Source organism: Cupressus sempervirens, chromosome 10 (assembly GCF_028749045.1).
Source record: "Cupressus sempervirens isolate cs-2001-9-10 chromosome 10, ASM2874904v1, whole genome shotgun sequence".
Lineage (NCBI taxonomy): Eukaryota > Viridiplantae > Streptophyta > Pinopsida > Cupressales > Cupressaceae > Cupressus > Cupressus sempervirens.
This window is the reverse complement of record NC_143127.1, coordinates 120,616,220-120,688,308: the sequence shown is the minus strand read 5'-3', so window position 1 is coordinate 120,688,308 and position 72,089 is coordinate 120,616,220. Positions and strand designations below refer to the sequence as shown.

The 72,089-nt window shown below is 34.4% G+C and overlaps 1 protein-coding gene and 1 pseudogene across 1 annotated transcript; both read right to left on the bottom strand.

The window, feature by feature from the left end:
• Positions 1-22,914: 22,914 nt before the first annotated feature.
• LOC149532893 (U-box domain-containing protein 7-like) lies at positions 22,915-47,322 on the bottom strand (annotated as a pseudogene).
• A 2,976-nt stretch (positions 47,323-50,298) lies between these two features.
• LOC149532892 (putative auxin efflux carrier component 1d) lies at positions 50,299-53,870 on the bottom strand. Its single transcript, XM_089805779.1, has 5 exons — positions 53,845-53,870; positions 53,077-53,334; positions 52,007-52,092; positions 51,656-51,813; positions 50,299-50,421 (listed from the first exon to the last, which is right to left on the bottom strand). Exons 1-5 carry the CDS (start codon positions 53,868-53,870, stop codon positions 50,299-50,301), a joined length of 651 nt encoding a protein of 216 aa, XP_089661905.1.
• Positions 53,871-72,089: the final 18,219 nt, after the last annotated feature.

Genomic DNA, 72,089 nt, shown 5'->3' with positions numbered 1-72,089 from the left:
TAATACATCATTTTTAGGTTGTACATGAGTGTACAAATCTTGAAAACAACAAGAGAACTATAAAGCCAATCAAAATAACAAGTATAAAGTGCTCCAAAAGAACGTAAATATTCACTTGTTTTCCCTTACTTCCTTTTCTTCTTGGTTCAACCTTACAATGCATTTTATAGTTTCTTGGTTAGTTTATACATTACAAATACTTCCCATGACCTTTGGACTTCCTTTTGCAACTCTAATGCAATTTTACATTTTTACATTTTTTACAACTCTTCACCTTCTTGAAAACTTTTGAGACTTTTGACAAATGTGATGCCATGAATTTGCATAAACATTAAATAAAAACTAAAATGAACATTTAATAACCTTTTGTTGGAATACTTTGGAATAACTGTGAGGGGGGGTAAATCAGTTATCCAAGGTCCTAATGTCCCAATAAAACTTTTCAATGCTTAACAAAACTCATACATATATATCCTTATCATGTATCTTGCATGTATCCATTAGATCATCCAATACTTAAACTTGTAGATTACTGTCCTAGGTCAAAATCACTTTGCAAAAATATAAACATGAAGCATAACAAAATCATTCACACATATGACACAAGGATTTTATGTGGAAACCCAATTTGGGAAAACCCACCAGTAACATGCTACTAATTCTCAATCTTCTAAAGTGATGCCCTGTGAAAGGTCAACCTTGTTAAATGTTATAATACACACTGTTAAATGTGACATGATTAAAGGATTTCAATCACCCTACGAGGAGTGAGCCTTGTTAGAGGACTTTAGAACATTCCATTAGAATGTCACCTAGTTAAAGGATTTACAAATGACTGTTAGGTGAACCTTAATCTAAAGGATTTATCTTAAATTGATACAATGATTAGAAAGTAATAGTAGGACTTGATTTGATAACAGATCACAACTCACTTGCAGATTATAGATCTCTATTTAGTCCTCCATTCTTCTTGGCTTCATTCACTTAAGCTCTGATAGCTTGTTCACCCTTCAAGAATTCATCCTCTTAAGCCCTCTTGATTTTCATGTCAATTGCAAACTCTCTTATTTGACCACCATGCAAAGCAACACCCTAGACTCCTTGTCTTCCTTGGATTCTTACACATGCTAACTGTTGCTTCAAGCCTTGTATCCCCTTATAAAGAGAATTTAGGTCTTTTGCCACTCAATAAAAATCGTCTATTTTAGGGTTAGGTTAGATTCATTGAATCTTCCCTCTTTTCCATTTTGATCCCTCTAGAATTTTCCTTGTCAATCCTGATCAAATTTTCCTCAAAATGGTTTATCTTGAATTTTGTACCTGCATATCATCAAGCTTATCTTCCACATGCTTCACACAATCCAAGAAATCAACTTTGTCAGCTCAGATTCAACAAATCCATGATCTAACTCATAATGTTGTCACTTGGCATTAACTAACCTCTAATGATCAACACACACTATGTTTCTCAGCATCCACTACCATTCACTCGGTACATACTATCTTTTACTATCACTCGACACACACTAAGAATTTACTCAGCACATACTAAGTTCATTCAACATACACTAGATCTTCACTTTTCTCAAAAGTAACTGATCACTCAGTCAAGCTTAATAGACTCATTTTTCTTTCTTTGTTCTTCTAGACTTAGCTAGTGTATCTATCAACTTCATATTTAAGTAAATAAACAATACAAAATATCATCCATGTCTCACTTGATCTTAGTCTAGTACTTCTTTTCTATACCAAATAACTCAACCTTTCCTCTAGGTGCTCTTGTTGTCTCATTTTATTAATTCTTCTTCATCAATAAAACAAATGATAGCAATCAGACCAAATGACCAAATTTTTTCACCAGCAAGTACCAGGTTTGACATCATCGACAATATAATGATTGTTCCAGATTCCATGCAAACAATCTTATTTCAACAATCTCCCTCTTTAGCATTGATGGAAAACCAATACCAAATAGAAAATTAATACAATGTATTACAATCTCTCCCTCTATCTGTATGTGTCCTTCTTCTAGGTAAGGTAATGTGAGCTTTGTCAATCTCCTTCTATCTTTTATATCTCCCTCATAATGTTTCTCTAATTTCTCCTTTACTGTATTCCTCTGACTTACTGACTTACTGACTTTCTATTCTTCAAGTTATTTCACCCTCTAAGGTAACTCTCCCTCTTTCAAGGTAAAGTTAGATATTCAAATATTTACTCTCTATCTCCCTCTTGGATATTTTTCCCATACTTTGTTGGTTAGTTTGTTATCTATCTCCCTCAGAATTAATTCTCCCTTTTTGACAACAATGCCAAAGACTTGTCATCTCAACATGAAAATGTTAACAATTCAGGTTCTCCCTCTGTCATCTTACTTGTGACTGATCTTCTATTCCAACTCTTTGATTACTTTAGGAAACTCCTAAAGTAAGATCCACTACATCACATTGTAAAATATGACATTCAACTTAGTTGATGTAGGGCACTTCTCATACTTCTTAAACAACTTTGGATAGGGTTATCAACCCTTGTTTACCTCTTAGATACTCATGAGTATCCTTAGGTAAAACTTTTGTGAATATATTAGCTATTTGTTCTTTGGTATTCACATATTCCATCTTCACTTCTTTATCTTGAACCATCTCTCTCAAGTAATGATACTTGATAGAAATGTGTTTTGTCTTTGTATGCATCATAGGGTTCTTTGATATATTTATAGCACTTGTGTTATCACAATAAAGTATCACATGTTTAGTAATTTCCTCCTTCATTCCTTTGAGTAGTTGTTTGATCCATACAATATTGGTATAATTCACTGTAGCAGCAACATATTCAGCTTCAATAGTCGATTGTGATATGCAATTTTGTTTCTTACTACTCCATGTAACTAGTCTCTTTCCCAAGAAAAATGCTCCACCACTTGTACTCTTTTTGTCATCAATATTTCTAGCCCAATCAACATCTATATAGGCTCTCAATTCAAACTTATCATTTTTCTTCTAGTATAGACCAAAGTCCTATGTTCCTTTCAGATATCTCATAAACCTTTTAACAACCATCAAATGATTCTCCTTAGTATTTGTAGAAAATCTTGCAACAATCCCAAAAACTAATGCAATGTCAGGTTTGCTATAAACAACATATTGAAAATTTCCAATCATAGACTTCTACAAAATTTGGTTCACTTCAATATAATCACCAATATTTGATAGTTTATGTCCTATAACCATAGGTGTGCTAATAGATTTTGAATCCTCCACACCAAAAGTTTTCAATATTTCCTTCACATACTTGAATTGAGTGATGAAATACCATACTATATTTGATACACTTGCATGCCAAGAAAGAATTTAATCTCTTCAAACATGGACATATCAAATTATTGCATCATTTCATCAGCAAAATGTCTTGCACAATGCATTTTTTTCCTCCAAATATGACATCATCAATGAAAATTCCAACTAGTAAAATACCTTTACCACCTTCAATCTTCAAGTATAGATTACTATTGTCATTAGTTCTCTCAAAAGCAATCTTCACAAGATAATTATCATTGAAATGGTAGTCAAGTTTGTTTATTAGTGACACACACATTTAATCAGATGGTTAGAAGCTATCAATTTTTTTTATTAGCATTGACAATGGTTCCCAAGTGTCAGAACCTCACTGAGTTTGTCTTTAGAACTTAAGTACCAACAATTGGGCCGACTTTGTGTATTTTGGTGAAACTTGTATTGTAGCTGACTTTGATGAATTGTAATTTGGATTGGTATATATGTAATTTATTGTATCACATCCAAAGAAGAATATATATAGAGATTTAAAAAAATATGAATATATGAGAAGCAGAAGTGTGAATTAAAAAGGCTACAAGCAACATAAGGAGAATTTTTTTTTATCTATCATAGTAAGGTGATTGTTGCAAAGGAATCTTATTCAACAAATCAAAGTTGCAGATCAAAGATCAACCACTAGTTCATCCTAATAGGTGGAATAGTTAAATCCTTTCACAAGGTAGACTTAACAGTCTTTTGTAAATCTCCTTATCAAGTGCATACTTCATTGTATTTTTGTAAATCATTTTGCAAGGTGGACCTCGCAGTCCTTATTTCTCCTAATAGGGAAAATCATCAGAATTGATCATTGTAAGCCTTAACAGACCAACTTTATACTACAATACTAAAGTTTGTGGATATCATCCCCACCCTAGTTTTACTTTCTATTTGGAAGGATTTTGGGTTACCATATTGTGTGTCAAAGTGTTATGAATGTTTTAATGCTTTCAATTTTTCATGCATGAAATTATAGTAGAATACATATGAAGGATTAATTGGTGAATTAAGATTAAGTTTTATTGGTTCCTAATTTGCCCCTTCCCTCTTAGTAACCTAGCCTATCTTATATTTCCAACAAATTATAAAGTCTCTCATTCCATGCTCTAGGTGCTTTCTTTAACCCATATAAAGCTTTGCGTAGTCTACATACTATGTTCTTGTTGTTTGCATCAATAAATCCTTCAGGTTGTTCAATGAAAACCTCTTCTTCTAGTATACCATTCAAAAATGTAGATTTCACATCCATCTAATAAACTTTGAAACCTTTGTATATAAAGCAAGCAAGCAAAGTTCTTACTTCTTCCAATCTTGCAACAGGGGAAAATGTTTCTCCATAGTCAATACCTTCTTCTTGGTCATACCCCTTGCAAAGTAATCTTGATATATTTCTTGTGTCTTCACCATTCTCATCCAATTTATTTTTTTAAACCCACTTTGTTCCAATAACATTCTTGTACTTTGGTCTAGGTACAAGTGACCAAGTTTTGTTCTTCTTAATTTTCTCAATATCTTCTCTCATGGCTTGACTCTAGTCATCATTTTCCAATGCATCCTTCACTAACTTAGGCTCATGAAAACTTAGTAGGCATGTATCACTTCTCAACTTGTTTCTTATCATAGGTATATTCTCTTTATCTCCAATAATTTGTGTAACAGGATGATGTCTTCTGACATAGTTTGACAATCTTAGTTTTGTTATATTTTCTTCAATGGATCTCTCAACTTCAAAATCACCGTGTGCTTCTCTATTAGGTAATTCATCATTTATTTCATGTGCACTGATCTCAATATCAAAATGTACCTTAGCTTCTGATAGCAACTCAACATCTAAATGCATCTCAGTTCTTGAATGCAACTTGACATTCATTTTATGTGACTTGACAATCACTGACTCTTGCTTTTGTTGATTTGCAACTTGGTTCATAACATCATCATTGATCATGTCATCATAGAAATACATAAAAGATTTGTAATCTTTAGGTTCTTTTGTAGGTTCAACTTCATGTACCTCTATATATTCATGAAACTTCACATTTGCACTTTCCACAACTTTGTTAGTGTTAGTATTTAAACACTTATAAGCTTTGCTTCTTGTGGAATAGCCTAAGAATATACCTTCTTCACTCTTAGCATCAAATTTTCCATTCCTATTATCCTTAAGAATGTAGCTTCCAAATACCTTAAAATATTTTACATTGAGTGAGTATCCATAGCAAAGTTCAAAAGGTGTGGAATTCGTACCTTTCTTGATTTGTACTCTTTTTAGGGTATAGGCAGTTGTACTTACAACTTTTCTCTAGTATTTCAAAGCAATATTCTTCTCCATCATGAGTGTTCTAGCATAGTCCATGATAGATCTACTCCTCCTTCTAGAAATCCCATTTTGTGGAGGAGTTCTAGGTGTATAAGTCCATCTTTCAATTCCTCTATCATTACAGAACATTTCAAACTCATTTGATGTAAATTCTCCACCTCTATCAGATCTCAGACACTTCAAACTCTTGCTAGTTTCCTTTTCCACTCTAGCCAAGCGCCATTTAAATATTTTAAATACATTAGATTTTTGATTCACAAACACAACTGTCATCATCCTAGAATAATCATCAACAAATAGGATAATGTACTTGTCACCTTGTAGTTTTGCATATTGATTGGTCCACATAAATTAGTATGAACTAATTCAAGAATTCCTTTTGAAGAGTGAGTCTTACTTTTAAAACTTGATTTAGACATCTTGCCTAACTAACATTATTTACATATTACATTATTTGGTTTCTTTAATTTTGGAAAACCTCTAACTCTCTATATCTTACTAATACTGACCAAATTATCAAAATTTACATGACATAGTATTTTGTACCATAGCCACACATCATCGAATTGTACAACTAGACAAGTAGCATCATTCATGTCAAGGTAGAACATATTACCTCTAGTTTGATAACCTTTTACAATTAGCTCTCCATTAGCATCATATATCATGGTTTTTTTAATTTCCAAATTCGACCTTACATCCAACACTATTCAGTTGTGACACACTTTGCAAATTATAGTCAATACCTTCTACATAATAAGCATTGTCACATATGATCTTATGTGTCAACTTAATTGATCCTTTTCCTTTGATGAGACATGGTGCATCGTTTCCAAATCTAACACTATTACAATCATGATGCACAAGAGAATTATCTCCAATCATGTTCTTGGAACAACCATTGTCAATAATCCATCTGGCACTCTTGTTCACATAAGATACCAGTGCAATTGCCTCATCTTCATTAGAATCATCCTTCATTGCAACATAGATAACCTCATCCTCATGATCATCAGGATCTTCATTGGAATCCTTTTCAACATGTTGGAAATGATTGAAAAGATCATGAATGAAGAATAATGGAACTGGTAAAGAATGTTTTCAATCACTGTTTTTTCATTGATGTCAAACTTGCTACTTGCAGGAATGACAATTGCTTAAGTGATCCAAGTACTATCAATTGGTTGATTATCAAGGAGGTGGCAATCAATAAGATGTAACTAGAGTACCTAGAGAAAGGTTGAAGTTATGATGTTATAATGAAGTATAAGGATCAACTAAGCCATTGATGAAATAGTATATTGATGACATACTCTAAGAGGATGGACACACTAAGACACAAAAAATATGTAAGGTTTAACTAAGTCATTTGTAAAGCCTAACTAAGTTCATTGGAGAGAGCCGAGCAAGCTAGTTAGAGTTGAACAAATTCTCAGTTGAAGCTGAGCAAGTTCAACTTTAGTGTCTGCTGAGTGATCTTTAGGTGCTAAGCAGCCTTTAGGTGTCAAGTGAAGATCAAGTGCCGAGTGACTTTAGGTGCTGAGCATCAGTAAAAGCAGTAGAAGCCGAGTAACATAGAAGGAGTCGAGCATCAGTAAATCAATGATGCTGACTTGCTGCATTATTTGTTAAGTCAAAGATTCACCAAATCAATAATGATAAGTTTGTTACATCAAATTTTGTGAATTAGTTGGATGATAAGGATGATGAGTAGATGTCATAGAATTTTATGTAAACCATGCAAACCAATTCAAGGCGAATGCTAATGGACTTAAGAAGAAGCAATTTGGAGGGAAAACAATATCATTTTCTTAGTTCAAATTAAGATTTAAGCGAGAAGTGAAGAACAAGACTTCTATATAAGGAGTTACAGGTCAGATTTCAAAATAGGAAAAGTTGGTCACAAGTGTGGTTGAAACCAAGAAAAGGCTAATGTGAAGGAGGACACAGTGAGGAGTAAGTATAGAGCATTAAGACTCTGAGTTGATCAAGTGATCATGGAGTGCATTGGCATAACAAGTGGAAGAACTCAAGGAGACAGATCTTGAAGGGTGAACAAGCTGTCAGCATTGCAAAGGAGGAAAGCCAAGCAAAGAAAAGGATTGAAGAGTGATATGAGATCTGCACAGTTAGGGTTGCAATCTTTATCAGGTCAAAACTCTTCTAATAATCTCTTACCATTGTATTAGATATTGAAATCTTACATTGCTAGGTTAGCTTAATAGCTAGGTGGATAAGCCTCAGGAAAAGGATGAAGAGATCCCCAGGAGAAGGATAAAGAGATCCTCAAGAGAAGGATAAGAGATCCTTAGGAGGAGGATAGAAGATCCTTAAAGAGGGATGAAAGATTCTTTTGAGAAGGTGACTATAAATCCCATGGACTTGGGTGAGCCTAACAACTCTATGTAAATCCTTTAACAGGGTGACATTCTAAGTTGAATGTTCTTAAGTCCTCTAACAAGGCACACTCCTAACAGGGTGTAAAAATCCTTTAACAGGGTCACATCTTACAGTGTGTAAAGCCTTTTATAGGGCAGGCCTTTAACAGGGCAAACCATCAGAAGTGGTTGAAATTAATTGCACAGTTATTTTGTGGGTATCATCCCCACCCCAATTTTACCTTCTTATTCATGGAGGGTTTCTGGGTCATCAAAATCCTTTGTGTTATGATGTGATTCATGTTTACTTTTCATGATTGTTTAATGTTTAATTGCATGCATGATAAGAAAGTAAAAGGATAGTACCTCTGATTCACTCTTGTTTTATTAGAAAGTTTGAATTGGACATTATTAGACTTTGAATAACTGATTCACCCTCCTCTCAGTTATCCTAAAGAATTCTAACACAACAATGTAACATGACTTCCTTCCTTTATCTTTGTAATCTTTATTGCTCTCATCTCTTTTGCTTCTGAATTTTTCTCCACTCCTATTGTTCTTCTTCTTAGGAAACCTTGCAACAATATGACTGACTTCATTACAATTGAAACATATGATAGGCTTCTTACCTTTGTATTTTCCTTTTCCTCTATGAAATCTCCTAGCCAACAATGCTTCAAGCTCTTCAACATTATCTTCATCTGTATCACTGCCACTAGAAACATGTTTTCTCTTTTTCTCTTTCTTTTCCTTAGGTTCTTTTAGTGAGAACTTAGCTTTCAAAGAAAATTCAACATTTTAAGTTTTGAAATGATCAAAATTAGAGAGTTCAAAGGTAGTCAATCTACCTATCAATCCTTCAAGGGTCAGATCATTACCAGGTGTACATCTTAGCTCTTGTATGACAAAGACTCTAATAACATAGATAGGAAAAAATGTTCTTAGTACTTTTCTTATCACAACCTCATCTTTAATCTTACAAGTTGCTCCTCTGATAGCATTAACAACTTCTCTTTGGCATAGTATTGAACAATATTCTCACCTTCTCCGTTCTCATGTCATCAAACTTACCTCGATGAATTTCAAATTTGGTTCTCATTACATTTTTGTCTCCTCCATAGATCTTTTCTATGGCATCCCACATCTTATTAGAAGTATCACAATCCTTGATGTCATTGAACTCAGTGTAGATTAGGGAAGATGCAATCTCTAACATTGTTTGTTTGTGCTCTTTCTTCTTCTTTAGATCTTCAGTAGTAGGTGCTCTAACAAGGTCAACATGTTGAACATAAATGGTAGTTTGTACATAGTCTCCAAGTCCTCCTAGATTTAGCTTCATAAAATTTTCCATGCAAGAAAATTATTTTTAAGCTTGGGTACCTCTCTCTTAGACATTTTAATCTTTAGCTTATAGTACCTTCAAATTATTCCTCATAAGAAAACCAATAGTTTGATACCAATTGTTAGAGTGGGGTTATCCTTGCACCAAAAGACTGATATGTCAATGCCCAATACAACCAATCAACTTATAATACACATGAGGTAGTTAATCCCTTGTCAATAATCCTGAGGGGAGCACTTAAAAATTTTCCAACAATATCCTCCTCAGCATTACTTGAGGATCTGAGGATTCGAACCTATGAGCAAGCTCTGATATCACTTGTTGGAATACTTTAGAATAACTAAGAGCAGGAGTGAATTAGTTATCCAAGGTCCTAATATCTCAATAAAACTTTTTAGTGCTTAACAAAAATAATACATATATATCCTTATCATGTATCTTGCATGCATCCATTAGATCATCTAATACTTAAACTTGTACGTTACTTTCCTAGGTCAAAATCACTTTGCAGGAATTTAAACATGAAACAAAATAGAATCATTCAGACCTATAACACAACGATCTTACATGGAAACCCAATTTGGAAAAAATCATCAACAACATGCTACTAATTCTCACTCTTCTAAAGTGATGCCCTTGTTAGAGAAAAAGGTTAATTTAGTTTCATTAATTAAATTACCTTTTCTTCCTTCTTAAGATTTCACTTTATGCACCTTTTGCATTCTCATTTAATAATTAATTAGTAATTATTAAATAGAATTTACCTTTTAGGTTACCCTTTTACCTTTTAGGTTACCCTTTTCGAGTTTTGATCTCCTTCTATAAGGATAGATCGTTTCTAATTATCATATATCTTTTTCATTTTTGAGAATACAATTCACATATTTTCAGAGAAAATCCTCACCTCTTCTTGTCTTTTTCTTCTCTCTGACAAGTTTTTATATGTAGGAATTCTTCAGGCTTTGTGGATTTGTATTGCATATTACTCAAATCCTTCGTGGTATCAAAGCCAAATCTATTGTAGCTTGTTTAGTATTTGGAGTAAAAGGAGAACAAGGGTTTAACGAGACAAATCTAGAGCTTTTTGGGTATTTATTATGGAAAAAGGGGGTCTCTAATTTTTAGAGCACTTTGAGGCCAAATAGACCTCACGGTTGGATTGAGATGGCGTCAAAACCCCCATTTTCATATAAACTATATCCTTTTTGGACAATGTTGACCTGGGAGGCAATTTTTTTTGTCCAAAAGGGTGGTATAGCCTTTTAGATGCATTAAAATTAAAAAATTGAAAAAAAAGGTGACGGACCTTTTTTCTAGCTCGTAGCCCCTTTTTGGCACCAGGAAGTGCTTTTCGGCACCGCTGAATTTCTACCAGCCTGCAAAAGTTCCCAACAATCATTGCTTTTTTCCCAGCCACCATGATCCTTCCTTTGACCACCATGAATCCTCCTCTAGTGTTGCTCTGGCCAACCACCACCACCAATGGCTCCACCCCTCCACCGCTCTGACACCGCTCGACCAAGTGGTAGTTTGGTGGTGTATTTTATTAATTATTATTTTTAAAAAATAAAAAAATCATTTTAATGCATTTCTGGGGGCCCTATCTTCTTTTTGCGATACTTTGAGCATACATGGATATTTTTTTCAATCTAAAAGAGGCGTTAGAAATTTGGTTATGAGATGGATATAATGAATTAGGTATTTTTGGGAAATTTTTCTAGTTTAGTACCTATTTTTGTGCTTCAAGTCTATTGATGACTTCTATCTTTTGGGGGGCATAACTTATTCATTATAGCTCCATTTTCCAATTTGAAAAAAAATGTTAGAAATATCTTCTTGAGAACTTTCCAGATTATTTATCATTTAACTAGTATTTTGTACTAGGTATTTGTGATTCACTTCTAAATTTGTTTCTCTCTTCTCTCATTTACGCATTCCTTCTAGCAACTGGGGTTCATTTTTTTGCATTGTGGGGGGCACATTGTCATATTGTTTCTATTATTTACTTATGTAAACTAGAAATAAATTAAAAAATAATTCAACACCTTCTAAAAGAATGGTCGAGACCTCTTCTTTTCTAGAACTTCCGACCCCTCATTATTATCACACTTAGAAGACCTCGATGACTTGACTTCTTTGATCAAAAGGGTTGTGGTCTTGTTTAGATGTCGTGCAACCAATTTTTCAAAGGCCTTATGAGGTCATTCCATAAAGGAAGAAGATGGATGAGGCAATAGGATTGATTTCTTTACATGTATCAAAAAGTCTACAGTTTCATTTGGATGGGTGTAATACTCCTCTAGCTATGTGGACCAAGCTTCATGGCCTATTTGGTAATGTGAATGAGTTCATAGCAGTTCAGATTGAGGCAGAGCTTACCTTTCTTGTACCAGATTCCTTTCCTTCCATTGAGGACTTTTTTATGAAGTTCAATAAACATAGATCCTTGTTGTAGGGTTTTGGAAAAGCGAAGACTAATGCCGAGTGCATTTATCTTATTCTTTCTATTCTTAGTGGAAACTTTTAGATTTTTTCTTCTACCTTCTATTCGACCAAAGATGCTTTGGGTAATAGATTTTCCATGCCATCCTTTGAGGTTTTTTGTGATTCTTTGAATTGAGAGCAAGTTAAGCTCTCTCAATTGGATTCTCTCACAGGCTCATAGACTCATGCATTGGTAGCTCGATCATCTTCAAGGATGAAGGAGAAGACTCAGAAATATCATTCCACAAAGTCTTAGATTGATTCTAGCACTCATAGTTCATCAAGGCCACATCCTCCTAAGGAGGGTAAACCAAAGTGAGAAAGCCCAAAGTGTTCTTATTTTAATAAGCCTAATCATGATGAATCACAATGCTATGAGAAGAAGTTAGATGGCTATGCAAAATAGGTTTTAGATTTGACAACTCTCCTTTAGAAGAGCAACATTGATATTCCTTCTACTTCTCATAGATCTTCATCATTATCATCATTTTAGTTAGATGGTAAAGATGTAGGAAAGGGTCATGGACTATGTGCAACTACTATTCCTCTTTCCTCTAGATGGTTACTGGATTCAAGTGCTTTACATCATATGACATCTTCTCAGGATTTGTTCTCTTCTTTTGAGGCTTCTCCTACTCCACACATTTTGATGGGGAACAACATTGTTACGACTATATGTGGAAAAGGTTCTATTGACATTAATGATGACCTACATTTCACGATGTACTTTTTGTTCCATCTTTGTCCTCTAACCTTCTCTTTATTTATCATTTTACACACAATGGGATAGAGAAGATAGTTGAGTTTGCACAAGATTCAGCGCACATCAGAGATAGTGAGATAGGCAATATTATTGCTACAAGGACTATTGATCATGCTTCTCACCTATATTCCTTCTCACATTTTGGTCCACCATCTCCACTATCAAAACTCACTCTTTTTTTTCACAAGAGTCTACTGAGGTGAAGTCAAGTCGCTTGAACTTATGTGTTGTTCCTAAGACTAGTGTTGTGACTTCTACACCTCCACCTCCTATTCAAATTCCATCTCTTGCACAAGATTACTCTTTAGCATTGCTTAATATTGCAGCTCCAGTCATTGAGCCACCTATTGCAATTGTTGGGGATACATCAGATGACACACATCTCCTCTTAGATGATAGATTCAACAAACTTTTTATTCCACCTCCATTGGAGATTCCATTTCAAGATTCTCATTTTTTCTCCTTTGAGCATATGCTAGGACTTCTAGATACACCTACATACATGGGTTTCATCATCTTTGTCCACTGCCTTTGTTTCCTTCATATTAGAGTCACATTGGTATGTTCATCGACAGATGAGTTATGCCATTTTGGGGGGGCTATGGATTCTCAAGCTTCTATCATGGAGGCTTTCATCATACTTATGGTCTTGAGAGATTCTCTTGAGATGTTTCATTTGTGCATCTTTTTTCTATCGCTTTTTGGAGTACAGTTTTTCCCACTAGGTTTTCTCTATTTCTCCATTTCATAGAGATTTTATTGTGATTGGGTATCTCATAAGACCTTGTTGTTGGGACCCAAGTTTTCTTTTAGCATTGTAGTTTCCTTGCATTTCTTGTTGTTGCATTGTTGCTCATCTTAAGGGGGGTGTTAGAGAAAAGGGTTAATTTAATTTCATTAATTAAATTACTTTTTCTCCCTTCTTAAGGTTTCACTTTATGCACTTTTTGCATTCTTATTTAATAATTAATTAGTAATTATTATATAGCATTTACATTTTAGGTTACCCTTTTCGGGTTTTGATCTCCTTCTATTAGGATATATCATTTGTAGTTATCATATATCTTTTTCATTTATGAGAATACAATTTGCATATTTTTAGAGAAAATCCTCACCTCTTCTTGTCTTTTTCTTCTCTATGACAGGTTTTTACATGCAAGAATTCTTCGAGCTTTGTGGATTTGTATTTCATATTGCTCAAATCCTTCAACTCTGTGAAAGGCCAACCTTATTAAAGGTTACAATACACACTATTAAATATGACCTAGTTCAAGGATTTCAATCACCCTATTAGGAGTGAGCCTTATTAGAAGAATTTAGAACATTTCATTAGAATGTCACCTGATTAAAAGATTTATAAATGACTATTAGGTTAACCTCAATACAAAGGATTTATCCTAAACTAATACAATGATTATAAAGTAACAATAAGACTTGATCTAATAACAAATCATAGATCACTTTCAGATTATAGATCTCTGTTTAGTCCTCCATTCTACTTGGCTTCATTCACTTTAGCTCTAATAGCTTGTTCACCCTTCAAGAATTCATTCTCTTAATCCTTCTTGATTTTCATGCCAATTGTATACTCTCTTATTCAGCCACCATATGAAGCAACACCTTACACTCCTTGTCTTCCTTAGGTTCTTGCACATGCCAACTATTGCTTAAGCCTTGTATCCCCTTATAAAGAGAACTTAGGTCTTTTTCCACTCAATAACAATCGTCCATTTTAGGTTTAGGTCAGATTCATTGAAGCTTCCCTCTTTTCCATGTTGCTCCCTCTAGAAACTTCCTTCTCAATCCTTATCATATTTGCCTCAAAATAGTTTACATTGAATTTTGTGCCTCTAGCTCATCAAGCTTATCCTCCACTTCACACAATCCAAGAAATCAACTTTTTCAGTTCAGATTTAGTGAATCTTTGATCTAACTCATAATGTTGTCACTCGACATTAACTAACCTCTGATGCTTGACACACATTGTGTTGCTCATCATCCACTAACATTCACTCTGGACATACTATCTTTTACTGTCACTCGACACACACTTATAATTTACTCGACACATAGTAAGTTCACTCAACATACACTAGATCTTCACTTTACTTGGCACTAACTGATCACTTGGTCAAGCTTAGCAGACTCATTTTGCTTTCTTTATTCTTCTAGACTTAGCTAGTGTATCCATTAACTTCATCTTTAAGTAGATAAACAATACAACATATCATCCATGTCTCAAACGAATGATAGCATTCAAACCAAACAAGCAATTGTATCACTAGCAAGTAGCAGTTTGACATCATTGACAATATAATGATTATTCTAGATTCCATACAAACAATATTTTTCCAACACCTTTTACATGGTTATTATCCTTTCAGGGTCATTTCACAACTTTGACATATTAAACCAATTGGGACCTTAACTATGTCAATGCAGCCAACATTATATTTTACATAGAATGACATTGAAACATATATGAATGAAAATAAATTATTAAAATATCCATTATGATCTCTTGTAATTATATGATGGCTAGGTGCTCTTGCACCATACTACTAGACTTGAAAGATTTCCATGTCCCATGGAAATGCTCTAGTGAGAATCTGTAAACAAATCTGTTACCTCTTTGTCTTCATCACTAGATTGATGCCTCCACTACTTCCTCTTTATCCTTTCAACTATCACTTCTATCTATGTATTTGTATTGCATAAAAATGTAACTAAGGAACAAACAATAAGAAACTAAAGCCTATTCCTACATGTTCATGCAAACGTCAAATATGAAAGACAACATGTATATAGTGAAGACATGAAATCAAAAGAGTACAAATAATTCAAAATAGCACTAATGCAAACCTCATAAAATCACCAAGTGGTTGATGATTCCATGTTGTGGGATGTGGTTGCTCACAAATCCTGCAGCATAACAATGGGTTAGATAGTACTTCCTCGAAATGGGGAGAGGGTTCTCCTTTTATAGGAAATGAGATGAAGCGAATGGTTGAGATTCAATGCAAGATGAAGGGCTAGGATCTCTCAAGATCAATGAGGTGTCCATGAGCTGGAAGCTAAGAGGACTCCATGTGGATTAGAGTTTTTGACCATTCAAAGGGGGGATGATGCTCACACATGTGTGAGCAACTTTTGATGTGATAAGTCAATGACAGGTGTAAGAGGTGTGAGAAGAATGGTTTCTCACACATGTGTGAGACACCTTGATTCTCATGTGAAGGGGGGACAAACATATAAGAGGTGAGGAAGGCATGAGGGCTATGAGAAATGTGAGTGTTCCTTACACATGTGAGGATTCCTCACACATGTGTGAGCACACACTTATGATTAAAAGAGGATTAGCAAGATGATTAAGGATAATTAAGTGGGATTAAATGGTGGATAGGCTTAGGAGGATGAGTTAGGTTAGAATAGTGAGGTGAGGTGAGGGTTAAAGTTAGGAGCCATGTGCTCAAATAGGATTAAATTTAATATTTAATTCCAAGTGGGATTAAAAGGGGATTAATTAAGTAAATGAAGTACTTTACTTAATTAAAGTGAATGGGTTAGGATGCAAGTGGAAAGAGGGGAAAGGCTAGGATTTAAATAAACCTTAGTTTATTTAAATCAAGGAAAGCTGAATATAATTAAACAAATGCAAATTTATTTAATTAAAGGTAGGAATAAGACTATAATTAAATAAATAATATATATATATATTTAATTAGTCAGGTTAAGGGTATTTGGACAATTTTAGGTGTCTATATTTTGCCCCTCTTTGATATAGCATTAGTAATGTTATATCAAAGAAAAATAAAATATAGTGGCTGGGAGGATAAGACTAGTAGCATGATGCCCCAGTCATGGAAGGATGAGGAAGGATGACGAGGGTGGAAGGGTATGCCCCCTCGAGAGGACATGTGGGTTAGGAGAACACAGATGTTCTCTCAAAATGGATGGGAGTACGGAAGGGAGTGGAAATGATAAGATTGATAAAGTTATGCTGCAATGGTGTGAACAACCTAAGTTTGATATTGTATTCAACACTATGCACCAAGGTATGAGGAACCAAGATGACAATGTGTCAAGTACCTAATAAAAGGGGTCTAATACAACCATATGCCTTATGAAACCATGATATGGAAGACCATGATTCCTAGGGTCAATAGGATGCAAAGACTATGATAAATGCAAAAAATACTAATGCATACAAGTAACAAGCAATTATGCATAATAAACCCAAAAGCAAACCAAAATTTGCCCCTAGTCAAGCTGAAAACCAATTAATGGATTGATTGATGATGATTGATTAAGGATGACAAAGCTAATGATAAGCACAATACACATCTGAGGATTGGGAAGGATTCATCCCATGATAATGTTTGAATATGGTTAACAGATTAACAACTGATTGGGTCAAATTGATGAATTGATTAAGGATTGATGTACAAGATTGCAAGATTAGATAGATTGAATTAGTATTGATTGCATAGTGAGTTTTTTTTTTGATATTTTTATTTTATGGAGAAGGTGATGAGTAGATGAAATGCAAGTAGTAGAATGAATGTGGATGAGATTGGAAGAATGATGTTGATAGGATGAAGAATGATTAGAGTAGAATTGATATGATGGGAAAGGATTGGATTAGAGGATAAATGAATTTGATTGAATGTGGTGGAAGGATTAGAGTGAAGGTGATATGAACGAATATGGGATAGAATGGATTGAGACCAATGAAAAGGGAGAGCCAAGGCATAGTAAATGGAGGGAAAGCAACATGAGTCGGTGGATGAAAGGAATGGTAAAAGGGTATGAGGGGCCAAATGATATGGTGTGAGAAAATGCGAAGCCAAGGGATATGTTTCAAAGGCATCCAAATGTCCCATACCAAGGATAGGAAAATGGAAGGAAATATGGTAGGAAAGGATGCATGAAAATGGAAAGATGGTACAAAGGCTAGCATATGGAAGAAGAGAAGGCATGTGCTCTTCCAAAGCATGTATGGACATTTTGGTAATGTGCTTCTAATAGTGATCATGAGCATGGGTATAAAAGTGGAAGGAATAAGGGATATGGGAGGGAGGTTATGAAAAAGAGATAATGATATGTAGAGTATGGATGAAATGTGGGATATGAAGTGGATGAAATGGAAGGGAGAACCAAGACCAAGGACATATGAATGAGGGAATGGAAGTATATAGGAGTATGGATGGAAAATGGATGAATGAACATGACAAGAACTATGGGATGCAAGATATCGATAACATGTCAAGATCAAATATATGGAAGGATTATGGGATTATATAGGATAATGTATGGATAACAAGAAAGGGACATGGAAAGTGCATATGGATGTATGAAAGGAAAGTAAAAGTCAAGATCAAAGATGGAAAAGGATAATGAACAGTAGATGGAAATATGGAAGATATGTAGGGAGGTTTGGTATGGATGGAGCTTGCCCCAAGTGTAGAGTGCAAATGGAAGAGGAAAAGTGTATGGATAGATTAGTGGAATTGGAAGACATTGGGTACATGATAGGAAAATGAAGGGAGGACTCAAGCATCTATTTATATGAATGGTATCCCTTGATATCTTTTTATTTTTTCTTTGTTATTCTCAAGGAATATTTTACTATTTTCTCATAGATGTTGGTAGGATAGTGAAAAGAAGGGTGAAATGGATTGGGAAATGGAGGATAAGGACTTATGAAAAGGTTTGGATTAAGGGGGTGGAGTGGATGGGAGGAAGACAGGGTTGATGGATGCTATGTTGGGAGACTTGTGAATGCATGGATGAAGGAGGTGGAAAGATCATTATTAGCACACACCTTGAAGGGTGATGGAAAGGAGGAAATTTTGGAGGATATGTACGAGAAAGTTTGAATTTTGGGATATAGGGACCCAAAATGGATGAAGGAGATGATGGATTTAGGATGGTGAATTTGGGTATATAAGGACCAAAAATGGATTTGGAAAATGGAAGCTTGGATAATTTATGGATGAAGGAAACCTTTGAATTAGTGAAATTTGATGTCATTTTGAATATTTCTTTGAGATTCATTGCTACATTAAGCAGCTTTGGGATCCACAAAATTTTTGCATTTTTGATTTTTAGCCTTTGTGGCCTTTTAGTTCTATTTTGGATCATATTTTTCTTTTCTTGGACATGTCTTTTAGAGGGGACATGTTGATCCTTGGGCTTTTATGGATTTTTGGCTTTATTCTCTTTTTCTTTGGCATCCAATTTGCTTCCATTGGCCATGGTATGGGTGCATGAAGATAAATGGGGTAAGGAATTCAAGGATGTGTGCCTTTGTTGATCTTTACTAGGTATATGAGGGGATGAAGTGGAAAACATGGGTATGGTAGATGGATGCATGTAAGGACCCAAAATGGAAGGAAGGGATGAAGGGTTTGGCTTTGGAACATAAGGACCCAAAATGAATGGAAGTGAGGAAGGAATGGGAATATGGATATAAGGTCCCAAAATGGACTTGGAAGATGAATTATGGGAAGCTTTAGGTTTGGAAGGAGGAATTTTTGATTTCGAAGGGGTGGAAGGTGTACCAACATCTTGAGACATTATTTCTTCAATGGGATACTTATCGTTTTCAATACAAGATGCGAGCCCATGTATATGGGGTTCATGAGTGGATCAGATAGGTGTGATATGATCATGTGGAGGATTAGGATTGTAAGGGGGATCATGAGGGATAATAGGATCTTAAGATGGAGTGGGATCATGAAAGGAAAATGAAGGGGTACTTTGATCTTGACTTAAAAGAGAATCATGTACTGGAATGAGTGGATCATGAGATGGAGTGATTTGATCTTGACATGGAGGGTTATTAGTGGATGGAGTGGAAGGAACTTCTTCGTGAAGTGGAGGGTCTATGAATGCTAACTCTTGAGATGGAGTGGAATCGGTAAGGTGTACGATACATGAAATGCCTTGATCTTGATTAAGAAGGGAATCATGAGATGGACTAAGAGGGATAAATGGATCTTGAGGGATAAGGGAACAATGGGATGAAGAAATGCTTGGATCTAGAGGAGAATAGGAATCTATAATGTCATGCTTTGGAGGAAGGTTTTGAGATGGTATTGGGGGTATTACTTTGGGTGATTGGATCACTTTATTTGGAATTTTGTACTTAGACAAGAATTCGGGTGAGAAAAACCTATTACGAGGTGGGGATGATGATTTTGGAGGATTAGGATTGTGGGAAGGTGGAAGTATGGGTAGGGTATTGGGATGATGGTTTTTGACATTAGGCTTGAAGTATGGGGAATTGCATGGAGGGTTGGGGTTGGATGGGACATGAGGACTATGGTCTTCGAAACATGCGGGAGGAGGACACATGGTATGGAAGGTGGACTTTTGCTTTTGATTTTCTAGGCTCAAGATAGAATTCTTTAGTTCCTCAATTTCTTTGGCCATGGCATTTCTACTTGAGGCATTATGTGGGTTATGAATGGAATCGCATTTGGTTGAAGGATAATGAGGTGGATTTCCCTTATCAAAGGCAAAAGAATAATGAACATGAGATGGATTAGAGTTGGATATGAAGTGTTGAGGATGGATTTGATATGTAGGTTGAAAGGGAGGTATAACTCCATATTGCATTTGAATATTGTCAACCATTTGATTAAGCCAATTCTTATCCATAGATTAGAAGAAGAGTGATGAGAGATTTGATGATGGATGGAATATGAACTTGGGACTAGGAGCAATTTTGGACTTTTTTGACTTGATTTGAATTGGATTTGACTTGATATTGATTGGACTTGATTTGATTTGATTGGATTTGATTTGATTTGATTGAATTTGATTTGATTTGATATTGATTGGATTTGATTTGATTTGAGTTGAGTTGAGTTGATATTGGATGAAGGTTTGATATACCTTTGATAAAAACCTTATGATATTGCAAACAAGTGAATGTGGGATTTGAATTAAAGTCTAATGTTTATGACAATGCTCCTATGTCCAAAGTAGAAGATTTGACGAAAAGCTGATTTAGAAGAAGACGTGAATCAAATTAGAAAGATTGATTATGGATGAAGACATAAATGGATTAAATTAAGAATGGATTAGAAATGACTGAATTTGACAAGGAATTGGATTAAAAGAATGATGATTTGCAGGAATGAATTAAGGATGAATTATGAGATTGGTTGAGGAAATTGGATCTTGATTTGGATTATGAATCATGACTTGGATGAAGATTAGGAATTAGATTGAATGATTAGGAAGACAAGGAAATGGTTTGGATGAATACAGATGATTAAGACTTCAAGGAATGGTTTGAATGATGAAGACAAGAGATGCGTGAGGGTGATGAATTTGATGGAAAGAAGAAGTGATGTGGAATTGATGTGGACAACTTTACTAAGAGGACTTAAAACAAGACTTTTTTTTGTTGTTTTTTTATTTTTTTTGATGTTTTTTTATTTTTGAACTTTTATGATGTTTTTGGATTTTTATATTTTATGATGTTTTTGGGTTTTTTCAAATTTGAGATGCAAAATCAAACAAGGAAATATATACAAGGCAAGTGTAAATGGTCTGTCCCCTTCAACTAGGGAGGGTTTCAAACACTCAAGAATGTTAAACACACCAACAATCCTATAAGGTTTCAACTAGGATGTACAAGGATCAACTAGAGGGTGTCTTTGATATATGCAAGGTACATGAGGCCCAAATTTGTAGATGAAAAAAAATAATGCCACATAGTCGAGGGGAGACGATAACCCAAATCTCCTCTTTCACTTCCCAAAGGTATAAAGTTCTTTGGGGCTTAGCCAAGAGTGACAAGATTTTACTTCCAAGAGAGGTGTCTTTCAATTCACCTCTAGATTTTTATACTCTGCCAGAACACTGGTGTTGAGGTTGTCCCAAGAGTAATGAAATCCCCAAGTAGGCCTCTTAAAAAAAGAAAACAAGACCACTTAATTCTTGTGCACCCAAGATCACCCTAAGGCGCAAGGGGAGAGAATACGTAAGTGACCTCGGGGTTTAAAAGACACACATTCTTTCCCAATGAAACTTTAGGTTGTGTAATCTATTTTGAAGACACACATGTTTATAGCATACAATGTTATCATCCATGCCACTAAAATGTTCAATTTCCTTATGGCATTCAAGATTGAATTCGATTGTTTTAGCATTAACCATGCATTCAAAGATAAGTGTTTAATTATACAAGTTCATTCCAAAACAAATTTAAAGCAAAACTTGAAAGCAATAAGGTTAGTGATTTCTAGAATTCTCCAACCTTCAATGCACAAGTGAGAAAATATCCCTACAAAAAAACAAGTTAGGGTATTGAAAATGTATGGCAAACGTGAAACAACCCTGCAATGAAAGTGTTAACAAAAAAATTTGGTCCTTGATAGAAAAAATAAGGATCTAAACAACATCAAAATCTTAAAAAACCAACACCATCATGATGGGCTCAGAATTAGCTTTTCGGTGATATTTCATTTTTTGAAAACGGAGTCTATATGCTCAAGTTATGATAAAAAAACTAACGGCTACTCCTTAGGGTCTAGAAGGACATGTGGAATGCTTGTGAGTGATGACATTAGCAACCTGTTGGCTTAAATTTGACGGTTAGATGCACGTTAGGGAAATTTTTGCTAAAAAAACATCAAATCTAAATGAATTTATTAAAAAGATTATAAAAACTATTTTATTTTTTTCAAACGAAATATCAAAATTTAAAAAAATTAAATTAAATTAAATGGGCAGATTGAGGGTGGCGATTTTGAAGGTGGTAGTTTTGGGGGTGGTGGTTTTGAGGCTGTGGTTTTGGGAGTAGTGGTTTTGAAGCCGCAGGCTAAGGGAGGGTGGTAAGGTCGAGGGATGGGTGCGAGTGGAGGGAGCAGAGGCACGGGGAGGAAGGTTTTGATGGAGGCGATATGCAGGAGTGTTGGGAGGTGGGATGGAGGTCACAAGTGGTGGAAAAGGGAGGCAGAGTGAGTTCAGGAGGTGCATTGCAGGGGAGGGGTAGTGGAAGCGGTGCAGGCAGTGTGGTTGAGCGGCGACAGATGTTGCAGGCAGCACGACATTGTAGGGTCTTCGACAGTGAACAAGAGGCTAGGGATGGCTGGCAAGTAGAGATAGCAGAGGAGTAAGGGGGTGACGGTGGGAGTTGCAGATGTTGACGAAGGTTGTAGGGCTGAGAAGAGGTGGCGATGCAAGGAGCAAGGGGTTTGCAGGCAGTGACGGGGAGAGGCTCAAGTCGTAGGGGAGTAGAGGAGTTTGCAGGTGGGTAGAGGGTTTTTGCAAGTGGTGGATCAGATGTAGCCATGGGTGGTGAAGGTGGGAGTAGGGGCGACGCTCACAGGCATCACTAGTGGTGGTGCCTGCGGGTGCCCAACCTGCACAACAAAACAATTTTTTTTTTTTTTTGAATTATTATTTTTCCTACCTAGACTTTTAACCACACTTTTTTTTTAACAACTTATATATAAATATATATAGTAGAATATATATTTATATTCGTAACAATTTGGCTTAGGTCAGAATTCACCCAAGACCAAGGAACTTAAACACAAGCACATAGTAGACCAAAATAGAGAGAGTATGATCAGAATGCTGATATTCATTCAATATTCTAGCTTGAGAGTACACTAGGAGTTCTTGTATATAAAAGCCTTAGGAGAGCTTCTAGAATGCATAAAAGTTAGCATCATGATAAGTCATACAACTAGGCACATTTCCACCATAAATGGGTTATCCTCCATTAAGCACGGAATTAAGTGCAATGATGTGAGGATAAGCCTACAATGGTGTATCATGCAAATCAGTGGTGTAGACAACATGTGCTAAATGAGGAGTGCGGATAACTGTGTTCTCAACATGACAGCTCAGTGAATGATGCAAACTCCTGTGTTGTAGATACCATTTGCATAATTAGAGTTGCATAACTCATGAGAGTACGCAAACTCCTAAGTGTCTCACCTAAATAATTAATAAAACAATGCAATAACCTAAGTAAACTTAAGTGTAATAAGTAAATACTTATTTACACCAACAATATATATATATCTATATATATATATATATATATATATATATATATATATATGATACAAAAAGAACATAAAAAACAAACATAGGCCCTTTTTTTTAGTTTTCTCTATTTTCCTATTAACAAAGGCGTATATTCAATGTATATGCAATCCTACAACTTGGAAATAGAGAAACAAGAAATATAGAGTATTATATGTCAAAAGACTTCTCTCGTGTGCTTCAAGCACGATGATGGGCTTTATGAATCAATTAGAGACTCCTCATGAAACTTGATCTCCAAGTGCAAGCCTTCAACCTACGAGCTTCAAAACTCACAAATAAACTCAAAAACACATTAGATGGTTAGTTTGAACCCGTGAAGTGGGTCCCACCAGGCATGCCAAAATGTATTGCATAAAAATGTAACTAAGGAACAAACAATAAGCAACTAAAGCCTATTCCTACATGTTCATGCAAACCTCAAATATGAAAGACAACATATATAGTGAAGACATGAAATCAAAAGAGTACAAATGATTCAAAATAGCACTAATGCAAACCTCATAAAATCACCAAGTGGTTGATGATTCCATGTTGTGGGATGTGGATGATCACAAATCCTGCAACATAAGAATGGGCTAGATAGTGCTTCCTAGAAATGGTTAGAGGGCTCTCCTTTTATAGGAAATGAGATGAAATGGATGGTTGATATTCAATGCAAGATGAAGGGCTAGGATCTCTCAAGATCACTGAGGTGTCCATGAGGTGGAGGCCAAGTGGACTCCATGTGGATTAGGGTTTTTGACCATTCAAAGGGGGGAAGATGCTCACACATGTGTGAGCAACCTTTGATGTGATAGGTCAATGACAATTTTAAGAGGTGTGAGAAGCATGGTTTCTCACACGTGTGAGACACCTTGATTCTCATGTAGGGGGGACAAACATGTAAGAGGTGTGGAATGAATGAGGGGTGTGGGAAGTGTGAGTGTTCCTTACACATGTATGAGGATTCCTCACACATGTGTGAGCACACACTTATGATTAAAAGAGGATTAGCAAGATGATTAAAGATAATTAAGTGGGATTAAATGGTGGATAGGCTTAGGAGGATGAGTTAGGTTAGAATAGTGAGGTTAGGTGAGGGTTAAAGTTAGAAGCCATGCGCTCAAATAGGATTAAATTTAATATTTAATTCCAAGTGGGATTAAAAGGGGATTAATTAAGTAAATGAAGTACTTTACTTAATTAAAGTGAATGGGTTAGGATGAAAGTGGAAAGAGCGGAAAGGCTAGGATTTAAATAAACTTTAGTTTATTTAAATCAAGGAAAGGCGAATATAATTAAACAAATGCAAAATTATTTAATTAAAGGTAGGAATAAGACTATAATTTTTTTTAAAAAAAAATTTTAGACTGCAGGAATCGGTGCAACATGGCCCCCCTATAAACTGCAGTGCGCCTGGTAAACTTTTTAACGTGACCGGTAGCGTTGGCGCGACACGCCCACCGGTACCACGAGGACAGGGAAGACTAGAACCCGTGACCAACCCCCTGCAATAGGGAAGATTTAGCCAACTAAGCTAGGGCCCCCGCCCTAGGATAAGACTATAATTAAATAAATAATAAATATATATTTAATTAGTTAGGTTAAGGGTATTTGGACAATTTTAGGTGTCTATAGTATTTTATGTTGGCTTCCTCCAAGGTGCATCTCTCATCTAAAGCCCACTCCTCCTTGTTGCTACAAACAACAACTTTTGTCCCTCACATGGGAGTCCTCTCTTGCCTCTCTTTCTAGTCTCTTGGCAACACATAATGGACCATCTCCTCCAGCCCTAGACCATCTCATATGACCCTTTTGGTAGAACACTATGTCCAGCAATCTATAGTGAGTGAACTTGCACTTGCAACCAAGTAACTTCACAACAAGAATTAAAATACACAACACTTCTTGGTGTAGATTATCTTCTATCTATACACTTAGAATCATCTGAGCTCTAATACCAATTTGATGCAAGTATCAATATAAAACATTAAGAACAGCCAAATCAGTCATGGAGTACCATCGTAAGTACAATTTATTCAATAGTCTAGAGGCATCAATACATTTTTCTTAATACGCTCATCAATCAAATCACCATTATGAAATAACAAATCAATCTTGAAAATATAGTTTTCAATTCTTCCATTCTAGATAGACCTACATACAAAGATTCATAACTTTTTAACAAAATATTATTTCTTCCATCCAACCATCCATATTAGGATAAATTAAGTTTCCAAAAACATATCAAAAAATCATAAGCATCAAATTGTAGAACCCAAAGTTATGGTCTCTACATCGAGACCGATTTTCTGTGACTCCAGTTAAGATGGTTAAAAAAAAAAGTTTGCACTAAAATGGTCATAACCTATACAAAACTTAATGAAAATGTACCAAATAAATTTCATTAGAAATAAAATTCATTCCTCTTTCCAGAAATATAAGTTTCATCCTTAAACATCAATTAAACATTCATACATATTGCTTCAATATGATTGTAATTTGAAAATATGAAAAAAACTATCATCCATAGAATGCTCATAACTTTTTCAAATCTACATGAAATAAAATAAAACAAAAAGAAATGTAAGGATTATTCATTTTCATACTTTAACATATCAATAATACATCATTTTTAGGCTATATATGAATGTAAAAATCCTGAAAACAACAAGAGAACTAGAAAGCCAATCTTATGTTGTTTGACACCTCTTGCTCTCTCATCCTAATGATGGATCACGTAGTGTGATTCGAAACGTTGATGAAAAATCTCTACACAATCTAATCTAGAAACTTAGCATTATAAGTATAAAGTGCTCCAAAAGAACTTAAATATTCACTTATTTTCCCTTCATTTCCTTCATTTTCTTCTTGGTTCTACCTTAAAATTAATTTTATAATTTTGTGGGCAGTTTATACCTTACAAATACCACCCATGACCTTCGGACTTCCTTTTGCAACTTTAATGCAATTTTTGCAACTTTTCACCTTCTTGACAACTTTTGAGACTTTTGACAAATGGGATGACATGAATTTGCATAAACATTAAAGACATATTGAAATGACCATTTAATAAAATTTTACTTAGTTCTTATCCTTTCAAGGGTCATTTTAGAACTTTTGACATATTAAACCGATTGGGACCTTAACTATGTCAATGTGGACATCATTAAATTTTTGTTACAATTTTTTTTCAAATGGATTCCATTATATAGAATGACATTGAAACATATATGAATGAAAATAAATCATTAAAATATCCATTATGATCTCTTATAATTATATAATGGCTAGCTGCTCTTGCACCATACTATCAGAAATGAAAGATCTACATGTCCCATGGAAATGCTCTGGTGATAATCTATAAACAAATATGTTGTATCTTTGTCTTTATCATTGGATTGATGCCTCCATTGCTTCCTCTTTATCCTTTCAATTGTGAATCCTATATATGGAGTTTATGTTGGCTACCTCCAAGGTACACCTCTCATCTGAAGTGTACTCCTCCATGCTGCTACAAACACCAAATTTTGTCCCTCACATGGGAGTCCTCTCTTGCCTCTCTTCCCAGTCTCTTGGTGACACACAATGAACCATATCCTTTTGCCCTAGACCATCTCATATGGCCCTTTTGGTAGACTTACATGTACCCTTATCTGTAGTGAATGAACCTACACCTACAACCAAGTAACTTCAAAACAAGAATCAAATTACCCAACACTTCTTGGTGTAGATTATCTTCTATCTCCACACTCAGAATCTTGTGAGCTCTGATACTAAGTTGATGCAAGTATCATTATAAACCTTCAAGAACCACCAAATAAATCATGGAGTTCCATAATAAATAAAATTTATTCAATATTATAGAGGCATAAATACATTCTTCTCAATACAATCATCAATCAAATCATCATTATCAAATAACAAATCAATCTTGAAAATATAGTTTTCAATTATGCCATTCTAGATAGGCATGCATACAGATATTCATAAATTTTTAACCAAATATTATTTCTTCAATCCAACCATCAATATTAGGTAAAATTAGGTTTCCAAAAACATATTAAAAACTTAGAAACATCCAACAATGTAATTTAAAGTTATGGTCTCTACACCAAGACCTATTTTTTGTGACTCCATTGTAGATGGTTAAAAACTAGTTTTCACTAAAATGGTCATAACTTATACAAAATTTAACAAAAATATACCAAATAAATTTAATTAGAAGTATGATTCATCCCTCATTCCATAAATATAAGTTTCATCCCTTGAAACATCAATTAAACATTTGTACAAGTTTCTTCAATATGATTGTAATTTGAAAATATGAAAAAACTATCCCTAGAATGCTCATAACTTTCTCAAATATTCATGAAATAAACTCAAACAAAAAGAAATGAAAGGATAATTCATTTTATTAATCTACCATATCAATAATACATCATATTCAATCTTTACATGAATGTAAAAATCCTAAAAACATCAAGAGAACTAGAAAGCCAATCAAAATAACAAGTATAAAGTACTCCAAAAGAACTTAAATATTCACTTGTTTTAAATTCCTTTCCTTCCTTTTCTTCTTGGCTTGACCTTAAAATTCATTTTATATTTTCTTATTCATTTTATACCTTACAAATACCACCCATGACCTTTGGACTTCATTTTGCAACTTTAATGCAATTTTACATTGTTGCATTTTTTGCATTTGTTCACCTTCTTGACAACTTTTGAGACTTTTGAAAAATGTGATGCCATGAATTAGCATAAAAATTAAAGATATATTGAAATTACCATTTAATAACCTTTTAAATGGTTATTATCCTTTCAAGGGTTATTTTACAACTTTTGACATATTAACCCAATTGGGACCTTAACTATGTCAATATGGACAACATTAGAATTTTGTTACAAATTTTCTTTTCAATTGGATTTCATTACATAGAATGAAATTGAAACATATATGAATTAAAATCAATCATTAAAATATCCAATATTTTCTCTTGTAATTATATGATGGCTAGGTTCTTTTTCACCAAAATCAATCATCAGAAACTGCTTCTTGGGAACTCTATCTGCATGCTGCTCTCTGTAAATCAAGCATATCTTCTACATGTATTTGACTTACTTGATGCACACTTAATTTTGTCATTAGGAAATGATTTAGAAAACATACTGAAATTTTCTTCACCTGATCTTCAATACTTTATCCATACGACCTCATTCTCTGTCTTCTACTTTGCCAGTCTTCACACAAATACTGCTATGTTGACATCAATGAAAAACAAAAACATGAATGCAACATGTCAATCATAATAAAAAGCTCCCACATGCTCTAAAAATTATTAGGATACTTCCACAAAGGAATGCCATCAAAATTCATGCTAATAACTTCTTCCCTTACACTTTGAAGGAAACTCCATTCTATTTGTACCTCAATCTGCCACTAGATCAATTAGAGATTGGAACTCTTTTGAGAGAGTTTCTATTGCAATTCAAGGTATACATTGATCCATCTATCCTACACCATCAGTTCATCTCAACTAAGAGGGATCCTCATGAGTCTATTTCATAGTTTAATCATCACTTCTATAGGATGTATCAAAGAATGGAGTTTCCTTACACTGTACTCCAAGTAGTTGCCATCCAAATTTATTTGGGAACAATGGATTCATTAAATTCTATTTTTTAAGAAGACTCCTTCCTAGAGACATTGATACCCTTGAGAATATCTTCAAAGAGCTCATTAGATTCATGAAGTAGATAGATTGACATGATGGAGGGAAATTTGTGGCTCCACTCACTTTGAATAATGCAAAAACCATAGCACCATTTCTATCAGGAGCACCCACTATTCCCAATCAAATATCCCTATTGAATCTATTACCTTTATTGCAATAGGTTACTACTTCTCTACCACCAACAATCACATATGTAAGTTATGAGCCCCACAATGTTGCATTCTTTGAGTAGAAGAGTTCTCCACTTGCTAAACTCAAGAACAATATGGCTAGTGAGTTAGAGGCCATGAAGAAGACAATATCTCATTTATCCAATGGACTCATCAAAATGAAGTTGAATTCCTCTTGTAATCAAGGGAATCATTTGAGTTGACTTTCTACCCAAAATAGTTATCCTCAAAATTAGAACAACAATTATGACTCCTACAATAACTTCAACAATGAGAATAATGGTATTGTGGTATAAATGGGACCAAATGAAAATGGATATAGGCACAAGGATGTTTCAAATCATCATCCTCAAATCATGTAGGAACAAAATTTTTAGTTTAGTGTTATGTTATTTTCATTATATGATAAATTTGCAGAAGAACAAAATAATGAAGATGATAAAGAGGAGTTTGTTGTCCCATTCAATGAAGAGAAAGATCATGGACATCGTGGGATATATGTATATTGCAGCAACAATAGGAACACTCAGGCTTTGAAAACTAGAGAAGAGCCTCTAATGGATGATGTCTCCCTATAGTTACATTCTACTCCTCTAGACATTTAGGTATGTAACATTCCAATGCATTATGAGGCTCCAACCAACATTACCCTAACAATTTAGAAGGAATTACATGTAAAAGATGAGGATTTGAAAGGTATTTGGATAACATTACATGATACTTGAAGTACAGATAATATAAGAATCCAAACATCCCTTTTTTCCCAACTTTTGTCATCTCCATCAAAGGTTCATTCTAAGTTGGAATGTGCTAGTTGCTAAGATGCAGTATCTAATCTGTTAGCACAAATAGATTAGCCTACTGAAATTGCTAGAAATAATACAATTGTTGCAAGCTTTTGATTTTGCAATGAGTGTGGATATCATGGAAATTTTTGACAAGAATTTTTTTTTAAGGTTCCAAAAATCTATGGAGTTGTGAAAAGTCTCAAAGTTGTAGAAAATGATGAAAATGCAAAAAATCTTGAGGTTGCTGAAATTTTTGAATCGGGAAGTAGTCAAGAAGAAGATAGAAATGTTTCCTATAATGATATTGGTCTCTCATTAGATAATGATAAGATACCTCCCTCAGAACAAGATATGTCATCAGATGAGATGAATAGAGTGCTTAATTTAGATTCAATATTGATTAAGGAAATGTCCATGTATGGGTATACTATGCATATATCAGACCATGCAATAGCATACTAATGTAGAGTTCATCCCTTTGGGTTCCATTCATAAGAAAATTGTCTTGAGTTCTTATTAGCTTGGGAGATCATCATGGAAGGTAAGTATGATTTTGAACATGCTTCCTTTAGATATGAGGGAGAAAATACCTTGATTGATGATATTAATGAATCCTACAATTCAAAAGGGAGGCTTATGATTGATTTTTCTAGTTCCAAGGAACCTAAATATGACAATTCATGGTTTAGGGCTAATGATGGTGATAATAAGGACCATAAATGCAATGTTCAATCTGTTGGGTCTTGTTTTGATAGCTATATTTCATCACTAATGCATATATTTCCCTGTGTGCATGGAGTTGTGTGCCATGAGGTAAGACCAGCAAAAGGAGAAATTCAAATGTGTGATGTGCCCCTATGGTGAGGGACTCATTAAATAGGTGATATATTTCCATTATGCCTCTCAATTTGATAAATTTTAGTTTGAATATGATGCAAAAGGTAAGAAAACCCTTTTGTGGATTAATCATGACCATGGAGAGTTACCACAACTTTTGATTTTGTGTGATTTGTGGCTTGAATTTGAACCAAGATTGCCAAATTTTATTTTTTTGGGTATAAAGACAAGTCAAAATTTTTTAGAATTATATGGGGTGGTTTATTACTGCTACACATAATGAGAAATTTACTAATAACCAACCCTTCTTCTTATTTTTCAAGGTTTTTGTATACAAGTTTTCATTCCTTTTTTTATTTTTGAGCCTTTTTAGGTAGGTGATAGATCTTTTTATGTTGTCAATATGTTTTGATTAGGCTTTTTCATGTTTTTGCTTCCTTTTGCTTTCATGTTTTTCATGGCAATTTTGAATTGAAAACCTTCACTGATGTTGATTGGGCACGAAGTATTGATGACAGGAAGAGCACTAGTGGTGGAGCATTATTTCTTGGAAAGAGGCTAGTGTCTTAGACAAGAGAGAAGAAAAATTGCATCTCTCAGTCTACATCAGAAGTAGATTATGTTGCATTGACAATCAATTTTTTAAACATTGTTTGGTTCAAACAACTGTTGTTAGGTATGAAGGAAGAAATCAAGGATCCAATAGTTGTTTTCTGTAATAACACCAGTACAATTAACATTTCTAAGAATCATGTGATACATACTAAGACTAAACACATTGCAATAAAATGTCACTTTATGAGAGAATTGGTGTAAAAAAAAGAGGTGAGATTGGAATATGTGAATACAAAAGAACAAATTTTAGACATATTCACCAAGCCTTTGCCTAACGATGCATTCTTGTATCTAAGAGGTAAGCTAGGGGTTATTCCCCTATTTGAAGCTCACTAAATAATAACTAGTGATGCATCAACCAAGCATTTGAAGATCAATTAGGGCCGATGCAATATTGACATCTGTCAATATTGAATGCTCTCTTTGGCATAAGATGTCAAAGAGGGAGAGTTTTATGTCATATCAAGAAAAATTTGTAAATAATAAGATGTCAAAGAGGAAGAGTTTGATATCAAGTTAGATAAAGGGTAAAGGGGGAGAGTTTGCTGATAGAGGGAGAAACTACAATCAGAGTAATTAGAGAATCATTCCAAAGGGAGAGATTGATGCCAAAGGGAGCTCACACTAATAGAGAGAGTTCTCATGGATGAGAATTAGAATAAAACTAAGGATATTATCCTTACTTCTAATTTTCTCTAAAATTTCATTGTATTATGACATGTTGTGTTGCCATCAATGCTAAAGAGGGAGATTGTTGAAAAAGATTGTTCAATTGTATATTGTCTTTGATGTTATAAAAAATGTCAAGTCTTTACCGAGTAAGTCAGTTTCTCCCAAGCTCACTTGGGTGATGAAGATAGTTTCCAATGCAAGCCAAGCATTCCAGAGTTAACCATGTTCAAAGTTAGTTTCTACTGATCTCACTCAGGCATCGAAGGAAATTCAATGTTAACTGATCTCAATCGATTAACAAAGAAAAGTTGGCATGGAACTAGTGTTAACTAAGCTCACTCAGTTACCAAACAAAGGTTGGAAAAAGTTTAGTATTAATTGAGCTCACTCGGTTAACAAAGGAAAGTTGGCATGAGACTAGTGTTGAATGAGCTCACTTAGTTACCAAAGGAAATTCAATTCAAGATGCAATGTTAATCGAGTTCACTTGGTTACCAGAGAGAAGTCTTTTCTAAGTTAGTGGTGACTGAGCTGGGTCAGCTAATGAAGGATTTTTCTATATCATCATATTGAGTTTGTTGGATTAATTTGTTTTTTCTAATTGACTCAAGTGTTGATTATTGATTTATTTTAAGTATGTTGAAGTAGAATTAACAAAGTAATTCATATAAGTATAAGGTCAATTTGAGGATTGAAAGAGAGAATATGTGGAATAGAAGAAGATGAATTATCCCAATTAACTAAGCTGCAAAGAACATTTTGATCCAAGAGGATCAAGTAATCAAGTGAGAACGAAGATCTGAAATCAGCAAGTCAGTTGCATCAGCAATCATGTCAAGTAATTGTTACTCTCTAATAATTGTAGCAGTGAATCAAATCTCCTAATAGAGTTAGCTTAAAAATTATTTTCCAAATCCTCTAACAAGGTGGCATTTCTAGATTGAAGTGTTTGAAGACCTCTAACAAGGCCAGTCCTAATAGGGTGATCTAAATCCTTTAATAGGGTCACACCTAATAGTGTGTTTTGTAATCTTTAACAGGGTTGGCTCCTAACAGGGCTCACTTATGAAGAGTGAAAAATAATAACTAGTTGCAATTGGTGGTTTTCTCAAATTGGGTTTCCACGTTAAATCTTGGCGCCTCATGTGTTCATGTTATTTGCTTTATGTTTCTCCAACTAAGTTAATTAAGGTTAATCACACTAAATATCTTAAGATTTGCATGTTCAGTGTTAACCAAGTAACGATGCATATACAACATTAATTGAGTGATAGTCATTCTTGGTGTAAATTGAGTTACTGAATTAACTGAGTGATTTAGTGCTAACCAAGTTACAAGTGTTTCAATAGAGTTTTATTTTGTTTTGTACTGACATCTTAAGGGACCAAGATTTGTTTTTATTGTAACTGATTCACCCCTCCCTTATGAGTTACTCCTCTTACATTTCCAACAACTGGTATCACAGCATTTGGTGCTTGTAGATAAGGTTTCAAGGACCTAAGATAAAGATCAAAGATGTCTTACAAAAGGGGAATTCCTAAATTGAACAGAGATAACTTCAAAGCATGGAAGTAACTCATAAAGCTACATTTGGAAACAATTGGAGACTCACACCTAAAATATCTAAAGACTAAGTATGTGGCACCTATTGGAACTTTAACTATTGAAGAAATTATAGAAAATAAGAATCATAACATAATGATGATTGGCATTGCCTCTACTTTCAACTATGTTGAATTTGATGAATTCAAATATTGTAATATTGCTCATGAGATGTGGATCAAGTTGAAAGATATCTATGGAGGAGATGACAATGTAAGGAGTGCTAAGGCAGAAAGCTTGAGAGGTCAATTTGATCAAATCAAGATGAGAGACAGTGAAGAATTGCAAAATATGGCGAAAGAATCAAAGCCAATGTGTGTGCAATCAAAGCCTCAGGAGGAAAGATAGATGATGTGACAGTGGTAAGTAAGGTACTCAAAACTCTTCTTCCTATTTATGCAATTAGAGTTTCAAAAATTCAAGAGATGAGATGTGATCCCAACAATTATATAACTTTGGATGCATTAGTGGAAAGTTTGACAACCTTTGAGTTAGATAACTTTGACAACTATGTTCCTTACTCTGGTAACACAAAGTTTGCATTTCAAGCTAAACTATCACTAAAAAAGAAAGCTGAAAAATCTAAAAGAAGACAATCTAAAAGTGAAGATGAAGAAGATTTTGATGATGATCTTGAAACCATTGAAACATTACTTGCAAGAAGATTCCCCAAAGGCAAAGGAAAGTACAAGGGTAAAATACCTCTAATATATTTTTCTTGTGAAGAAGTTGGTCACATTGTTGCAAGGTGTCCAAACAAAGAACGAAAAGAAATACAAGTACAAAGGAAAGAAATATTTTAAAAGCTACAAAGAGAACAAGGATAAAGGTAAGAAATCCTATTACATGGCTAAAGATTCTAACAGTATCGATGAAGATGAAATGGTTTACATAGCTATTAAAGATGAATCAAATGATGAAAATGATAAGATGGCCCTCATTTATCATATTAGCAAGAATGACACATGGATCATAGATAGTGGTTGTTCTCACCACATGAATGGTGATAAATCAAAGTTTGAGAACTTGGTACATTATTATGGTGGTAGTTTTATATTTGGCAATGATAAAACTTGTTATGTAAAAGGAAAAGGATGCACTGCATTGACCAATGAACTCAGATGTGATAATGCTTATCGGGTTGAAGGACTAAAACATAATCTACTTAGTGTGACTCAGTTGAACAATATTGGATTCAAGGTAGAATTCATGAATGGTAAGGCCAAGCTATTGGATGGGAAAGGAAATGTGGTTGGGACTGGTAATCAAAAAAAGGTAATCTATTCTATCTTGATCTAACTGAAAGTTCATGTTTTCTAGCTCAAGTAGAAGAAAGTTGGTTATGGCATAAGAGGTTGTGTCATGTGAATTTTGATAACTTGGTCAACATAAGCAAGAACATAAGAATAAGAGACATTCCGAGCCTCAAGAAACCTAATATTTGTCAAATTGGTAAGATGGGAAAGACAAGTTTCAAGGGAAAGAACTATCATTCTGAAGAAGTTTTGGAGCTTATTCATACAGACCTTTTTGAACCTATTGGAATAGAAAGCTACTATGGAGATAACTACTTCTTTTTTATTTAATGATTATTTTAGGATGATGACAGTAATGTACTTGAGAGATAAAACATAAGCTTTTCAAAAATTCAAGTGGTATCTGGCTAGAGTAGAGAAAGAAACATGAAAGAAATTGAAGTGTTTAAGGTCATAGAGAGGAGGAGAATTCATCTTTAATGAGTTCAATGAATTTTGCAATGAAAGAGGATTCAAAAGGCAAGTATCAGTACTTGGTACACCTTAATAGGATGACATAGCAAAAAGAATAAATAGATCCATCATGGATTGTGCAAGGACACTTATTATAGAGAAAAATGTTGCAATCAAATATTGGAGGGAAGCAATCAATACAATAGTTCATACCTTGAACTAAGTTCAGTTGAAGAAAGATTTAGAGAAAACACCTTATAAATTATGGTATGGATATAAGCCTAATGTCTGTTACTTCAAAGTATTTGGAAGCAAATGTTATATCTTCAAAGAGAGAAGGAAAGGAAAATTTGATGTGAACAGTGATCAAGGCATATTTTTCTGGAATACTCCAACAAAAGCAAAGCATATAAATGTCTGAATCTAACTACTCACAAAGTTATAGAAAGTGCACATGTAAAGATTGATGAGTTTGTAGAAAAGAGTGAAGAACAAAGCAACAAGGAATCTGAAAATTATAGAAACTTTGTTTACTATGAACCTAATACTTTAATTTAAGTTCAAGATAATACATTTGGGAATCAACAACCTTCACCACATGAGTCCCAAAAATCTCCACGTCAATCCTGAGTTGTAGCCAATGCAACTTGTGTCACAATCACAAGGACTTGAGTCTCTATCAGAAGGACCCAAGTTTTAGCCAGTGGAAATTGAGTCATAGTCTGAAGGACCCGAGTCACAGATAGTGGGATCCAAGCATGATTTAGAAGACCATTTTGAGCATGGTGAACCGAGTCATTCAAGTCCTAAATCCAAAGAGAAGATTCTTGTGCTTGCTAGAGATGTCAGAAGGCATCATGCACTTGAGAAAATCATTGGAGATCAATCAAAAAGCACTATAAAAAGGAACAAACTAAAAGGTACATGTTTTCTTACTGAATTTGAACCTAGAACTGTTAAAGATGCAGTAGATATTGAAATTTGGATTGAGGCAATGAATGAAGAGTTAAAACAAATTGAAAGAAACAAGACTTGATCTCTTGTTCCTAGACCCAAGGATAAAAATGTAATTAGCAAAAAATGGGTATTTAGGAATAAGTTGAATGAAAACGGAGAAGCATCAAGGAATAAGGAAAGGCTAGTATCTAATGGTTATGCTCAAGAAGAAGGTATTGATTGGAGAAACTTTTTCTCCTATTGAAAAACTAGAAGGTGTTAGCACTACTTACTTATGTTGCACATAAAGGATTCAAAGTATATCAGATGGATGTAAAGTCAACTTTCTTGAATGGAATCCTAAAAGAAGAAGTCTACATTGAGCAACCTGAAGGTTTCATTGATCCCAACAAAAGGAATATGGTTTGCAGCTTACACAAAACTTTGTATGGTCTCAAACAAGCCCCTAGAGCCTGGTATGAAAGATTACACAGTTATTTGGAAAAGATTGGTTTTCAAAGGACAAATGACAAAAACAATGTATTCATCAAGGAAAGACCAAAAAAGAAGATATTGCTAGCATAAATTTTTGTAGATGATATATTATTTACTTGTTGTGATGACTTGTACATATCTTTTTCTAAGGAAATGAGTAAGGAATTTAAAATGTCAATGTTTGGAGAAATCAAATTCTTTGTTGACCTGTAGATTCAATAGAAGAAGGATGGTATCTACATCACTCAATAAAAGTACATTAAGGAGACATTGAAGAAATTTGGAATGGAGGATTCTAGACCAGTTGGAATACTTATGTCTACCAGACATAAGATTTCCAAAAATGATGATTCTAAAGAAGTAGATTAGACTACATATAGATCAATGATTTTAAAACTTTAGTATGTAGTGAATACAAGACTTGATATTGCACTAGCAGCTGGTATGGTGGCAAGATTTTCTACTAATCCAAAAGAAAATCACATGATTGTTGGATATAATTGATTAATTGTGTGTTGTCTTTGATGTTAAATAAATGTCATATCATTATCAGTCGGTATATGCTGAGCTCACTTGGGTTGTGAAGATAGTTCTCAGTGTCTACCGAGCATTCTTGTGTTTGCCTAGTTTAGAAGGTAGTGTCTAACGAGTGTACTTGAGTGTCAAAGGAAAAGTTGCAAAAAGTGAGTGTTAATTAAGCTAACTCGGTTAATGAAGGAAAGTTGGATGGAACCAATGCTAACCGAGCTCACTCAGTTGCCAAAGGATTTTCATGAGTTTATAGTATTAACTGAGCTTCTGTTGGCTAACACAAGAAATAGTTTTTGAGTTAATTTCTACCGAGTTGGGTCGGCTAACAAAGGATTTTCTTATTTTGACATATTAAGCTTAATTGATTTATCTATTGATTCCAACTGACTAAGGTGATGAATATTGATTATTCTAAGTTGTGTTTGAGCTGAGTTGATAGAGTGAAAGATATAAGTATTAGGTCAAGTTGTGATTTCAAAATGTGCAAGTCATGATGATGTGATTGAAGATTCAATGATGAGAAGAGGAAGCAAATTTGAAGGATAAGCAGAATATCCTTGTAGAGTAGCAAAGATATATTCGATTAGGAAGAATCAAGTACAAGCCAGAACAAAGATCTGAAGTCAGCAATTCAATTGCATTCAAATTAGGTCATCTCATTGTTACTCTCTAACCATTGTAGCAGTGATCTAAATCTCCTAACAGAGTTGGCTTAACAACTATTTGCAAATTCTTTAAAAAGGTGTCCATTGAATTGTTCTCAAGACCTCTAACAAAGCCACTCCTAATAAGGTGATAAAATCCTTTAATAGGGTCACACCTAACAGTGTGTTTTGTAACCTTTAATAGGGTTGACTCCTAACAGGGCTCACTTCAGAAGAGTGAAAAATAGTAACTAGTTGTAATTGGTAGTTTTTCCCAAATTGGGTTTCCACGTTAAACCCTGGTGTCAAATGTGTTCATGCTACTTTCTTTTATGTGTTTGCAACTAAGTTAAAGTATTGGTAATCACAGATAACATCTAAAGGTTGGTTCATGGAAGGAAGGCAGAGTTAAGGTGAACGGGGTATCTTTCATGATCACTGAGGAGGTGATATCGACTGTTTCTAAAATCTTGATTGAGGGTTTTAAGTTTTTCAAGGACAAGAAGCTCTTGGCTAACGCTGTGTAGGATTTTGTGAAGGATGCAAAGGAACTGAAAGCCTTGAAGAAGATTGACACATAATATGTTCCTGATACCATGAAGAAACTGTGGAGGTATGTTCTATGAGCTGTAATCGAGTACATTACTCTGGACCCTAGGTTTGATCGGGCTCGTACCCACCACTTTGTTCTTTTGAATCATTTTCACCACAGCCATAAAATTTCTTTTCCTTTTTACTTGTTAACTTCCATGAGCAAGCCAGTGGATAGCTTCAAAAAGAAGCCCACTAATAACCCCACTCTACATGAGGGGCTCTTGCTACTTATTTACTAGCACTTTAAGGCTGAGAGAATAAGAAATGCCCCCCCTTAGACTGAGAATGTGACCTCTGAAAGCTCCAGCTTCTCTTTAGACTTAGATGATATTCAAAGCTTTAGCTCTGAGGATGGCAGGATTTCTTCTGCTGACAAAAACACCACCCATCAAGTCAAGAATTCACCTTCTCCCATAACGCCTAGTAGAAAAAGACCTAGGGTTCATGGGCAGAAGCAACCTATGAAGGATGTGAAGGTTGACAGTGATGATGAGGAGGATGTGGAGATGAAAGAGGAGGAAAAGGAGATGCAAGAGGAAAAAAAGGAAGACCGGGGAGGGAAGAAATGCAAGAGGGTGGGTCTGGAGGATGAGAGATTGCAGCAAGAATGGGATGTCTTCGCTGCCTCTTTCTCTTATCAATATTCAAGCCCAACCTAAGGAGCAAAAAATGGAATCAGATATCGAGGATGGGGAGGTGCAGGTTAAAGACAGGAGGAAAGCTTGGAAAAACTTTAATGTTAGGACCTCAGAAGTGGGCATTTTTAGAGAGGCCATGAACCCATAGGTCCTTATGGAAAACCAAGAAGGGGCATGGCTTGAAGAACTCATAGACTCGACAATTGTGGCTATTTCGGATAAAGCAAGGGAAACTGGGCTGAACCTCTTGAACGATGCCTACAACAGTATGATTGATAACTTCATATCAATCAAGTGGCTTTTCCATGAGCTGGAGGAGGTCAAAGAGAAGGTGGGTCATATGGAGGAAAATAGGAATGGAGTAGATTCTGATAATAGAGATGGCAATGGTGAGAGGTTCAGTCTGGAAAAGAGAAGGATTAACAACCTCGAAATCTACAATCATAATCTCTCGAAGTAGATGATTTCACTGCTTAGCTCCATTAACAACAACATCATATCTTTAATTGGTTGGATCAAAGACAGAGTAATAAAGGAAGAAGAGGAAGGAAAAGACAGGGAAAAAACTAGACTGGTGGTCGACACTGCAAAGGACAACATAAAAAATGGTCAGGACCGAGAGGATCAAAGGGTGCACTAGCAAGAGGCTGAGGAGAGCCAGATGGCCTATGAAGTTGCTCAGGCCATGCAAGACTTGGAGAGAAAGAACAAGGACTAATCCACCACCTGTTCTATTGTCTCAATCAGTTTTTTTGGCTTTTTGTCAGGGCTTTTGCCTTTTTCATTTCTTGTTGTATCTATTCCTGATCTTTTCTATGATCTTTGTTTTTCGCTTGGGCCTTGGGCTTATTATCAGCCTTTGAACTTAAACTCTTTTGGCTAGGCTTTTCACGCTTATTATCAGCCTTGTTAATGTTTTAACTCTTGGGTTTCAGGGTCCCTATAAAACTTGTTTATCTAATCAAAAACATCTAAAGGTTTATATTTCAATCATTCACCAAGCTAATCCAATTATTACCGAGTTACAACATTCTGTGCATTTATCGAGCTTCAACAATATTTAGTTATCTGTTTGCATTTTTTACTGACATCTAAGGGATCTGGGATTTATTTTTGTAATAACTAATTCACCCCTCCCCTCTCAGTTACTCCTCTTATATTTCCAACAATTGGTATCAAAGCTTTTGGTGCTTGTAGAGAAGGTTTCAAGGACTTAAGCTAAAGATTAGGATGTCTTACAAAAGAGAGATTCCCAAGCTAAACAGAGACAATTTTGCAGTACAGAAAGGACTGATGAAGTTACATCTAGCTACCATCAGTGATTCAAGTTGCAAATATATTGATGTTGAATACAAAACTCCCACTAGAACATTATTAGTTAAAGATATTGCTGAAAAGAAGAATCATAACATCATGATGATTGACATTGCATCTGCTCTTAGTTATGCTAAATTTGATGAGGTAAAGGATTGCAAAACTATTTTTGAAATGTGGAACAAACTAAAAGATATCTATGGAGGAGATGAAAATGTAAGAAGAGCCAAAGAAGAAAGCCTTAGAGGATAATTTGATCAAATGAAAATGAGAGAAGATGAAAACATTGCAAAATATGTGGAAAGAATCAAAGCTAGTGTAAGTGCAATCAAAGCATCCAGAGGAGAAATTAAAGAGAAAACTATTGTAAGTAAAGTGCTTAGAATTCTTCTTCCTATTTATGCAATTAGAGTGTCTGCTATTCAAGAAAAGAGATGTGATCCAAATAAATAAATAGGCTTGGATGCTCTAGTTGGAAGATTGACAAATTTTGAATTGGATAACTATGAGAACTATGTTCCCGCTTCAAAGAATATTGAATCTGCATTTAAAGCTAAACTCTCACTCAAAGAAAAGGGTAAAAAGTCAAAGTCCATTTAATCAGGAAGTGAAGAAGATGGAACATCGAAAGAAAGTTCAAATAGTGATCTTGAAGTTGTTGAAGCCCTGCTTGCAAAGAAGTATTCCAAAGGTAAAGGAAAGTACAAAGATAAAGTTGCTCTGATTTTCTTTTCTTGTGAAGAAGTTGATCAAATTATTGCTAGGTGTCCAAACAAGGAAATCAAGGATGAGAAGAAAAGTAACAAGCATAAAGGCAAGAAGGACTCCAAGAACTACAAGAACTACAAGGACAAAGGTAAGAAATCTTGTTTTATAGCTAAATCTTCTGATAACAGTAAAGATGAAATGGTATATATTGTTGTGAAAGATGAATTTGATGATGAAGGAGATAAGATGACACTTATCTCTCATGTTAGCAAAAATGATATATGGATTGTTGATAGTGGCTGCTCACATCATATGACTGGTGATAAAACAAAATTTGAGCATATGGAATATTATGATGGAGGTAGTGTGAGATTTGGAAACAATGAACCTTGTAACATAAAAGGAAACTGATGTATCTTGTTGACTAAAGAACTTGTATGTGACAATGCTTATTGGGTTGAAGGAATAAAGCATAATACACTGAGTGTGGCACAATTGAACACTAGTACATTTGACCCCAATTTTGACTTAGATTGGTCAAATTTTGGACCAACTTATTGGTCAAATTTTTCTCGTCAAAATTTTGACCAACTTATTGGTTGGTCAAAATTCTGACTAATCTGTTGATCAAGAACTTTCCAGAGCCATGGTGCAATTTCTACCAGGAATTGGTCAAAATTTTCACAAATGCTTGGTCGAAAGCTTTCAGGCATTGGTCAAAATTTTGACCAATTCTTGGCTAAAAATTTTCACGCATTAGTCAAAATTTTGACCAATGCTTGGTCAAAAAATTCCAGGTTGGTCAAATTTTTTTTGAGGCATTCTATAAAATAGTTCACATGCCTTACCTATGATTTGACATTTTGCATGCATCCTACACTCTCTCATCTGACTAATGATGGATTATAGAGAATTATCTAAAATGATGAAGCTAAAAAACACACACAATCAAATCCAAAACGAACTTGCATTACAAATGGATTGTAGAAATCTGATATTGTTAATTTTCCATGCATGTCTACTAGGAAAATCACAACTTAAACATGCTAATGCCACTTCAATTGCTTCAGAATGGATAAGATCCAACATAAGGGGCAATATCCCTGTGGATAAGATCAATCCCTTGTTCCTACAAATCAATTCATAAAGAACTCATCAATCAAACCTGATAGTTACCATAATATTAACATACTTCTATGTATGAATTATCATGATACATAATCATTACATACCTATCATTTCTTGCAATGCTTAACAGAGCCAAAGCTCCAGTCTGTTGCACCTTGATATCAAAGGCATCAATTGCAGACTGCAAGAAACTCGAATAATTTCTTTAGAACCTATGTAATTGCAAGCTCTGTCATCATCATTCAAGATAACTTTGACCTTTTTTGCTGCTTGACATTGATAATCAAGAGGTGACATCATCAGACTTTTTACCAATGTTTCATATTGAAAACAATTATCTCCGTCTATCTTGTTAGAGTCAATTATATCATACGAAAAAGGGACATTTGCATCATTATTTTCATTTGATTCTTGATTTTCCTGCACAAGTAGAGAATTAAAATGCAAACTATCACCCAAATTGCTATCTGGCATATTCGCATCCTCTTCCTCAACAATGCAAGTAACATTACTGTCAACTGAAGGGAGCACTTTAACATCTTTCTCATAGTCATCATTTGGATGCAAAAGGATCTCAGAACCTTACATGTCGAAAACCCAAGGCACTGTAGGGGAAGGCTGAGAAAGTAAATCTTGAACCCTGATTTCATACTTTTCACACTAGCTAGTAATCATATCTTTGATACAGTAGTTGGGAGTGACTAAAAGATGTGATAGTTTTTTTTGTGTCTTTGGACATGTATTGTGGCCATCACTGAACCACTTCTCTATCCACACTCATTCATATGTATGGCTAGAAGAAATAACTACAAGATCAAACATTAGCTAAAGGCAAATTGGACACCTAAATTCCTTTGGAGGCACTGGTGTCCACTCTGAATTGTTAATGCTTTCTTTGGTAACCCAACCCACTAGGGGAAATCCAGATATGCTAACATTACTTTTTCTTCCAAAATTTGCTTCACTTGCAACTCTTCTACTTGATTGCAACCGTGCATTGGAGCTTTCAGAATCATAGTCCAAATAATCATAGCTAAAATGTTCTGTAGATTTGTTCAAAAGATGTAAGAAATAAATGATAACAAATATCTTGCTCTGATTTTTCTCAGCCTAAACTTTATCAAGAAGCTTTTTTAAGGCTCTTCTTTCTTTCAACATAGCCCTTGGAGACCCTATATCCAATCTATCAACTGCTTGATTGAAAAACTCTAATTCTGAGAAGTTATTGCAACTGCCAGAACTCTGTTGCAATAAAGCAATAATAGCATCGCCAACATCTTTCTCTGATGGTTCTAATGCAAATATTTTTTCCTCAATCTCTTTAACAATTTTAATAATCTGCAAATAAGATTTTGCAAATTTAGTAGACATAGCATTATCTTAGATGTGCTACCACAAGAATGAAAGATTTCAACTTCTGTAGTCACAAATTGAAGGAATATAGACATGATAACTCCATTTTTTTTGCAGTTACAACAGCATGGTATATCCCAAGGAAATATATTTTTCAAAGTTTTTTCATGAGTCATCTATGAAAATTTACCTGATATATAGAAAGTAGCAAAAAATGACCAGCATTTTCTTACTCCTTAAACTCTACTCTTGTTATAGACAAAAAAAAGCAATAATGGTCACATAACAACTACCAAGTCCTGTTAAAGAAGAAAATGAAATCAAGGGGAGATTTTCAGCTGCTTGGAGGAAATCCCCAGTAGCTTTAGTCAAGCAGAATTTTCATGGTGCTTCAGAAGAGAATATAGGCCTTGCAATTCCTACATATTTTCCATTGTATCTCACTCAAACCCCCATTAATTTAAGTTATTGCCTTCTATATCTATGTTGAATAATTTCTCCTCATTAAAGGTTGATCTTTGGCAGAGACATGAAGGTCTATCTAGAGATGTCTGTAGGTGACAATAAGAAACTTCTCTACTCTCTTCTACAACATGTGTAGGTGAGATCTTTCCCTAAAAATAAGATTCAAGTAAAATTCATGTTGGTATTTTGTATTAGCTATTTGACTGGTGCACAATAGCATGATCTGAGTGAAAGGTAATAAAGCTGATTTTTTGATGACATAAGTGAAGAGACTCACACCATGGAGTAGCAGTCTCAAGTAGAGGATTTAAAAATAACTTCCTTATCCCAAACCTTACCTCTTCAAATTTTATTAAAAAATATTAGGATGGAAGTTTTTTACAAATATAGATATCTCAGAGACACACAACTCCATGATAGAGGACTTCAAAGACAAACAATTGGTGCAGGTGGCACGTAGATTGGTACTTGCGTGGTCATCTAGGAAGCCTTTTTCCCTTGTCCTCTTCTTCTTTCGGGGGAATGATGGAAGATGACACACTTTCGGCCAAGAGAAAGGCCCTATCAACAATGCCTTAGAGGAACTTGACCTTCTGTAAAGACCCAAACTAATACATAGATAGTCTCTGTATTCTCCATAATGAATGCAACTTAAATTTTATGGGTTGTTGAATCTTCTATCACCGTTTGAGGGAGGTTTCAGCCATTCTAGGCAGTGTCTGGCTATGTAGAGCTGGGTCCTAGGATCCACAAATTTGAGGAGTAATAGGAAACACAGGTGCAAAAAGAAGTGGTCAGGTGTCTTGAGTGGTCTGTGAGGGGAGGCTGGGTCTTCATGCAATAGATGCAAACTGGAGGAGATGGCTAAGTGAGATGGTAGCCCTTGGCACAGATGGCTCCTTGGTTTATCATTTTTGTCATTTCAGATCAAAATTTAACTACCTTTCTAAGTTATGCTTGCCTTAATGCCTACATTTCCTCTTCCTCCAGTTTTCTGCCAGAGGATATAGTAATCAGGGAGTCTGGATTGTCATCTCTCGTAATCTGGTCTTAGCTTCAATTTTGTTCCCTTCAATAAAATGAAAATATGTCGATGGATAAAAGCTTAATAGAAGCCTATATTTACAAATAAATAAAACTATCTAGAAAAGTTTTGAAAGCTCATTTAAAGGTAAGCCAAAATGACCATCAACATAAACAAACAAATCTCCCAAACTTTCCCATTAACACTTCAATAACAAATGCAATTATTTTAGTGATTCAAGAACTTCATGATTGGTATTATTCTTCTAAGGGAAAAGTAAATGGTATGTTTAGATTTCATTCAGCTTAAGTTGCAAAAATTAGCAAGTACAAATAGACTATTCTTAATTATCTTTCCTCTCTGTAAATACCAGTGTGACATTCCTCTTTCATATCAACTATATTCATAGGTTTATATCAATTTCATTGGCTAGACTAATAGATGTGTGATTAGAATTTAGGAAAGAAGGTGGCCAAGAAGACATCTATAGAAACACTTAAGAATGTACTAAATAAACTATTCGCAATCTGGGTAGTGCTACTGTTGGTTATGGCATGAATTGGTTGGTTTTTAACACCTAACTACCACTATCAGCATTATTAAATGCAAAACATAAATAAAACCATTTTATTGATAATTTGATGCTACATTTTCAGAAGTAGACTGATGGGATTTATAGAACAAATGCTTCAAAATTTAAAGACTTAAAGGTTCTTGTTGAATCTATTAGAATACTTCACTTGCATAGAAATAGTATTTCTCTCAAGTAGTCAAAACTACCATTTTCTATTAAAGAAGATCAAGTACCACAAAAGTTGTGTGGATGCAGGAGTGGTAGAAAGGAAGAGAGGTGCATAAATTTCATGAGATGTCAAGTTTCCATTCCTAAAATAATGTTAAACTCTTAAAAGTCAAAACTTACAAAATCCAATTAAAAGTTTGACATTTTCAAGGTGCATGTTTTGCAAACAAAAGAGTCAATTCAAAATGTACATATAAAGCCAGAATGTTTTTCAGCAGGATCTCTAAAATATTTAATACCACTAACGTATGAATAAAATAATGGAGTTCCATCCACTTATTTTATTGTGCTCCTACGTAGTGTTAGCTGTGTGGAAGCCAAATGTAATTAAATATTTTGTAGCTAGTAGAGTATTTTCAACTAATTTTTTTTTGTAAGGATCAACCATGTTATGGAGTGATAATGAAATTGGATCACAAACAAATTGAATTTTACCTTTACATCTCATCCATACCATCTAAAGTAATCCAACTCTAAACTATCAAAATATTGTTCTAAGTTTCTAACTTCTGTGTAGTACATTATATGCATAAATTTAGATGCAGTCATTTTTTACTCACGTACCTACCTAGATAAATCATGTCGCACCATTTCTTCTAGATCCCTTAAACTTCGATTCAACGCATCCTTCATCTTTGTGAATTTTACAAGGATAGAATCCCCAGTAACTACCTGAGAAAGCATGCACATATATGTGAACATCACATAATCTGAAAAAATTCAAAACTTCTACACTTATAGAGCATCAGGCTATGAAACTAAATTATATATCCCTTCTACTATTCAAAAATAGATTTTACACAGAAAACTACAGAATAGTTAGATGTCTATCCCTCTATGATTCTCTTTTACATTCTTTTTCAAATGCAATTCAACATTTAGCATTCCTTCTAGTGAGATAATTATATTAAAAATTATAGAATTAATTAATTTGGAACCACAATAAAAATAAAATTGCATTGTCTTATATCCCTTGAGTTTCCTCATAAAAATGTACACATAATATTCCTAGAACCTGCTATTAATGTGGTTGTGATACAACAAAATTCTACATGATATCATCCAAATGCCTTCCATGTGGGAAATAGCAAGCACTATAACAATTTTCTTACTGATGCTTGAAGTTTATCAATAGCAATGTTCAATTAGCACAACTGGGACAAGACATAGATGATAACAAATTTTAAATGCAATAGGAATGAAAGAAGGGTTTGCACCCAGCCTATCAAACTGATGATAGCTAGTAGTTGCTAAGATTACAATATCTTGCAAGATGTCGATTGTTACTAATGTTTTTAGAGTGGAAAATTATGAGTAAATTAGGAAAACTATGATTTTCTGGCAATCTTTGACAATTTTTTCATTAAAAAATTATAGTTTTTGGACTTCAATAATTTTATCACCAGTTGTTTTTTTATGTTTACCTTAACCTAACTCTAACCAATTTTCTTCCCCAAACTTAACACTCACCTAATGTTTTCCCATTATTTTAAAAAAGAAAAACATTTTTCTTGCCAAGTTATTCACAAGAAAGATATTTGATACTTAGATAGCTCTAGGCAACGCCAATGCATCAGTTCCCCTAGGCATAGATGAGATTTTGAATATGTGTGGTGGTATTCCTCTAGTTATAGAACTAATTGAGCACAAATTAAAAAAGACCCTTTCCAATGCCTCTGAAGTTAGGTCTCTCAAGGAATTCTTCATGAAATCCATAGCAGTTGGTAGAGATGTTGGACTTGTGGTGGATGAAATATATAGAAGTTTGGACAATCTTTCAAAGGAGGCCTTTTTAGACATTGTTTTCTTTTTTGATAATAGGCCAACAAGAGAAGTTAGTGTGGCCATTGGAAAGGCCCACCTTTAAACAAATTAAATTGCTACTAATTTTAAATATGGATGAATGCAAGGCATTTGGATTTTTGCCACACAACTTTGGACATCTATCCTCTTTGCAATTTTTGTCTTTAACTAAATGAAAAGAACTAGTTGTATTACCTAAGAGCTCTGGCAATCTATCTGGTTTGAAGCTTCTCAATTTGAGTGATTGTTCAAACTTATAGAGCCTTCCACAATCATTTGGCCAGCTGAGTTGTTTGAAATCATTGTTTATGGATGCATGTGAGCACCTGAATAGTCTTCTTGATAATTTGGAGAGCTCAAATCATTGAAATTTCTCATCGTCAAAGGTTGCAACAACTTGAAGGCACTCAATGGTGGGTTTAGGTCCTTAACTTCACTTATGGCAGTGAGAGCATCAAATTGTGAATCATAGGATGAAGAGGTAGTGGACATCTTAGTTGAGATAAAAAGTTTACTGTTTCTAGAAATGGATGGATCACAGTCACTAATTCAGAGGTGGGAAGAACTAGGACAGAGCTACCCTTTGATTGAATCTAGCATTGGGGTGAGTATAAAGATAAGGTTCTAATGGTTTGGCTTGAACATCATAATCTAATTTTTGGTTTGTTTAGGATCAGATGAACCATCTAGTCTATCAGATTTCCTCAAATCCATTAATAAGTGAAGCAAGTTTCTGGATTAGACTGTTTGAATAATATTTACATCAATGTTTCAAATCACACTATGTGATCCATCGTCAGGATGCAAGAACACAAAGGAGGATCAATCATCAGGATGCAAGACATCCTGATGATGCATCCTGATGATGGATCCTTCTTTGTGTTCATTGTCAAGATGCAAGAACATAAAGGAGGATTCATCATCAAGATGCAAGATGCAAGAACACAAAGGATGATCCATCATCAGGATGTAAGATGACCTGATGATGCATCCTGATGATGGATCCTCCTTTGTGTTCTTGCATCTTAACGATGGATCACGTAGTGTGATTATTTCTCCTTTGTGTTCTTGCATCCTAATGATGGATCCTCCCTTTTGTTCCTGCATCTTGATGATGGATCACGTAGTGTGATTTGAACATTGATGTAAAAATCATTCACAATAGCTAATATGGAAACTTGCTTCACATGAAACAATCTGATCCAGAAACTTGCTTCACATGAACACTCTAAACAAGTCAATGCTTAAAGTGAGTCATTTAAACTTGACAGGAGCTGATGTTAGGAAAATATTTCACTTTTTTTTTTAGTGAAAGCTTGATTTTTGAAGAGCTTATCTTGGAAGACATTCTTTGTAGTTATATTTGTTATTCTTATCTTCTGGCCTTACATGTCTCAGATTGATGATGAGTTCCTACAAACTGTTGAGCATACACTATTTTATGGTGGAAGTAGATTTGTGGGTGTGGAGGTAATGGACAATTGGTAGATTGGTCTTGGTCTTATTTTGCAAAGAAAGAAGAAGTGGAAGTGAGTGTGTTGATGAAAATGTGCAATCTTTCTTTAGATTGCAACAAGCATGTTTTACAAGTAGTGAGGAAGGAACTAGAAACGAGGATGGAGGAAAGCCATGGTAGGCAAAAGTTTTAGATAGTGAATTTAGAGGTAGGGGATTCATTAGACAAGAGTGAAGAGCATATCTACTAAACTCTTTGGAAGCTTCTACCCAACGACAATTGTGCTTGCATGCCAACAGATAGTAGAACAAGACAACTGTTTGCATTTTCTCCCTATAGTCTACTTGAACCTGAGTCAAGGTATGCAATACAGTCTTTACATACATGTATTTTTCAATTAAGAGTTTGAATGTAAACAGACTAGAAATAGGTGGAATTTCAAAGTGAATATTTTCCAAATGATTAAAAAGAGATGTTTAGAGATCAAGGAGGGGGATTTGGGAGACTCTTCTCTACAATTGTACACTTATGCAAAGTGGAACAGTGATTCAAGACTAACACTAGTACAAATAACACTATCACCTACTTTTACACATGATTTTTCATAAGAAATTGGAAAACAACCTCAAAAGATGTAGAAAAAATTTGGGAGAGGGTGGAAGAAGTGGATGTACATTGTACTCCTTAGCAAATACAAAGGGAATAATTCCCTGAGGGAGTGCTACCTGTGCCATGAAAATAAAACATGTCAGAAGACCTAAGAATTCAACTTTTCCTTACAAAAACAATGAAAATAATTAATATGTTGTTAAATAACTTGTGGATGATAATAGAATCTTCAATCAGAATAAATTGAGAAGAAGTTGGTTGGAACTGGAAATATTTTATTGGTAGAGATGGGCATTGCCTCACACAAGGGCCAGGTTCAAACCCTAGCTGTTTAAGAGTTCCAAACTGCTTAGAAAAGGAAGAGTTTGACCTTTGACATAGTTGATTGAAAGTCTCCAAAGGTCTTATAGTTTCCTACGTGAAATAAATAAGGATGGTTTCCCATGCCCAGAAAAGAAAAGATAAAGAATCAAGGAAATGAACTTTGAATGGCAATACAAAGATTACGTCAATTGCACCAAAAATAACTGAAAAAATAAATAAGAGACCAACTTTCAAACATAGTAAGATAGCCTCTAAGGGGTTCAGCTTTATTGTTTGAAGGAGTTTTCATTGTAAATATCTAAGTTCAAAACCAAAAGGGACATCTAATATGGAACTATAAGTTGTGATTCATGATAATTTCCAGTTAGATTTGTGACTCTTGGTCTTCTATATGTAGTTTCTAGTGTAGTTGCTTGAAAGAAGCTAGTACTAGTCTCTTGTTGTGCTTGAAATTATATTGGTCTTATATTGATGCTCATATTAATGGAAAATTTGTAGAAAATTATAACTATAAAAGAAGACAAAGGTGACCAATCCAGTCACTCAAAGGAAAAAGAAAAAAAAGAGTGACTTTGGGAGAGAATAATGAAACTAATATAGTTGCAATACGGTGGTATTTAAAACAAACAGAGCTTTACAAACATCAAAAAAGAAAAAATCACATGCATATATCGAGTACCAAAAATCAAGAGAGCCTAGAGATCTCTAGATGGTTGATGAATAAGACTACTATATAAGAACATCTCTGCTATCACCCCTTAAATTCTAAGACAGAAAACCTAACAATTGACCATCTATGATTATTGAGAAAAATAACAGAAAATAGATTTAAAGAGAAACAAAGGTTCCTAATTTAAGTTGGTTTTGGCATTAAGTACCACTCAAAAGGTTTGCAACATTACTAGATGCCTAAGTCACAAGGTTTGAAATTCATATAATTCAGATGAAGTTTGGAAAGGATAAAAACTTGCTGAAATTTGAACTTCATGGATGATATTTGACATATCCTATGACTTAGCTACATACTTGGACAATAGCAACATGCAGCCATACTCCCCTTAGACCAATAGCAATAGAAGTTACAGCCATTATAGGTGGCCCAGTAAGAAACCTGACTGCCATTGCAAATGCTACAATTAAATTCCCACACGCTATGATTCTGGGTTGCAATGCCATGAACAATCCTGTGACCCAAATAGGAAATTTGAAGCACAATATTAGTGAATCCATTGCAATAACTTAAAATTTATTTCTATGTGACAAACTTTCTAAAATCTTAATCTAGTCTTAGATGTTTACAGGGGTTAGCTAAGCCATGCTCTAGGATGTGCAGAATAACTCCTCAAAAAGAGAGATAGAGAAGGATTCAAAACATACCCAAACTAAACATGGCCATACCAAGACTAGCATCAAAAAATATTCTTATTAACTGCTCTAGGATGGCAGGCATTTCAACTTTCCATCTGCAAAAATGATTATAAAAAACATGAAAATATATCAAAGATCTTTGATATTGATAGAAAACAACACAGATTCATTTATTCATACACATGTATGTCATAAAAATCCTTGCACACTTTGAAAAATTGTATTCCCTTTCAGTTACTCAAAAGCAGTTCACATAAAGATGACATTCAATTAACATAGATCCTAATATTCACAAGTATAAGGTCATGTGTTCCATCATAGCAGCCTATAGATTTAATTCTGTTAATTGAAAGAATTCATTGTTTTGTGTACAATCCTCAAAAGTAATATTTTCCCTTGTCCACTTAATCCTATACAAAAGGCCATATGGCAGTAGGGGAAGAGACCCAGTAATCGTTAGGGGTCTAATTATTGTGAGGGTTTTCTGATAGATACTCTACAATTATCACTTTTAAAAAGTTTTAAAAAAATGATAATACGTGTAGTAATAACCAATCACATATATACTAATAGTTGATCATCTTTTAACTTTCTTGGTTGTTGATTTGTCCATTTGTGACACAAGTACTATTTTTTAAGTGAGCAACTATTGAGGGGTGAACATAATGGGTTTCATGCGAGTGATAGCACTTTTTGACCACTTTGCATTCCATGGCCTCTATAGAGAGATCCGTAAATGCCCAAATGTTGAAACCTTAGCTTTAAGCTCTTTAGTCACCTAAGGAGGTCTACTGAAAAAGTTGGCATAATTTGACTTATGGTTTAGGAGATCTAGATGTACAAAGTTAGCTTGGGTGGCTACTAGGTCTCTTCCCTTATAGATAGAACTATATAACATAAACCATAAACAATGGTAACCTTGGCAGCAGCAAGAAATTGTTACAAAAACTGTACAAAGCAATAGGTTATGGCTAGAATAATTGTTAATTAATAGTGGGAAACAAAAAACTCTGATATATTCATGACTCACTTCAGAACATTTTGATACAGCACAGTAGTAGTAGAAGCAGGAAACAAACCTGAAGGTGATGAGAGACCAAGTGAGGCCTATAAGACTAGAATAAGTATTAGGATTGTGAATGAGCTTTCTCCACACCATGATAAGAATAAGTCTAGTCATAACACTAGGAGGAGGCATATTTGTGAATTTGGAGTCATTTTGGCCTTTGGGATTAAGCTTGGTTGTTGAACTAGAACTGAACTTGGAGATGCTTGCAAGGGGAGGAGGAGTTTCCTTGTGATTGATTTCCTCTTGAGCCATTCCTTTGTGCCCAAAACTAAAATGTTTGGGTATATATTCTTCGTATGTTTAGCAAGCCTCATGTAAACCTGCATAACCAAATCACCTATCAAGCTGAAGATGTTTCACTCAAATCTATCAACCTTACAATGAAAAAAATTGTAGAATGGTTAAGTTTCTACTCACAAGCTTATAAGTTTACTAAACTTCATAGGTTAGTTTCAGAATTGGGGATCAAATTTTAGTTTGTAACATATCTTGATAGTGAAAATATAACTTCTATAAATGTCTCCCCAATTCAGATAAAAAGCTGTGACTACATCATTTGGTGGTACTCAAGAGCTAGCAATAACTGTATTAAAAAATATGTAGGGGCAGCCTCAAAGCAAGGCTACCCTCAACATTCTCAAACCAAACCTTTCTTAGATAGATCTTGGACTCATCGATTTAGTTCCTCATTTTCACTTCCCCATCAATTTTCGCCCCTCTGCAATGTGGCTATGAATAAATGCAAATGCCATGACAAACACCAACAGTAATCCCAAACCAAGAAACATCGAATTGTGCAACCATTTTTACCTCTTCACCAAAACTTTAACCAATTCCTTCAATCTCAATTTTAATTTCACAGCAAATTTTAGGCAATCCATTCACAAATTAAAACTTAAACCCTTAACCATCCTCCCGCTCCTTCGCGTGCTCAGTCAAATGATTTTTCATTTTAAAGTTAAAGCCCATGTTGGTCAAAATTTCAACCAACACAGGTTAGATTTTTAAAAAAGAGAAAAAATTCCTTCTACAATCTGACCAACCTAAACCTTTTTAATTGATGGTCAAAAAATGGGGTCAAATGTAGTAGTGGAATAACATTGGATTCAAGGTAGAATTCATGAATGGATAGGCCAAAATTACTAGATAGAAAAGGAAATATGGTTGGATCTAGCAAGCAAACAAAAGGTAATCTATTTTATCTTGATCTCAGTGATTGTTCATGTTTTATTGCTCAAATAGAGGAAAGATGGTTATGGCACAAAAGGCTATGTCATGTGGATTTTGATAATTTGGTTAAAATAAGAAAACATAGAAGAGTAAGAGGTATTCCTAGTTTGAAGAAACTTGACATGGGTCTATGCAAGAATTACCAAATTGGTAAGATGGGAAAGACAAGCTTCAAGAGAAAATACTATCAGTCAAAAGAAGTCTTGGGAATTGTTCATACATACTTATGTGGACCTATTGGAATAAAGAGTTATAGTGGAGAGAAAAATTTCATTATTTTTGTTGATGATTACTCTAGAATGATGACAATAATGTACCTAGAAGAAAAATTAGAAGCCTTTCAAAAATTAAAGTGGTATCTGGCAAGAGTAGAAAAAGAAACTGGAAAGAAGTTGAAATGCTTAAGATCAGACAGAGGTGGTGAATTCATCTCCCATGAATTCAATAATTTCTACATTGAAAAAGGAATCAAAAGATGAGTATCACCCCTAGTACACTACAACAGAATGGTATAGCTAAAAGAAGAAATAGATCTATCATGGACTATGTAAGAACATTGATGATTGAAAAGAATGTTGCTCTCAAATAATGGAAGGAAGCTATCAGTACTGCATTTCATACCTTGAACAAAGTTCAGTTGAAGAAAGATTCAAACCAAACACCTTATCAACTATGGTATGGCTACAAACCTAATGTAGGTTACTTGAAAGTATTTGGTGGTAAATGTTATATATTGAAAGAATTTAGAAAAGGAAAATTTGATGTAAAAGGTGATGAAGGCATATTTCTAGGATACTCTTGCAAAAGTAAAGCATACAGATGCTTGAATTTGTCCACTCACAAAATTATAGAAAGTGCACATGTCAGAAATGATGAATTTGCAGAAAAGAGTGAAGAAGAAAGTAACAAGGAACCTAAAGATTATAAAAGATTTGCTTACTATGAACCTGATACCTTGCCAAATCTATCTGAGAGAAAAGAAGCTTCATCTCTCAAGTCCCCAAAAACTTCAATAGTTACCGAGTTGCAGACAGTACAACTTGAGCCACAAGGACCCAAGTCACAATCAGAGGCTATCGAGCCTGATGGACCCAAGTCACAAACAAAAGGAATCAAGCTTGAAAATAAAATTCAAGAAAATGGTGGAACTCATTCAAAGACCAAGGTGCCTATGTTAGCAAGATATGTCAAAAGGCATCATGCACCTAATTAGATCATTGGACACAAATCTGATGGAACAATGACAAGAAGCAAAATAAAAGGTACATGTTTACTTGCTAAATTTGAACCTAAAAGTGTTAAGGATACTTTGGAAAATGAAAGTTGGATTGAAGCAATGAATGAAGAGATAGAACAAATAGAAAAGAACAAAACTTGGACTCTTGTTCCTAAACCCAAGGATAAAAATGTAATTGGCACAAAGTAGGTATTTAGAAATAAGTTTAATGAAGATGGAAAAGTATCAAGAAACAAAGCAAGATTAGTATGCAAAGATTATTCTCAAGAAGAAGGTTTTGACTATGATGATGTAAGGAAACTCAGGTGCGGAAACAGCTTCCTACACTAATCTCATAAGGAAAGTATGATGCAAATCCTATTAAAATCTTCTACACTTACAGATTCAATATCATGTAAACAACAATATTGTAGCCAACCATGCATACAGAAAATAGACAGAGAAAGGAACACATAACACAAGGATTTGCCGATGGGGAAAAATGTTTCGGTAAAACAACCCCACCCCTTCAGAACCTGCACAATGTATTATCTTCAACACGAGGTTACAATACACTTGCAATGCAAGTTCAACATCAACAACAAAAGACTCCAATAGCTACTCGCAGTACCAACAATAGACCTTTTTTGCATCGCATCTCTTCGCAACACTAAAAATGCTTATAACATGCGCTTCACTTGAGGGCTACTCCCAAAAGGTAAACCGTATTAGGGTTTTGCCACATGTCTTCACCTGTCATTGAATCTTCCTAACATAGCTCTTACGTGTCATAGGAATCCGTCATAACCATTTTAGTCATGATCTCCTTACACACAATTCAAGATGTTGACACATCAACATTATTTGCAAGAAATACATTTTACAAAAAAAATAATAAGAATAGGAATTATACAAGGTTGAGACACCTTATTCCTAACAGATGAGACTTTTGCTCCTATGACAAGAATAGAAGGTGTTAGAACTTTACTAGCATATGCAACACATAGAGGATTTAAAGTATATCAAATGGATGTCAAATCTACATTCTTGAATGGAATTCTTGATGAGGAATTCTACATTGAGCAACCAGAAGGTTTTGTAGATCCTAGCAAAAGAGACATGGTTTGTAAACTACACAAAGCATTATATGGTCTCAAACAAGCCCCCAAAGCTTGGTATGAAAGACTACATAATTACTTGGTACAGATTGGTTTTCAAAGGACAAATGACAATAGTAGTCTTTATATCAAAGAAGGACTAGATAAGAAGATTGTGTTGGCAGACATATTTGTTGATGATACTCTATTTACAAGAAATGATGACTTATGCAAAGCATTCTTAGAAGAAATGAGTAAAGAATTTGAGATGTCCATGTTTGGTGAAATAAAATTCTTTGTTGGATTGCAAATACAACGGAACAAAGATGGTATCTACATCACTCAATCCAAGTATATCAAGGAGATACTAAAGAAATTTGGAATGGAAGATTCAAAACTAGTTGGAACCCCTATGTCTACTGGACATAAGCTCTCAGAAAATGATGATTCCAAGGTAGTAGATTAGACTACATATAGGTCAATGATTGAAAAATTGTAGTATGTAGTGCATACAAGGCTTGATATTGAATTAACAGTTGGTATGGTGGCAAGATTCGCAATAAATCCCAAAGAAAATCACATGATGATAATCAATAGAATCATGAGTTATATGAAAGGTACTAAAGAATATCACTTATGGTACAAACTTGGAGGCAATTTGGGCTTGAAGGTATTTACTGATGCTAATTGGGCAAGAAGTATTGATGACAGAAAAAGTACTAGTGGTGGAGTATTCTTTCTTGGTAAGAAACTAGTATCTTGGACAAGAAAGAAGCAAAATTGTATATCTCAATCCACAAAAGAGGTAGAATATGTAGCAGCAACAGCCAATTGTTCTAACATTGTTTGGTTGAAATAACTATTGGAAGGAATGAAGGTAGAGATCAAAGATCCAATAGTCATATACTATGATAACACCAATGCAATCAACATATCAAAGAATCTAGTAATGCATTCCAAAACAAAGCATATTGCTATAAAATATCATTTCTTAAGAGAATTAGTGTAGAATAAAGAAGTCATATTGGAATATGTGAATGCAAAATATTCACCAAGCCATTACCTAAGGATGCATTTATGTATCTAAGAGGTAAGCTAGGGGTCATTCTCCTATCTGAAATTCACTAAATGAAGTTTAGTGAATGTGTCAACCAGAACCTGTTGAAGATCAATAAGTTGGTGCAAAATTGGTAAGGGCATATTGTAGATGAATTAGTACCTAAGGTACATTGGTATTTATAGAATCATTTTATTTGGCATGTATTTTCAAAGATGGAGAAGTTTACTGTCATATCTTTGAGAAATTTTTGAACCAAAATAGAGTAAAGAACCAGAGAGGGAGAAGTTTTCCAAAGAAGACGTTTGCTAAAAGAGGGAGAATGATTTGAATGAACTTGGTAACAACTATTGCAGACAAAATCTAGTGAAAGGAAGAGCTCATACTAACAGAGGGAGTTCTCAAGTCTAAAATCCAAAATTTCATTGTGCTATGACATGTTGTGTTGCCATCAATGCCAAAGAGGGAGATTGTTGGATACAATTGATTAATTGTGTGTTGTCTTTGATGTTACACAAATGTCATATCATTATCATTCAGTATATGCTAAGCTCACTCGGGTAGTGAAGACAATTCTTAGTGTGTCTACTAAGTGTTCCTATGTTTTCCTAGTTTAGAAGGCAGTGTCTACCAAGTTCACTTGGGCATCAAAGGAAAAGTTGTAGAAAGTGAGTATTAACCGAGCTCACTCAGTTAATGAAGTAAAGTTGGATGGAACCAGTGCTAACTAAGCTCACTTGGTTGCCAAAGGATTTTTGTGAGTTTTTAGTGTTAACCGAGCTTCAATTGGTTAACACAAAAAATCATTTCTAAGTTAGTTTCTACCAAGCTGGGTCGGCTAATGAAGGATTTTCTTATTTTGGCATATTAAGCTTAATTGATTTATCTATTGATTCTAGCCAACTAAGGTGATGAATATTGAATATTCTAAGTTGTGTTTGAGTCAACTTGATAGAGTGAAAGATATAAGTTCAAGTTGTGATTTCAAAAAGTCCAAGTAATGATGATGTGATTGAAGATTTAATGATGAGAAGAGGAAGCGAATTTGAAGGATAAGTAGAATATCATTGTGGAGTAGCAAAGATATATTTGATCAGGATGGATCAAGTAAAAGCTAGAATAGAGATCTAAAATCAGCAATTTAGTTGCATTCAAATCAAGTCATCTCATTGTTACTCTCTAACCATTGTAGCAGTGATCTAAATCTCCTAACTGGGCTTGCTAAACAACTATTTGCAAATCCTCTAACAAGGTGGAAATTCCATTCAATTGTTCTCAAGACCTCTAACAAGGCCACTCCTAATAGGGTGATTAAATCCTTTAACAGGGTCACACCTAACAGTGTGTTTTGTAACCTTTAACAGGGTTGGCTCCTAACAAGGCTCACTTCAGAGGAGTGAAAAGCAATAACTAGTTGCAATTGGGGGTTTTTCCCAAATTGGGTTTCCATGTTAAATTCTAGTGTCAAATGTGTTCATGCTATTTTCTTTTATGTGTTTGCAACTAAGTTAAAGTATTGGTAATCACAAATAACATCTAAAGGTTTATATGTCAATCATTTACCAAGCTAATCCAGTTATTACCGAGTTACGACATTTTGTGTGCTTACCGAGCTTCAATAGTATTCAGTTATCTGTTTGCATTTTATACCAAAATTTAAGGGATCTGGGATTTATTTTTGTAGTAACTGATTCACCCCTCCCCTCTTAGTTACTCTTCTTATATTTCTAAAAATGATGGAAATTAAGAGAATCATGAGGTATCTAAAGGGTACTAAAGATTATGGTTTGTGGTATAAGAAAGGAAGAGAACTAGTGGTGGAGCATTCTTTCTTGGAAAGAGGTTAGTGTTTTGGACAAGAAAGAAGCAAAATTGCATCGCTTAGTCTACAACAGAAGCATAATATGTTGCAGTAGTAGTCAATTGTTCAAACATTGTTTGGTTCAAACAACTGTTGTCAAGTATGAAGGAAGAAATCAAGGATCTAATAGTTGTTTTCTATGATAACGCCAATGTAATTTACATTTCTAAGAATCCTATGATGCATACCAAGACTAAACACATTGCAATAAAATGTCACTTTAAGAGAGAATTGGTGCAAGACAAAGAGGTGAGATTGGAATATGTGAATACAAAAGAACAAATTGTAGAGATATTCACCAAGCCATTTCCTAATGATACATTCTTGTATCTAAGAGGTAAGCTAGTGGTTATTCTCCTATCTAAAGCTCACTAAACAATGTTTAGTGATGCATCAACCAAGCATTTGAAGATTAGTCAGGGTTGATGCAGTATTGACATAGAAGATTGCATATGAATCAGTACATCAGGTACATAGAAAGTCCATTGAATGTTGTCTTTGGCATAAGATATCAAAGAGGGAGAGTTTTTTGTCATATCAAGAAATTTTTGTAAAGAATAAGATGTCAAAGAGGAAGATTTTTTTGTCAAGTCAGATAAAGAGTGAAGAGGGAGAGTTTATTGACAAAGGGAGAAACTACAATCAAAGTAATCAGAGAATCATTCCAAAGGGAGAGATTGATGTCAGAGGGAGATCACACTGATAGAGGGAGTTCTCATGGATGAGAATTAGAATAAAACTAATGATATTATTTTTCTCTAAATTTCATTATAATATGACATGTTGGTTTCCATCAATGTCAAAGAGAGAGATTTTTGAAAACAATTGTTCAATTGTATATTGTCTTTGATGTTACACAAAATGTCGAATCTTTATCGAGTAAGTCAGCATTTGTTGAGCTCACTCAAGTAATGAAGACAATTTCTAGTGAATGCTAAGCATTCTAGAGTTAACCAAGTTCAAAGTTAGTTTCTACTGAGCTCACTTGGGCATCAAAGGAAACCCAGTGTTAACCAAGCTCACTTGGTTAACAAAGGAAAGTTGGCATGGAACCAGTGTTAACCAAGCTCACTTGGTTACCAAACAGAAGTTGTCAAAAGTTTAGTGTTAACCAAGTGCACTCAATTAATAAAGGAAAGTTGACATGGAACCAATGTTAACCAAGCTCACTTAGTTACCAAAGGAAATTTAGTTTAGGATGCAATGTTAACTGAGTTCACTCGGTTACCAAAGAAAAGTCTTTTTTAATTTAGTGTTGACTAAGTTGTCTCGGCTAACAAAGGATTTTTTTGTATCAACATATTGATTTTTTTGGATTAATTTGTTTGTTCTAGCCGACTCAAGGGTTGATTATTGATTTCTTTTAAGTACGTTCAAGCTAAATTGACAAAGTAATTCATATAAGTATAAGGTCAAGTTGAGGATTGAAAGAGAGAATATGTGGAATAGAAGAAGATAAATAGAGGAAGCAAATTGGAAGGATAGAAGAGTATCTGAGTTAACTAAGTTGTAAAGAACATTCTAATCATGGAGGATCAAATAATCAAGCTAGAACATAGATCTGAAATCAGCAAGTTAGTTTTATTAGCAATCAGGTCAAGTCATTGTTACTCTCTAATAATTGTAGTAGTGAATCAAATCTCCTAATAGAGTTAGCTTAACAACTATTTTCCAAATCCTCTAACAAGGTAGCATTTCTAGATTAAAGTGTCTAAAGACCTCTAACAAGCCCACTCCTAACAGGGTGATCTAAATCCTTTAATAAGGTCACACCTAACAGTGTGTTTTGTAACCTTTAATAGGGTTGGCTCCTAACAGGGCTCACTTTAGAAGAGTAAAAAATAGTAACTAGTTGCAATTGGTGGTTTTCTCAAATTGGGTTTCCATGTTAAATCCTGGTGTCTCATGTGTTCATGTTATTTGCTTTATGTTTCTGCAACTAAGTTATTTAAGGTTAATCACACTAAATATATTAAGATTTGCATGTTCAATGTTAACCAAGTAATAGTTCATATACATTATTAACCGAGTGTAAATGTCAAGCAATAGTAATTCTTAATGTAAATTGAGTTACTATATTAACCAAGTGATTCAGTGCTAACCGAGTTACAATAGTTCCAACAGAGTTTGGTTTTGTTTTGTATTGACATCATAAGAAACTGGGATTTATTTTTGTGGTAACTGATTCACCCCTCCACTCTTAGTTACTCCTCTTACATTTCCAACACACACACCTAACTATTAGAAATAGATAAGTATTATAGTGTGGCCAGCTTGGAGATTTTTTATGACAACTTCTGAAGACAACTCTTCTTCGTGGAAATGGTTGTATAATAATTCCAAGCATCATTTGAAGAAGTTGATCCGCCTCACAATAGGTGTATAATAATCATGCCCAAGGTCATACTTAGGAACAATATATTCAATCTTAGGACTATTTTCCCCACCATGAGGTACATTTAATTTGTCAACCTAGGGACGCATACTTGAAATGGTCAGCACGATATGTGCACTAGGTTTCTTAATGAGTCATTATGCTTATGCTAGAGGAAAGTAAAATGCAAGGAAAGAACCTACACTAGTGCCACAGGAAACTAACACACTTAACTCCTCACTAAAATGAATGCTGGAAATATAATTAAATACTAACTTATATTTGAACTCAATTCATCTACTATAATTGTTCTTACAAATGTTGCAGGAACACTCACAAAGTACGATGCTACAGGAAGGAACTTATAACTTCTACCTGCAATACTAGAAATACTTAAAACAAATCTATACTACTCTAATCTAATCCACCTTCTAAGTGGGGCCCCTTAGTCAACTTCTACTAATCTACTAACACAGATTGTAAACCAAGAGCTATTTCATTATGTTCCAAAAATTCCTTACATGAGAATGATACATAAAACTGTAAGAACAACTCATTGCAAGAGTCAATAGTTTCTTTCCATAAACTTTCTTCTAACTCCTTAACACCGTCGATCTAATCCCTATAAATAGAGGATCGACACTTATTCAAAAATAGGAAAGCAAACAAACAAACTACAAATACGTCAAAGAGAAAGAAGGAAAGAGTTCACGGTATGAGTTATAAAGTCTAGGGAACTGATTTGACACAATAGTAAATGCAAAGAAAATATAGCAATTATTCATAGCTCCTCCTTGGTAGTGGTTGTGTCTCTTGGTACCGTTATGACTTATTCCACTCCATTGTGGCTAAAGCTTAACATTTTCTCCTTGAATGTTGTCGGTCATCTTCAATGTTCCTCATTAAATGCTTCTAACCATCTTTAGCTTCCTTTGCTAACAGGTTAGTTATAATGGAGAGATATTTGCAAATAAGCATAATCAAATTAAATCCAAATATTAGAACACACATGCTGATGGTTATATCAAATACTGAATTATATATATAATATTGGCAAAATATGACATACTATCTACCCAGGGGTTAATGGTTCTATTCTGGATTTTAATCATCAGTTCAGGTAAACATAAGTTCACAAATGTCTTGGTGGTATTAAAACAAAGTATTAAAATTATCATAAAATAGAGGCAATAATTAACCTCATCAAAAGTGTCCTCTAAGGAATATGTCAGACACATTTTCAAAACCAAGGAGAGATTAAGAGAGTTGGGCTCTAAGTTGAACGATTTTACAAAAGTAAGGCAAGAAGTTTGCGATTTCAATAGGTAAGTGAGGGAAAAGTATGAAGCTTTAGACTTGCCAAATCCTCAAGAAGTCACCTTTTCCACCCAAAAGTTCAAAGAAGCATTTCTAAACATCATTTTGGTCAAAGGTCAAAAGGACCCAAATATTGGAAATTAAAAATTGTAGACTTAAATAAACTTTTCCAATTTTGGTCATGTCACCTCCAAAGGTGTGTAGGTGCGTAGGTGTACAAATGTTGAAGTCTTAGTGATGCACAATGTCCTCAAGGTCCTAAGGTGCATAGGTGCAAAGGTGCGCAAGTGCAATTGACAACTAGTTCCATTTCTTGAGTGTTTCATGCACTGAAAACACATTTTGGTTGTAGTATAATTGGTAGAGACACATAGTGAAGCCAAAGTTCACATCTAAAGAAGTGTCAAAGACTCCCAGAGCATCTCAAGTCCTATCCCTTCTTATCTTGTTCATTTTTATTAGTTTCTGAGTCATGTAAAGGTCTATGCACCATGTAATTAATAAAATAAAGAGTACAAACCTACTTAGCACCTAGTTAGGAGTCTGTTTGTACATAATTTGCTTAAAATTAGTGATTTTAGGATTTTTTTGTAAGGAAAAAACATTATATCTAAAAAATTCATTAAGGATGGGGTTTCCTATAAATACATAAATGTAATATGTACTCAAGGTTGATATTTTGATGCAATAAAGTATGCTATTGGTGCTCTTTTTCCACATGTAGTGTTTCTTTTTGGAATGTGTATTTTCTTTGTGAATTTATATTCATGAATAGAGATGGAGCCAATTTTTTTATTGTATTTTCATGCCTATGCAATCAATTAGTTCTAGTGTTGGTCATTTTCCAACAAATTCATCTATTGTGATGAATTGGAGAAAGCATCACCTTTGAGTTCTTGCATAGCAATTTGTCTTGTGTAAGCACACTTTTCTTGGCTATATGATTTGGTGAGTTGTGAAAAACCCTACATTTTTCATGGTTTCTCTTGACGATTGCATCGGTGGAGTTGAGGACACATTTCTCCTAATTTCATTGGTTTCTACTTGATCTGTTTTGAAGAATTAATTCATAGATGTGTTGTGGCTTTGACTTATGTCTATTAGGAATTTCATTTTCAGCAATTTCCTTTAATTTCTTGTTACCCTAACTCTATTATTTTCTTTTGAACACTTGGTTAGAATAGGCATTCATATCGTTGTATTGTTGGAATTGCATTCATCCTTAAAATTAGAAAATTCAAAAATATATATTAGTTTGTGGTTGTATTTTTTAGAAGAATTTTTTGGAGATTAAAGATACCAGCAAAGGCCTCCTTGTAAAAATTCACATTATCTTCAATTGAGCTACCTAGTAGGTTGAAAAACAACCATCTAGAACCTTGGAGTTGGTTATATTGATCAAATTTTCGAGTGAGAAATTCATAAAGGATTCTGCTATTGGCATCATGCAAAATGACCACTCAATAAAAATCTATCAAGAAATGGTGTCTCATGAAGGGTCAAGGTTTTGAAATCATCAAAAAATTTCAAGAAATGCACAGGTCAGGCGAAAGGACATTTTCAAAGATGGAGACCTTTAGTCACAATTAAATATCAAGATCATCTAAAGTGATACCACATTAAATTTAAGGAGCTTATATCTACATACAACACAAATAGAAGCATCCATTAGAGTGGCACAGGATCGCCAGTGAAGGTGTTCTTGAAGATTTTGTTTCTTAGGGAATCTAGTGGAAGTTATTTTCCATTCAATGGTTGAAGGAACTAGTTTCTCTTTTAGAATCTTTAAATGGTCAACGTAGTAACAAGTTTGTGCATCTGATGTCTTGACAAAATAGATGGAAATTAGTGATATTGGTGTCCAGCCTTACAACTCTCTTTTTGACTTTCAAGGGACTTTCCCTTAATGTGGATTATGTTGATGACCCATAACGTGATTGCCTTCAATATGATTATGGTGGATCGCTTGCATTTTTGTAGGGTGGCACACAAACAACACCCATAAAGAATTTGGAAAAAGACCTCAATGAAATATTTTCCCTACTTTCAAAAAATTTAGAGAGCATCATAAACTAGCACAAAATTAGAAAAAGGTTACATCATCCAAGAAGATCCAAAGTTGATAAAAGGAATGGGTAGTCTTTTTAGACAACTTAGATGATGTTCCTAAGTGATGCAAGAGCATCAAGCTTGGATTTTTTTGGAGTTGAGGTTTGCATAATTGAGGATGTGTTTGAGGCATATTGGGGAACCTTTCCTTAGGATCACATGGGGATTGGATGGATCGTGTTGAAGTTAGAGCTATTTTACCTCATGGTTGGAGTTGTATTTTCTGGTCTCTATAGGATACTTGTGGGTGGTGTATCTAATTATCCTTACTAAATGAGAGGATGCACCTTTTATGGATTGAAGAGGTTGCTATATTACTACCTTCATCTAAATGTGCAATTCCTAATTCATTATGAGTTGGTAGATATGACCATTCTCCTGGAGTATCAATTTTTTGTTAGTTTACAAGTCTGATTTCTACGTGTGACTTTCGAGATGTGTAGAAAATTATCCTTAAGGGATAAAACTTTGAAAACTTGGGGTCTTAAAAATGACATAAAATAGTATCTTGAGTTAAGAGTGCGGGTCTTACTTCAATCAGAGTTTGGAGATATCACGATTTTCCTCGGGTATCAATTTTTGGCCAGTTTCACATAAACATGTGGATTTTTCATCTTGTGTAGTTTTGTATGATGAAATGGGATCTTTTTAGGTTAGGGACATGTTATTGGGTCATGTGTGGACCTAAATATAACTTTTTATTGAGTATTTTTCATATTTATTTAAGTTTTGGTTTACTCTTCCAAGGTGGACCTATACTGTAATTAAATGCTTGACTAGCCGACTTATGGCTTAGTTGGCTATATAAGGAGCTTGTGTTCATGTAGAAATCATTAGGTGGATGATTGGAGAATTATTAGTGGTGTGTCATTTGGGGAAGATTCCACATCCTTAGTAGAGGAATAGCTGAGATAGCAAATTTGGAGAAGAGCTAGTGGCTACGGTTTAGAAACAAGGAGGTTACTTGGTGGCTTGCAAGCATAAGTTGAGATCTTGGAGGTTTCTACTAGATTTTTGTAATGTTACAGATCTAGGCTATCTAGAATTAAGTTGGATCTTGTAGAACTATTGCAGGCTATAACTAGGAAGGCCTTATAGCCTGATACATTGCATGTAATCAGTTATTTTATTAATAAAGAGTTGCATTTGGTATCAGATCATGTATCTAGTGTTGTATTTTTGTTGTGTGGTTATTTCCTGGGACCTAGGAAATCTCCATTGTTGATTCTCCTACCTTGCAATGCATTAGGTGGTATTAGAGCAAGGATTGATCTGGTTGGTGAAGATTATCAGAGCGAGTTTGATCTGGTTGGTTCATCTTATCAGAGCATAGTTGTTCTTGAGTGTGTAGACAGATCACTGAAGTTGAGGCAATTTGTACCAAGACCTTGGGTTGAGAGAAGTTGATCTAAGAAGATCTTGATTTGGTCATGATTGTATTGAGCATCGATTGCTTCAAAGTCCTAGTTTGTAATTCTTGGTGTGGGGTGGTAGATTGTGATTTGACCTACACTTGTAGAAGACTTGTAGATGAATCAATGGATGAGAAAATGAAAGGTTGATCTTGTTAGAGCATGATCACAGAGAGTTTGTGTGATATATGTTATAGATCTTTGTTCTTGGACTTGTGATTTGTTCTTAATTGTTCCTGCGAGGTGGTAGGTTGCGATTTGACTTGCAAACAATTTGAGTTTTCACAAGGAGCGTGGGAAGGATTTATTGCAGAGGGTTTGCAAAGATCTTGGAAGATGGCTCTAAGAGGATTGGACCCTGAGATGATTAAAAATATCTGTGATGTGTTAGAGAGAAGGATTAATGAGAAAATAGCTCTTGTGGATGTTGTTGTGGATGCTTCTTTTTCTAAAAGAGTTGAGAAACAAAAGAAAGAAGTTGTATGCTATTGGAGATGGGTTCCACCGATCTAGAAGAGATTTGTCTGACCAGTTAGAAGACTTGTTCAAGAGAGAAGATGGCATAGCAAGGTCAAGGTGGAAGAATTTAGTTTTATTGATCAATTTGTGGAGTTTGATGTGAAACTTGTAGAGTAACTTGAGGCTATTGCTAAGGATATTTCTAACATTGTTGATGTTGGGATGGAGATTTTTTTGAATGATTAGTTGGTCGAGTCTAACATGGAAATTATAGAGTACTTGGTCATGGATAATCAGGTTGCTATTGGTGATGAGTTACATGTTGTAGAGCATCTTGTTGTGAGAAGTGAGATTATTGATTATGAAGATTTACATATGGGTGAGGATTTGCATATGTTTGTTGATATGGATCTAAATTCATATGTTGTTGCTAAGCTGATTGAGGATATGGATGTTTCTATTGATGTGAAGTTTGATGTTGTTGGTGTGGATTCACTAGTTGCTGATTTAGTTTTGGATATACATGATATTGTTAATGTGTATGTTCTTGATTTTCCTATGGTTGACATGGCTAAAGATTTACATGTTGTTCTTATTGGGGATTTGAGCTTACATGTTTCTGACTTGGTTTTGGAGTTACATGATGTTTCTAACATGGATTACATGTTTGAGGATATTGTTGTTGCTGGTTGTGATCAGTTGTAAAGATTCTTGGTGAAGCATTATGTTCAATTTGTTCCTGGGAGTGAGCATGTTGATTGGGTTGATGAGATTTATTTGATTCTGATGTTTCATTGGATGAAGCATAGATGGTTTATTTTCAGATTTTTTCTATTGACTTTGATGGAGTGGAAACCTTTGGTAAAGATGAAGTTGGTTGCAGATCTTTCTTTGGACATCAAAGTATGGGACATACTTTTCTATTTACCTAGGGAGTCTGATATAGGAGCATCGAGCTTGGATTTTGGTGGAGTTTAGGTTTGTTTGATTGGGGATGTGTTTGAGGCATATTGGGGAACCTTTCCTTTGGATCACTCGCGGATTAGATGGATTGTATTGAAGTTAGAGTTGTTTTACCTCGTGGCTAGAGCTGTATTTTTTGGTTTCCATAGGCTACTTGAGGGTGGTGTAACTAATTATCCTTAATAAATGAGAGAATGTGAATTTCCTATACTAATACCTTCATCTAAAGGTGCAAGTACTAATTCATTATGAGTTGGCAGATATGACCATTCTCTTGGGGTATCAATTTTCTATCAATTTATATGTTTGATTTGTGTGCATACATTTCGAGATGTGTAGAAATTTATCCTTAAGGGATCAAAATTTGCAAACTTGGGGTCTTAAAGAGGACCTAAAACACTATCTTTAATTAAGAGTGCAGATCTTAATTCAATCTGAGTCTGGAGATATCACGATTTTGCTTGAGTATCAATTTTTGACTAGTTTCATAGAAACGTGTGGAGTTTTTGTCTTGCACAGTTTTGTATGATAAAATGGGATCTTATTAAGTCAGGGACATGTTATTGGGTCATGTTTGGACCTAAATATAACTTGTTATTGAGTTTGATTCATACTTGTTATAGTTTTGGTTTACTCTTCCAAGGTGGACCTATACAGTAATTAAATGCTTGACTAGTCGACTTGTGGCTTGGCTGGCTATATAAGAAGCTTGTGTTTATGTAGAAATCATTAGGTGGATGATTGGAGAATAATTAGTGGTGGATCATTTGGGGAAGATTCCACATCTTTAGTAGAGGAATAACTAAGATATCAAATTTGGAGAAGAGTTAGTGGTTGTTGTTTAGAAACAAGGAGGTTGCTTGGTGGCTTGTGAGCACAAGTTGAGATCTTGGAGGTTTCTACTAGATTGTCATTATGTTACAGATTTGGGCTAGCTAGGATTGAGTTGGATCTTGCGAAAATATTGTAATTACTTCGTATTTAGCCATAATCGGGAAGGCCTTACAGCTCGACACATTGCATGTAATCAATTATTTTATTAATAAAGAGTTGCATTTGGTATCAAATTGTATATCTTGTGTTGTGTTTCTATTGTGTGGTTATTTGTCGGGGGCTAGGACATCTCCATTGGGGATTCGTCTGTCTTGCACTGCATCACTAAGTCGTTGATATGACTCTTAGATTAAGAAAAGACTCAATGTTGCTTACTTCATCAAGATCAATTATTCAACCTTCTTCCTAAAGTATGAGATTTTTAAGTTATATTTGTAAAAAGTGACTCTTATCAATTTGGTCAAAGGTTAATTGGTTGAATATTTTTATTCAAAATTGTGAAATTAATGAACCTTTCCTAAAATGCATAGAATAGAGTTAGTTATTAACCTAGAGAGAAGATAGTTATCCCATGACGCCTATAAATATTAGGCAATTTGTAATGTTAAGGGGAGGGCTTTATGAAGGGGAAATGTTAGAGAAATTTGTAAAGGGATTTTTAGATTTGCATTCTACACTAGGTGTTCTTGAACTTGTAAATTTTTTAAGGAAATAATGAAGAACTCATTCAGTTGTTGTTTTGAATGTGTTCATCATTTATTAAATCACTTATTTCTTGTATGTTGAGTTAGTAATCTCTTGCATAATGGTGGGATCTGACAGTCTTCATATTTTATGTATTAAATTTGACAAAAAGTATTCATTTCATGGTATCTTGTTATGAATATATCAAATAGCATATCTTTTCATATTTCAAGGCTTATTATCCATGTTTTGTCATCGTTATATTTATCAACTTGAAATCCCCTTGTAATTAGTTGTCCACTCTTGAGTCTTATTCAGTATGCATGTGTCTATCAATGGGGTTTTTGTTATTCATTTTGGTTAATTTTATGTTTTCTCCTTTCATACTTTTAGGTGAACAGTACACAAATACACAAAACACCCATCATAGGAGGGAGTTGCCCCTCTCAAATGCAGAGGAAGATTGCAAGTTGATACTAATCGGTTGCAGTCTCTCCAACTATTAGCACATTTGTCACTATTTACAAGACAAACATGGTCATTTCCAAAGGTAACTTCATACTAACAAATCTGTTTACCAATAAAATAACTATATGAAAATTACGAATTTGTATATATGAATATAAATATAATTATGTGAATTTAGACGATTGATCGTAAATTCAACCACAAAAATATTAAATAAATAATTTGACACTACTAATTTAAAAAGCAAAAACACCATCACCATAAAATAATCATTTTTCTTAAACTTCTAAAAATTAAAATTTGTTAGCAAAACAGTTTAGAATCAAAGCAACTTAACATGCTTTCTTAAATAAGTATTTTAAGAATAAACTATTACACTCAATTGTGAGTTTTTCTTTATACATATTTATTATAAAAACATTTATAATAATAAAAAATGAAAAGAAAATTATCATATTTTGAGACTAATTATGGGCAAAGCATTATGCCCTCAAACAAGACAATTCCTAATTCAAAGAAGGAAAATATGCATCGTAAACATAATGTGACATTTTACGTGGTCTATCACGAATAACAAACCATGCACGTTACAAAGCCCATTGAAAGCTTGGATTGCACGTACAATCAAATAAAACATGGCTTTAATTATTCTAATATTTATCCCGCGACTCTTATGATGATGATAAATGCTTTTGCTCGTGAGGCCCTTGAAAGCTTTTATAACAAAAGTTAAAGCTTGGCTTATTCTGCAAGCTTCATAATCAACCCGGCGGCCATTGAAATCTTTATTGAGGACCCGTGCTTCACTTTGTTGTCACAAGAATTATTATAATATCCTCTGAGGCGCGAAAGGGAAGCATGCATTATAATATCAAAATGTTCCCGTGATTGTGTGAGAAACAAGGTCACTAGGTCATATGATAACTTCCACATTAGTTTCCTCGTAAAGCTCAAAATGTTTATATATTTTTTAATAATATATAATATTTAGTTTAGACACCCAAATATAAGGGACAAAAAAAATAAGATTCTACTAATATGTTATTTTAAAAAATAATTCTCTTTTTAACTTTTATATATAATAATAGTAAAGTTTGTATACTCCATGGGTAAAAAGTATATCCATAATGCCAAGATAAGCTAGGTTAATTACTTTGCAATTATAACTTATATTTTATTAGTATTCATATTATATCCAAGAAAAATGAGCAAATTGAGCAAAAGGGCATCTTTATAGACTTCAAACTAAGATTATTTTATCTAATTTCATATCTCCATCATTATTATAACTTATCTCTTGTACTTTATAAGCTTGAAGTTCCACATGAAAAATAATGTTCACTTTCTTCATACACTAGAAACACCCAATCTTTGCCCAAACTAACTTAATACCCCTAGAGCTCCTAAATGTAAGTCAAATTTAGTCAAATTTTTCAATTTACCTATGTAGGGGAGTAAAGTGCTTGAAGCTAAGGTTTCATCTTTTTGGCATTCACAAATCTCTCTGTAAGGATCATGGAGTGCAAAGTGGTCCAAAAGTACCATTTCAAAATGCTCTCTCGATACACACTATGCTCATGCACCAATAGTTGCTCACTCAAAAATCCTAGTACTTTTGGCTAAACATCCTAGTAATCTTTATGAAATTTCCCAATAATGGTGCACAAATGGGCCAATTACCAACCAAAAAAGCTAAATAATTGACCGACTATAAGCAAATCTGTGATTGATTATTAGTACATGTACTTACATTTTTTGGGTTCTAATTGGCGGGTATCTATGACAAAATCAATAACAATTATTGGACCCCCTATCGCTAATGTGATTTTTTCCTCCTATATAACTCCCTTTAGTTTTGAATGTGAAAATGTCAAATTGCACTTTAACCCATCCATCTCTAAGGTTTCCATGAGATTCATGACTTTCTTCATGCCCAACTAAA

Excerpts from the sequence above, each read along its gene's own strand:
- LOC149532892 (XM_089805779.1), bottom strand. The coding sequence starts at position 53,870 with ATGGTTGCACAATTCGATGTTTCTTG. Across the intron at positions 53,335-53,844 it reads GCACAATTCGATGTTTCTTG|TTTTGGGCACAAAGGAATGG; the intron begins GTTTGGGATTAC and ends CAAACATTTTAG. Across the intron at positions 50,422-51,655 it reads TGCATGTTGCTATTGTCCAA|GTAGCACTCCCTCAGGGAAT; the intron begins GTATGTAGCTAA and ends TTCATGGCACAG.